Here is a 72,089-nt window from a genome sequence, read left to right as displayed (position 1 = left end):
TAAATACACGTACCCTTTCGTAGGGGTTGGACAATATTTTCCAGAATTAGAAGCATTTCTCTTATCTCATGCATCGTATCAACTTTTGGAAATAATGAATAAAAGCTATGTTACTATAAGTTTATAGAATTATTTTGAAGTTTGGATACACTTATCCAAGGGGCCCCATTTAATGAGTATTCCTGTGTGATTATTAGATTAAGTTTTCTTTTGCTGCAGTAGATGTTCTAGCAACTGACTGTTCCTGCAACCACTGGAACTAGATCCTGTGACTGTTCTTGTAGCCAAGCCAGATAGAGTAATTCCTATTTGTTAGCTTTGAACTTAGTTAACAATTGTTTAGTTATAATCCTTTATTAATGTTAAGATTTTATATAGCCATTCAGTTGTTATATTTTAGCTTGTTATTTCAGATAGACTTGGTTGTTGCAGATAGTGTAGAATGACTCTTACCAGAACTTAGTGCATATACAATGCAGGCCCATTTCAATTAATACATCCTTGGTTGACAAGTAAATGAACCTCATTCATTGAAATGATAGCTACTCAAAATGGATGACCAATCCTTGAGTTAGGACTTTTAGTCTAGTAATTATTCTAATTGCTTAGGCAAACAGTAGTGTTTCTACAGTTGTGTCAAAGTCTCTCTATATATTATCTGATGCAAATGAAAGTATAACATGCCTAACATGCATGGTCCCCAAGAAAATACCATCCCCTCAGACACCATGTTCTCTAACACTCGCCCCCATCCAATAAAAAATCCATGGCCCCTCCTATCTAGTGCAACCAATCTTGCTATGACCATGCTAATGATTGTCGCCAACCTATGTTGTTGCATTGCCATAGTATCCTATCTGAGCTTGTAATCCACAATGCATAGATCATCCTCATCCACCTCAAATAACTGTCTGAATTCCTTTCTTCCTATAAATATCTTGTAAATTTCTAACTCCCCATATATAGGAATTCTCAAGATGCGCCATACATCCTCTATTGTAATCGTCACCTCTCCTGTTGCTAGGTGAAATGTATTCATCTCCAAGTGCCATGACTTTGCTAGTGTCGTAACCAATCCCATATTTTCCTTTATCTTAGGCATGTATGTGATGTGATATAACCCTAGATGCAACATGAAATATCTCTCCCATTCATCCAGTTGATGGTGCAATGTAAGGCATGATGGACGACGCTCGCAAATATGTAACTATGGTAGCTCAACCTGCAATATGATTAGGTCAATCTCATGTTAACTCCTAATTAATCTAAACCTAGCCCTCATTGGTAATTCTACATTGGATTACTCAATTGACCCCCTAGTTAGTTTATCCCAAACCTTAATTTATCTAGTTCAAACACTAATCCTCCTAGTCTCCTCCTTTCATGTGCCCCACAATTTGCCTAAACAATTGAGCAAGTCTTTTGACCACTTGCATAGGCAATTAAACCAATTGTGCACTAGGTCTCTCCAACTACACAAAAGGCACAACCAACTATGTAGTACCTAGACCTAATCCTCTTGTATGGATTGAAAATCGAGCACAAAAAACCTAGAAAAGCTTGCACAAATCACAAATTTATAAGTGGGAATTTGACTACATACTTGTGGTCCTATGCCCTCTAGTCATCCGTAGCTCCACATGTGTTCTTCGTGATGATTCTCGATCATAATTTACACCATCCTTTCTCCTTCCTCCTAGCTTTAAAGCTCCAAATTTCCAAATGAGAGTAAAAATGAGCTCTTTTCACCTTCCCACCCCTTTTTATACCCCTCTTCTTACATAGATGGGAATGCTCACACTCTCCTTTTGCACTGGTCACAGTCCTTTTTCCCTTTTTGATCTTGTATCTTTTGCATCTTGGCTCTGTTTCACTTTTATTCGATCCATTGCAATCATGGTTTCATTGTTGATAAATTAACCTCTTTTTTTTATTTTTTTGGTCAATTTCTCAAGGAGGCAGCCTTGTATCCTACCATGTCTAGGGCATGTTTTGATGTTAATTTTCATTCATATATTCTTTGATACAATGCTTAAAATTGCATTGTCTCGAAGAGGGGCAAAATATGGACACTTAAAATTTGCATCACTTTCATTCTCCGTTTTTAAACTTCGCTCAATCCTGTCCTGTCTAGATTGATCCATTGCCTTCCCATTTTAGGTTTTGGATTTAATTTTACCCCTAGCCTCATCCCTTTTGTGTTAGATCATTCCCTTATCACTTTTGTACTGATGTTTTGCCTAATTGCATATCGATTAGGGTTTTTTGCCCCCGATTTAGTCTTCCCGTTCATCTTTTTCCATCCCTATCCAGATCCTTCCCCTCTCTTCCCAAACCTAGAGCTAAGGTTGAATTTTGATCTCTTCTTCATCCCACTTGTGTTGTATTTTTTCCCTCTCGCTTCGGCAGTGACCATTTTGACCATTCTCTATATCTCGATTTTAGGGTTTTTGACCCACTTTTAGGGTTCCACCGCTTCCCGCCTTCTATTTCAATCTCGTTGGATCCCCTCTCCTACATAACCATATGAAAAATTTGTATTTTGATCTCTTTTTCAATCCCATGGTGTCGCATTTTTCCATTCTTCGTCTGGTGACCCGCTTTGACTCAGTTTACTCGATATCACTTGGTTTTACCCAATTTGCCCTAATTTGTAATTTTTCACTCAAATAATTTCATTCCCCATCCAAAATTTCCCATTCTTTCCAATTTCATCTATTTTGACCCAATTTGACTTAATGTGACCACTTTAAGGTCCTCAAAGGTCAGTTTGACTAATTTGCGCATCTAGGTTTAATTAATTCATTAATTAATTAAGCCTCGTTTTTATTTATTATTCTGCCCTAATGTTTCATCATTTCATCAAACCCCTTCCCCTTTTAAAATTAATTAAATAATATTGCATTATTTGGTTAATTGTGAATTATACCCTTTAATTAAACAATTTTAATTAATTAATTAAAGGTTCATTTATTTTAATCTATAGTTGAATAATTCATTTAAATTATTCAATTATTTAATTATGTCATTCAAATTAAATAAATATATTTATTTATTTAATTTTCCTAATTATCTTCTCACGTGAGGATAATATCCGCTTTTCAAAATTTAATTGAAAATATCTTCCTAATTTTTGAAAATGGCAACTTTGTCTCAAGATTCATCTTTGATTTTTCAAAAATCTTAATATCTCATTATAGTTCAATTTTTAATTCAAAAATGAGGTATTCATCCCCAAAAATCTTTTTTTTTGCTTTTTCATCGCTTTTTGGACTCCATCTCCTTCATCCTTCTCTGAATGGCAGCTTTGTCATGTGTTCGATCTCGTCTATCCACCTGATAAAAAATCCTTTCGATCTTGTCCACCCGTCGAGTCTCCAATTTTCTATAAATTGGGACCTCCCCTTCAATCAAATCATCTAACTTTTATGCATTCTTATTCTATCACATTTTCATCTAATTTTCGAGTAGTTTTGTTCTGTCGCATTTTCAAGGAATCATCTAGATTAAAAAATGTTATCATGTCCAGATAATAATTAGTAGTTAGTAAATAACAGTCACTTTAAATCACATATTCCTAGCAAGTCTCGCACATCGTCTCTTTCGCTTTCATTGTTTCGTACACCTGGCCTCTTGAGAGCGACATATCTCCATTAGAGTTGAAAGGAAGAGAAATGAGGTCTAATTGAAGAAGTGCAATGGATGGTTTGCATTTATGTTGTGTTTTGTTTCAATTGCTTTGTTGGTGGGATTAGGAAAGTTAGCTTGCAATCTGAGTTTTTGTGATTAGCTTGAATAGATTGTATGCATGTTTTGGTTTTCGAACTAATGCCCCTTTTGCCTCACCTACATATATTGTTCCTAATCATTTAAGGAAATGCAATTCAAAATTAGCTCCACACCCCTCATAGGGATAATGGACATTTCTAAATTTCATTGATAACTTCCCATCGAGAGTTTAATATGATGATATTTACCACCATAAGAGAGTTGTTTTTCGTCAGCTATCATGACTTTACAATTAGAGACTAGATAAATAAAACAATTGAGCTCATGAGCTAATCTTCTATCAATAAATTTGTGTATGCTACCTCTATCAACCAACACTTTCACATTTTGATTTCTAATATTACCAGTTACTTTTAGTGTTTGTGGTGCATTTGTTTCATTCAATGCATGTAGGGAGATAATAGTGCTTTCTTTTTCCTTGGAATCCTCATTCTTCAACCTTATTTATTTTCTTACTACTAGAACACTTATGACTCTTTGACTATTTTCTCTCACAATTTGAGATTATGCTATTTTATTTTCTCTCAATCTCTTCTTGAGGAGATAACTTGCTACTTTATCTTAATTTTAAGAATTTGACCTTGTTTTTACTAATAGGATTAGTCACATTTTTGTCAGTTACTCTCATTGTTTCAACTTTGGTAGTGTTTTGCTTCTCAATATGTAATGATTGTTGCATAGCTTTCCTAATTGTACAAGGTTCCAACAAATGAACATCGTGTTGAATTTGGTCCTTAAGTCCATTGATGTACAATTTATCCCTTGGTACGGTGTCACATTAAGAGTTTGAAGTGTCAATCTCAAATGATCAAACATTATATTTAGCGAAAGATCCTAATTGTTTTTAATATTTTAGTTGGGAAAAATAGCTTCCAATACATGGTTGTTCATATAAGGTTGCTAATTATTTACTAAATTCTTGCCAACTAAACGTTTGTCCTTGTTTAGCACTCATCTACTATCCATACCATTCATAAGGCCCTAGTTAAAACTATTGTAAGGCTATGTTAACCATAAAAATTATTTGCTATATGGTGAAATCTAAATTGTTGTTCTATGAGTCTTATCCATGAAATTATATTTTTACCATGAAATTTATGAAAGTTCATTCTTGGTAGGCATGATTCTTGACCTCAAAAAGGTTCTCATGTCCTTGATTTGGTTTATTATGGTTGTACCTATTGACTATGGTGTTAGCATAGACAATGGTAGGAGGTTTGAAATGAATCTCCTCTCTTGAAAAGTGATGTTTTCACTCTAACATTATTGAAGGACAAGCCTTGGTCATGATGGATAGATCAATTGGAATAATGTGATTGTTCAACAAGGAGAACTTGTTGGTGTTTTAACACATTTGAGTTGAATCTGAAACTTCGAGCTTAAGCTTTCTCTCACTCGGATGGTCTATTTTTGGTATTTTCATGGATAATCTGTGGGAATCAAATCTAAAAGTAAAAACAATTATATTATAACGCTAATTATGAAATAAACAACAAAGAGTATTGAGTGGTACAAGAAATAAAATAAAACAAAGTAAATTATCCAAACAATGGCGATTCACACATCAACTTGTTAAATTTGACTATTAGATTAGATCAAATAAATTCATATAAACATGAATCCAAATTTCACAAATCATATAAATACAATGCAATCATGAAAGGAAATTAATCACAATAACTAATTTACGAAACTCATTGGATCATAAAGCCACTACCCATGTGAATATATGAGACAAGTCCTTCTTCAAGCACTTACAAACATAATCCAATTAAGTTATCACTTCAAGCTAAGCAAATATGTAATCACCAATATCATCTAAGATTTTTTTAGGAAAACACTAGCAAACAACATTTTAAGATTAATGCTTTTGGATTTTATTGTGTATTATTTTTTGCATCAACGTTTCAAATCACTCTTTGTGATTGCCCTCATTCATCCTAATGACGGATCACAGAGAGTGATCTGAAACATTGATGCAAAAATTAACACACAATCAAATCCAGAAGCATTAATCATAATTTCATGGATTGTGGAAAATTGATGTATTTGATAGAAACAATAATTTATTTTGAATCTAAGTTTTGCATTCAAATTTACAAAGTTTAGCAGTAGTCAACACTAGGTATGTAATACAAATTGACTATAATGTTTGCATATGAAATTTGCAGCCCTTTGCACAACAACCTAAAGGGTTTAAATAGATTTTACAAAGCCTATTTACCAAACCCGAAACTAGGGTTTTGGGGCGTGATTATTAGTCGAACTGAAATTAATACTCTAAAAAATTACTCCAAAACTATGCTATAATTGATGCAAACTGAAGCTAAACCTCATTAAAGAGGTATGACACTAATTTGGAATGCCAAAACAACAAAAAAAAGTACCCTATTTTTTGGGGGATAATTGAAACTTGAACTTGATCTTCCATTGTGTGAGTTTTAAAAGCAAAACATGGATCTTTTATCTCCCCTTTTCATGGAAAAGACATGGATTTGTCTAAGGCATTGAATAAAGATGTCTTCCAAACATTTTGATTGTGTGAGAAACTCCATTTCAAACTAAAAATGACACTTCTTTACTAGAAATGTGGTAAGCTCAAAATGAACATCCTTGAGTGTACAAAATTTGTTGAATACTAAAACCAAAATAAACATACAATCATAAATGAGCTACCAACTTTGGGAAGACTGGATTGAATGTCTAAATGACTTCATTCAAGTCTTCTAAATCAAGCATTTTGGTGTACTTTAATTCCATTGCCTAGCTTCTTTAAAAAATCTTCAGTTTCTTTTTTTATCCTTGAACTATGGGAGCTCTGCCCTCATATTTTGGATTTCCTTCTTAATTATCATCATGTGGTCTATTGAATCTTTGGTGCAATCCTCGTGAAAGATGTCTCTAAATTCATGTATTATATCTTGAACATCATTCACTTCAGCATCTTCATTCTAGAATATGCATGAAAGGGATTCTATGAATTCTTCTACCCTCTGCAACCAAGTATTTGCAACATTAAGTTACTTTATAATATTTTCCTTGGCCATCCTAAATTCCTTAATGACCATTTTGATGGCTCTTATCCACTCTATAGGTATTTTTTTCATTGGAGTCATCAAGTACTCATTTCCTTAACAATCTATCTTCACCAATGGATTTAATAGTATAGAGTGTGGGAAGATAATCTTCCCACATAAGGACCATTTCATCAATACCTATTCCATTGTTTCCCCCTTGTTATCATGACATGCAAGATCCTCAATTGGTCATTTATTGAATAATATAAATTGACTTTTTTGATAGTATTTTCACCTTGAACCTCAATATCCTAGCCACTCAAGTGTAGCTAAAACAAAAGAATATATACCTTGGAATATCATGCCCAAAGATAATGAATATTGCAAGCTAGTAGGAGGATAATTAGAATCCAAAGCTCCCTAGAGGTGGCCAATTTACTTCTTTAGTTCCTCTCTTTGTGCTTGTAGCTCATCTTTAGTGTTTTCATCCTTCTACATTCTCCATAATATTGTGGCCATTGACTATTACAAGGAATGATTTTACCCTTCCCTTGTTTGCACTCTGAGATATACTTCTTGCATTTGGTAATCCTACATTTCCATCTCATCCTTGGGTTTGTCCACAACTGTTACTACTACTTGTACTCTTTTGTGACCACTAGTGTCAGTGGTTATCACTAAAATCTATCTTGCTCTCTTCTTGGCCTTGGGAGTCTTGAATATTTGCTCCTAGATAGGAAAAGCTTATTTATTTATCTCCTTATACTTTTTCTATATTTTCTAGAGTTGATTGAGTCAACTATATAGGGGTTAAACCAAGTGTAATTTCTTAAATTATCTCTATATCTATTATGTATTTGTTTCTATTATCTAATTTTCTTTGTCCCATTTGTCTTTGTTGTTGACATTGCCCGATTCTTATTGGTGGCACATCTTCTATCGACTTCAGGTTTCTTTGATCAATCACTTTCTATCTTTAAACACGTTTCTCCTCAGCATTGTTGATGTTCTTGGTGTTGATTTGGAGGCTTGTCCCCTTCGGGCTCCTAATTGTTTTCCTACTCTTGCTCTTCATTAATTTATTTACAAAGTTCATCTTCTTGATGCCCATGATTAGGATCTTCCTCGTGGTAACTACTAGGAACCTCAGGTCTTCATGATGTTCTTTAGGGGTTTTCTTAGGTTGATGTTGATCTTCATCATCTTCTTCATAAGTACATCTACTCTCAAATATTATATGCAATGCTTCTTCACTCTCTTGATTTATAAACACAACAAGGCAATACCATGCAACCTAGTCTTGATCCATATGTAAGTCCATTTATAAACACACAACCAAAATATTGCATGATTTAATTGGGACCACCACCAAATTTTGAACCAATTTTTGTACCTATGCAACCAGGATTTGGTAGTGTTCAACCTAGATCACCCTCAAACCAAACAATCATTAAAAAAAAAACCTAAGTTTTCATCCAAAACATCAAAATCTTTTTTTGAACACGACTAGTCCTAGCCCACATTTGTTTTGGTTAGAGAAAATTTGATGAGGGAAGTTAGAGCCAAAATGCCACCAATTATAAGAGAACCAGACTCGGACTCAAACTTGGAATTAGAATTGGAATTTGAATCATACCAACCTTCATTTTCTTATGAGGCTAGGAAAACATATCAACCTTCATATTCCAATCAAATAATTTTTCCTCCAATTCAATCAACATTAGAGTCATACCAACCTTCATGTTCTTATGAGACTCAACCTTCACAAGTAACATATCCTTCCTACCAGTCCAACTTATACATGGCTCAAAACTATCCAATCTTCATGTTCCCATCATCCTAACCTTCAACACAAAATTTGCAACTTATACTTGTCTTTTCCACCAACCTCAACAAGTGAGCATGTCAAACCAATTCAACCAAGTTCCAAATAAAATCTCATTCAATCAAAACCAAACGACTTTTAAACAAATCAAAAATCAAAACCCAACCATGTCAAAACCTAGTAATGATTCAAATACCTCTCCAAAGAAAGATATCTCTTTTAGACATCTCCTAAAGAGAATCGTAGGCAATTCTTCCAAGAAAGATAAAAAATATATGCACCTATGTTTATCAATTCCCCATCAATCCACATAAGAAAATTGACTCTCCAGTGACCTTTATTACTACACCTTTTTAAGCTTCACAAGAACCTTCCATATCATCCTCATTAAACGATACACCCAAGGATGAAATCCCCCAAGGGCTATCCACAATAGATTTCCAAGATAATCCAATTCATGATGTAAGTCCCTACCATGCTTTAGAAATGCTAGACCCAATGCCATAGTGTGCTTCATTTCCCACAAAAGCTATTTTAGAGGATCCCATTCAAAAGCCACCCCCCTCATGTCAAAATATTGATTCATTGCCTTAATCCCTTGTGTATATCTAAAGTCTAACCCCATGTCAAGAGGATAATTTAGAGCATGAAGAAATGAGTCCTAAAACAAATCAAGATCAAGATCATGAAAACTTATCATTCCATCCAATTATTAACTAGGATCCCATCTTCCTAGACACTCACTATAATCCTACCATCCCTATCCATCCTATCTAAAGTCTTGTCGACACTCCGTTCCTTGAGCAAGGTTGAGATATCCCTTCCATTCTTCCTAATGATCCCATTGAAAGTCGAGAGTAGAGCATATTTAAAGAGGAATCCAATGATCTTCCTCCTTATCAAGATCAACGTATCCTTCCATATTCATGTCCACCACAAAGACCCTATGATCCCTTTAAATCCTCCAAAATATTCTACCATTCCTTCATCTCGATGTCCTAATCCTCCATATACACTCCAAGATCTCATTTATTTTGATGGTCCCATTATTACCCTCATTCCATCTCATGAAGAGCATGTCATTGATCATGGGCCCCCTCATGATCTTAACATGTTGGTGCAAGACGTTCATGAATCCTCTACATGCACAATGGGTTCCTCCACTTTGGTACAGTCTGATCCACTTCATGATCCCATCATTTCTTTCATATCATATCCACCTCATAATGGACTCATATCTTCTTCCCAAAGCAAATAATATCTACGGGTTAAAATATTTATAAAGGCAAAGGGGTAGACTTTCACAAGCAAGAAACTCTCCATGTCAAATAAAATCTTAATGGTCATGGCCTTGGTGAAATTCCTCAAGATATTGGTATCTCTACCAATCCTAAATCCAAATATATGCCTCCCCTTTCATCTCTTCCATCCATCTTAGGTCCTTATAGATCCCTTTGGCCACTATGCATGATCAACAGAGGCACACATCCTTGAGCACCTTTCATCCATCCAAAATACTTCCATATCATTCCTATCCATCCATATATTGCTTTCCCCCTCCAAGCAATTTGGATGCCAAGCATAAAAGTCATAAGTCTAGCAATCCGCATACAATCAAGGATCAACATATCCTATTTAACCGACATGTCAAAACAAAGCAAAATATGATCCAGAAAGAAATAACCAAAAGGCCAAAAAGGCCCATTGAGCAAATGAAAGAAAATTCAAAATCTATATGGGTTCTTAAGGCACTTGTGCAAGCGATGCATTCCAAGGAACCACCAAAGCATGAAAAGTTAAAAAACCATGCGGATTCCTAAGCGGCTCATAGAAGCACAAAAAAAAGCATCACAATTGGCATCCAAAATTGTTATTCCTACATCCAAACCTTTCAAATATATTCCTTTATCCATTTTGGGTCCTTATGTCTCAAAATCCCTAAATATTCCTCCATCAAAATCTCAATATCCAAAATCCACTTTTCCTCCATCAATCCACCACACCTCAAGGTGTGTGCCAATGTTGATCTTGCTATCATTTCCATCCACTCAAGCATAATTCATTCAATACCCTATCCATTATCCAATGCATATTTTTCGATACTTTCGTTCCTCTAATCCAATCTTTTGCATAAATCCTTACCTTAGTCTCATTTCATATCCATGTCATTATCCTGCCAATGTCTTTGAGAATACTTTTAATAGTCATGGTCCACATTTCCAAGGCTGCTATCCAGACAACAAGATGCTCGAATCCTTCTTCCATCCCCTGTCATGTGTCCATTTTCTGCTAAAAAGTCAAAATACAAAAAAATAAAAGGAAAAATGTCAAAAATCCCCAAAAAAAAGAAAAAGAGAAAAAAAGAGAAGAAAAATAATTCATCCACTAGTGAAAACTTGGCAAATAGGTGCCTTGGGCAAGTACCATGATGAAAAATTGGCAAACAAGTGTCATGTGTAATCTTTCATCTTCTTGCATGCCATACCTGGGGGCAGGTTTCATCCACTTTATCCTATCCTATAGTACCCATGTCATACCCTCCATTATTCTATCGTCTCTCGTGTCCATATTCCCTTTTCCACCTTTGATCTTGAAAAGGCTGAGGATCTTCATAATAATCATGCATTTTTCTCACAACTTTTCATCTATCATAGCTTTTGGTCTTTACCCATTGACTTGTTACAACCTTTCATCCATAGTCCTTGTCTTATTGCAACATTCTGTCACTATCTGTTAGCCTATCGCCACCTTTAGTCCATATCTCTTATCCATTTTTTATCTTGCTTATCCTATCCATATCCTATCATCGTCCATACACTCATTTTCGTCCATTGATCTTGATAACATGGTTTCAAAAACCTCTTGACATGTCCCTCATGCCATTCCATTGCTTTACATTGTCATATTCAATCCCTTATCCCATTGTCTGATAGCCCTTGGAAATTGCATATGCTCTATCTTCATAATAAATGGCCTTTGTCTTGCCTCTATCTACCAACATTTCAACAAGCTTATTTATCCATTCATCATATTCCTTACCTTGCTAGACACTAGGGGCAAATTAATGCATAAAGTCCTAAAAAAAATCACTAAAAATCGAATACGATCCTGAAAAAACACTAAAAATTCAGAAAATGTCCTGAAATATATCCAAAAAATTCAAAAAATGTCTTGAAATAATCCAAGAACATTCAAAAAATGTCCTGAAATAATTCAAAAACATCATAAAAACTCTCGAAAAAGCACAAAAAAATCGAAAATCTTGAAAAACCCTAAAAATTAGAAAACAATCAACAAAAACCCCAAAACAATTATTTTCATTTTCATCAATAAACTGTCCCTTTTGTACATAGACAGACATTTGAGTGGATGTTAGACACAAAACATGATAAACATTGCGCTTAATGAAATCAAGTATCAATACATAAATTGTTCAAAAAATGAAGCATTCAAATGGATCAAAATTGTTGTGTCAATCACCTTTAGCATCAACATTATCATTGGTCTTATATAGGGTGTTGTATAATTGAAACTAGACTATGTCTTGTCTTAGACAAGGTATTGCATTCCCTAAAACTAGATAGTATGACTATCCTACCATCCCACAACCTTATCACTTTTGACAATGAAGATTAGAATGGTTGTTTGACTTGTTTGAATTTGTGAGTCTTATCTTTTATTGATTTATCTTTGACCATGTTCCTATGTTGCTCAATGATGTCACTGAGTGATTTAGAATGGTGGGGATAACTCATGGTCATTTTTGTTTTGTCTTCTATTTGTGGAATAATTCATAACATTCTTGGCCAATTATGTCTTGGATGTCTGCGTTGGCACGTCCCTATTATGGATGTCGCACACACCTCGAACTTTGACACATGTAATGTCTTAGGATAATTGAATCATTCCTTGTCTACAATTTGTCTTTTTTATGCAAAGGGATTGAATTGTCGCCTTGACCTTCATTGTCATGGTGTGCCCCATCTGTTTTGTCATATCAAATAAAGGTTCTCACCTACTATTTGCATTTGTGAAAGCAAGTTTAACTTCATTACTAATTCTTTATTTGTTTAATTTTCTCTTATTAACATTTCTTCCATCTGTCCTTGGAGTCATCTTGGTTTAGTGCTAGCATTATTTTCGACATATTGGCCTATTTTCTAAATCTTTTGCCCAATTCCTCCAGAGGGCATACATATACCTTGTCGTTGTTTGGGGCATTATTCTCGATTGTTCTTTGTAACAAAACTCAGAATCAAATTGTCTCAAAGAGGGGCAAAATGTAGGCATTTAAAAATGGTCAATGCTTGTGGTGTCATAATCTAACATGTCCATGTTACCTTCTTTTAGGGTTTTCACTCTTATTAACACTTTCTGATATGTCACACATTTGATCTTTATCATTTGTTGACAGTGTGTCATTCTTCTACTTTCTTTTCCTATTCGATTCCAATCTCTTGCATTTGAATTAGGTCTTGTCAATATCAATTTTGATTCTTAACCAATGGTCATGATCAACCTATCATATCAATCGGACATTATTATAACCCTAATCGATGCCAATTAGGGTTTTGTCCTAAATCTTTGTCATTTGTAATATCAATCATCTCTGATTAATCAACTATCAATTTGGATCATTTATGACCTTCAAATATCAATCTCTTTCTCAATTTTGATCGATTTGTCATTAATCTTTCTCAATCTTTATCAAATCAACATTTTTATCAATTTTTTATCGATTCATCATCAGTATTAGTCAATCATCAATCCTTGTCAATTTGAATCAATTCATCATTGGTCCCTTGTCAATTTGTCATTTATAAAATCAATTACTTTGTCATTTTCAATCGATTTGTCATCAATTTTTGTCAATCAATATTAGGTCCTTATTAGTTATCTTTTTGATCACGGTCTTCATCATTTGTTTATTGCATTAATTGTGTCATGACCTAATTGTGACCTAATTTCTCTCTCTTCTTTCTCCTAGGGTTTTATGATTTAATCATTTAATCCTTTACTAGCATCCTATCGGGATAGTCAATCTTGTTCTCTATCTTGTCGATTCTATTTTGATGGGCTTAAATGATAAATCATAAGTAATTTCCTTGTAAAGGTCTTCGGGTCCCTTCAAAAGCTATTTTTGCCTTAATAAAAAACATCCTCTTGGGATAAATAAATTTATTCATTTACCCTATGTCACAATTAAATTAAATATTTAATTGCCTAATTGTATTTTTGTGAGAGAAATTAATAAGTGAAAAAATATTAATTTATGCCACCTTTTTCTATCCTAATTTTCTCCCCCTTTTTCTCCACTAATTTGGCTCATCTTTTTGTGCTTAATTTGTCATAAATTAACATAGCAATTTGCCATGAAACTTACATAGGAATTTCTCATATTTTGGCATAGGAACTTGTCATAATATTGACATAGAAGTTTGTCATGATTTATCATAATCATGCCTTTTTCGAATGAAATTTCTTCTTTCAAATTGTCCATTCTAATTTGATATCTTCATCAACTCTCCTATAAATTGAGCTCTCTTCTCAATCATTTTCAACCACGCTTCTAGTATCCTTACACTGTCATTTTCAATTCACACTTGTCAAATGCATCTTGCTTGCAATCACACTTGTCTTGTAGGTGAGATCCACAACAATTTGAAGGAGAAAGAAGAACAATGGAGGAGCAGTGAAGGTAATGCATGCTTTGGTTTGCATTTTACTCTTAGTATTTTATCTTCATTCCTTTATTGAATGTGTTAGGGGTTGATTTCATAGCATTTTAGTTTTGTGGTTGACTAATTTTATGTTATGATCCTTATGCATAATTCCTACCTCACATTTTCAACATCAAATTAGTCAACCACATAACTAAAATGCTATGAAATCAACCCCTAACGCATTCAATAAAGGAATGAAGATATGAAATACTAAGACTAAAATGCAAACCAAAGCATGCATTCGCTTCATTGCTCCTCCATTGGTCTTATTTCTCCTTCAAATTGTTGTATGTGGCTCTCACATTACAAAACAAGTGTATTGAAAGCAATTTGATGACAAGATGATGGCAAGATGATTTAGACAACGTAAGAATACTTGAAATGTGGTTTTTTAAAATGAGCAATGAGAACTCAATTTATAGAAAATTTGAGATTGATTGGAAGGCTAAGATTGATTTGAGACTTAAAGTAATCAACAGATGAGATTAAATGAGAGGACTTGTTAAGTGAGGATAGAAAGGAAATTCCATTTCCAATGTTGAGGAAGAAATAGAAATGAAAAAGCGTTAAGTGTAAAAAAATATTGGAAACATTTATTTTCAACAAAATATGCCAAAATGGCATAGAGTTAAGTGAGAATAATTATTGGAAACATCTATTTTCACTAAAATATGCCAAAATGAAAGTGGGGGAAAGGAGTAGTGATGAATAAGTTGAATGGAGAGTTAAAGGGAGATATAAATTAGCAAGTGGAAGACGTAAGTGGGAATGAAAATTGGAAGGTGGAAGAGTTAAGTGGGGTCATAAATAAAAAAATAAATTTATTAATTTCACCCACGCATGGTAATTAAATTAATTTAAAATTTATTTAATTAGAATAATTTAGAGAAAGGGATTAAATAATTAAAATAATTATTTAATCATGGAAGAGTAATTAACTTAGAATAAATGGATTAAATAATTAAGTGAATTATTTAATCAAAGGGGAATAGTTAGGATTAAAAGATCAAGATTGATTGATTAGAAAGAAACAATGATGAATATTAATTAAATAATGAAGATTATTTAATTAATGGTTTAGAATAATAATAATTAAAAGATTAATTTTTTTAATTATATGAAATTAGAAGAAGAATATTAATACTAATTAAATAATTAAAAGTATTTAATCAGTTAAGATGAAAAAGGTTAGTGAAAAGTGTCGTCAAAGACTTATGACAATTTTCTTGTCTACAATATTTTTTTTTTTTATAGGTAATAGGCCGTAACCAAAGAATTTTATTAATTTTTAAATTTACATCTCGGTTCAGTGTGGGCACTGGTAGGAAAGAACCGAGGCAAGAAAACCTCCAGTCTAGCCCAAGGAAGATTAACTTCCTAGAAAATTATTCAGTTACTGATAATACAAAACCCATATATGGTGTTGCCACCTTACATAATATTGGCAAGATTGCCATTACAATGATTTTTTTTTAAAATTGTTACAATAAAATATCATGGAGGTTCCGAGACACCAAGTCATGTTCTTGAAGTGAACCTTGGCTAAATGACGAAGAGTTACTTTGTCCTTGCACAACACAGCTCATACACCACATCCTCCAAACCAACCTTACACAACTCTTAAATATTGAAAATAAATATAAGCTTATTAAAAAAGTAAATATTATAGTAACCCAATTATCTGATGATATTGTAATTTAATCATGTTAATCTTAATAGTTTGCTCAAATTATTCAAATTATTTATCTCCATTAACTTAAGTGTTTAAAATTATCCAAATCATCAAGAAAGTCTCAGTCGCTTGCTTGTTTATTCATTCAGTACTGTAATCAACATTTTGGTTATGATAGATAACATTGATTACCAGTAACATGTAGCAATTCATCCCTAAATTTTGAAACAAATCTACAGTCATTAGATTAAAACAGAGATCATCCGCTCTAAACTACCTCTGTGAAGCATGAACTATGATATTGAAATGCACAAAATTAACCAAGGTTAACCATTTAGCTACCAGAGCATACCCATGTAACACACAATAATCTTAATTATTGTTGTGACAGAACAATCCCATCTCGCTCAGATTAGTAATCATTTTAGTACAACTTCCAAGAGCGGGGTTAAGTGATATTATGATCAATCTTTGCTTATTGGGTGATATGTTGGCTAAGTCATAAATTGACAAATCTATCCCCTCGATTTTGTAATTTTCTTGTGAGGAAATTAATGCCTTCAAGTACCATTGTTACCCGACATGTGGTGAGTTTGATTGTTGTATTATGCTAACAAATATAGGGGAGATCTACGTAATCCCCCAACTTTATAGAGGACACTAGATATCTATAGTCGGTAAAGTGTTTTGCCAAACATATGGCTTCATATTAAAACGTTTATTAACCCAACGAATTTTAGATTGTATGAATTTGTAATTAAGGTATCCTTTACTAACTAAATTGCTTGTTGATATTTAGCTTAGGGGTGTTGGCCAGGCTTAATGTTGATAAGCGAATTGCCATTTGCTCCTTTACTAGCTAGTTGGTCCGCTCTGGAGTTGTCTTCTCTATATACATGGTTAAAGATTACTTCCTCAAAGAATCAGATGACATTAAGGATGTTGGTAAGGACAAAATTGAGTTTCCAATTAGGCATATTACCTTTCCTAAGGGTGTTAATAATGATAGCAGAGTCAGCTTCAATGTTGATTTTGCCAGCTTTCAGGATTTTGCATAATTTAATCCCTTCCTGAAGGGCTCTAAGTTTAGCTTCATTGTTGGAGCAGAAACCCAATGGATATGCAAGAGCAACAATTTCCTCTCCCTTTGAGTTATGTATGCAGCATCTAATGCCTGCAATACCTGGGTTTCCTCTGGAAGCTCCATCAAAGTTGAGCTTAACCCATCCATCATTTGGGGGTTTCCACTTGCAGTCCTTTCATTCTTGTAGATTGCTAGTAGGTCCATCTCCAACAAACAGAGGAATTTTCAAGCCAATCCATTTTAATCTCATTTTTTCATCCCAATAAGTCATTTCCATGTTTCTGTGACCCTTCATAGAGTGGCAATTGATTAATTCTATTATTTTCACCTCAACCTTTTTTGTAAGTTGATGCCAGTCCATCTTGCATTCTCTAAAAATCCTCATATTTCTCTCTTTCCAAATCTCCCAAATCAACAATGAGGGAGCTGCAACCCATAGCCCTTCATAAATACATTCTTTGTTTTTTATAGGCCATGCCTGAAACATACATAGGACCGACTCTAGAATGTGGGAGTACCAATTCAACTGATTTCTAAGCCACCCCCAACAATTGTGAGAATATTCACAAGTCAGTAATAGATGGTTGGTTGTCTCCTCCTCCTTCTCACATAGAGGGCATCTACTAGGTCCCTCATACCCCATTCTTTTGAATGTGGGTGTTGTTAGGATTTTGTTTTGTAATGCCAACCAAGCAAATAACCCTGCTTTGGGAAGACATCTTTTGTCCCAACAGAGTTTTAGTGGGATGTCGGTACCATTGTCTTGACCTTTTTTAATGAGTATGTTGTAGCCTTATTTTGTATTATATTTGTCACTCTTGGCCCCTTCCCAAACCAAACCATCCTCTTTCAAACTAAAAGCAATTTTTCTAGATGCCAATAACTCTTCCAATTCTTTTGACTCATTGGGTGGGAGATCCAGATTTCCTAAGGACTTCCAATTCCATGATTTTATGCCCTCAACTATTTTTTCTTCTATATAACGAGAAACCGTATTTCCCCAGCACCTTTCCAGGGTTGATCTGGTAGTGTCGAATTTGTTTTCTTTTTAAATAGTAGGATAACCGCCCCATGAATCCAACCAGAATAATGCATTCTCTCCATTTCCCGGATTCCATGTGAGTTTTTTTGATAAAATTTCCTTACAGTCCATCATAAAATTCCATATTTTAGAGCCCTTAGGAGTGGAGGATATTCTGAAGATGTTGGTTGGCTCAGTGTTTTGAAGGTATTTGTTGAATAGGATTCTAGCCCACTTTAAATGGGGATTGTTATACATACGCCAAACTAATTTTGCCCCTAGGGCCTTGCTTTGTAGAATCATGTCTTTTAGCCCCAATCCCCCTTTAACTTTTGGTTTACAGATCTCTTCGCATGCCATTAGGGGCATTCTATATTTTTCATTGGCTCCTTGCCAAAAGAAGGTCCTAAGGTGTTTATTTATTTCTGTCTTTTTTTACATAGGTAGGTCAATGCAAGAGAGTTGGTATATAGGCATGGCTGAAAGCACTAATTTTATCATAGTTGACTTGCCAGCTGAGGATAGCCACCTCCCACTCCAGGTATCTATCATGTTTTTAATTTTTGATAGAATTTGGTCCCATAAATTAGAGGATCTACATCCTCTATCCAAGGGTATACCCAGGTATACAAGGTAGTTAGCCTTTATTGAATTTGAGGGTGTTGCATATATTATTGGCAACTCTTTCTTTTGTATTGAAGAAGAAAATATTTGATTTTAGGGTGTTAATTTCTTGTCCAGAAGCCATTGACTAGGTTTTTTAGAATTTATTTGATAGTTTTGGCTTCCCAGACATCACTGTTGTTCAACCCAATAATAAGAATAATAACTCTAGTTGAAGTCTCAACCCGAAGTTTGGACATTCATTTGGTAAAGTCACTATTTCCATAGCTAGTGTCCATTTGATTGTCAACCCAGGGACGCAATACTTGAAATGGGTCTGCACTATATATGCACTAAGTTCCTACGATAACTACTCTGCATTACTACAGCAACTAACATTATGCAGAAAAAATAAGCAAGAATTGAAACTATAGAAAGGCTACAGGAAAAATTCTGCATAAATTCATAAAAGCAATACTGGATAAATTCAATGCTGATAAACAGAAATTACTCTGTTTTGGTTTGGCTGCAGGAACAATCAATGGATATGTTTCCAGTGGCTGTAGGAACAATCAATGCAAGAATGTCTACTGCAGCTAAGAAAGAAAACTAATCTTAACAAATGCACATAAACACTCACCAAGTGGGCCCCCTTGGATGAGTGACACCGGGCTTCCCAAAAACAACTTTAAAAGCTCAGAATAACATATTTTTATTCATCATTCTTTGGAAGTCATTACATGATTCAATATGAAAAGAAACTCAACAATACTTATGAAAAATCCTCAGCTCTATTTTTTTCTTCTCTTTCTATCTAACCTCTGAGAAGATAAAGAGCTTATTATTAAAAAGAAATAATCTACAACAGACAACACAAATCACGTCGAAAAGAAGACGTGGATAATTGACTGAGAAAGGAGATTGCTGGAGTTATGCTACAGGAAATGCAGATCTAAACCGAACCATAGTCATAACATATTGTGGTGGTATTTACAACTTCAATGTCCACCTAAGTTAGACATTGGTAGTATCGCTTGATTGCTCCTCTTATGTCATTCCTTACACTTCTCAACTTTTCTGTTGTTCGATCTTTAGTCATCTTCTTGAGTATCCTTTCCTTCAACTGGCATGATAAGCGAACATCCACCGCAACATCATTTATTCCCTACACTAACAAAAGAAATAACATACAAGAACATACATACGCATTTTATTTAATCAGGACATTTATTAATTTCACATAGGATATTGCCCTAAACAATCTACATGGCAACATGAATAAATCAAAGGGCTGCAAGAATAAATGGCATGGCTGCAGGAATAAACTGGCAAAGATAAAACATGATTTAATAGGTTCAAACTAACATATGGAATACATATAGTAAACTTCCAATACATCACTACCACTATGCAAATCAAAAGATGACAAAAGCTCAAGGGTTCTGAAGATAGAAATATGACAATGTCTCAACTTATTATGCCCCCCAACTTTAAGATCTTGTTGATCCTCTAGCAAGAGGAAAATTTCTGATTCTTGCACTAATTCTTAGGTCACCAATGGTTCCTTGACCTGTTCCTCTTGAAGCTAAATTCCAGTAAAATCCTTTCATCTTTTCCAGCCTGGACCATCCGACTTCTTCTGTAACTACTTCATAGGACTGATCTGTAGTCTTACATCCCAATAGTTGCCACATAAGAATAGGAGGTTGAAAGATTAGTGGTAACCAGTTATTGGTCTTCTCTCTGCCCAGTTGTATATATTTGGGGGTTGTTTGCATAGCTGCCTGAAAATTTGGTAGTGAATGAGGTTCTCCCTGCTTCAATTCTTCTGGTAAGTTATTCCAGCGTTGAGTTAACCCATCTATTGCAGCTGCACTGTCAGTTTGAACTATATGCTCATATGCCTGGTATATTTCCTCCCTCATTGGAAGCACTAGCTTCCTAACATCATCTCTTACCAGTAATTTATGCCATTCATAATAAAGAACTCTTGGCTCTTTTGCTTCCTTCCTCAATGGCAATGGACAATCAAATTCAAAATCTTTGTATACTCTAGCTTGTGCCCCCATGTTGATCTCATTTTGAATCCATGACATTAAAGCTTTTATATGGATATCACCAATATATAACAAAGGATTCCACTCACTATCTGAAGCTACAACATAGTTATGTAAATAAAATTCACATAACAAATTTTTCACAACTGCTGGAGAAGTCTGGTAAGCATCATAAAATTCCTCAGGGGTTTGTAAAGAGGGGCTAAGGTACCTGACAATGCGGTTCAATTTGAAATTTAAATATCGTTCCCGTAAATGCAGAGCATAAACCCTTGGAGGTGCCCTACATTGCATCAATTTGGGGACCATACTAGTGATTATTTCAACCTTAGCCTCTAATTCTTCAATTTTATTATCCCTCTTTTTAATTTCTCTTTGTTGTTTGTCAATAACCCCTTGTATTATAGCCCTCTCTATTTCCCATTGTCTATAAAATGTTAACGCAATAGATAAACTGCTTAGGGATGATGGAGGTCTAATAGGTGTTATCTTAGGCCGTGGAATATCTTCAATAGGTTCCTCAAGCTGCTCTACCAAATAAGCAAGATTTGGCAGTCTATCTACATCATCTTCTTCCTGGATTTCAACATCTGTAGGGCTCCCTTCTTCTGATGTTTCCACTGAAATAACCTATGTTGTATCACCTGCTGGACGAGCCTTGTGGGTCCTACTCTGAGTTCTTCTCACATAAACCTTTGGAGTGGCTGCAGGAATGGATTCTACCTATGGCTCTGCTGCAGGAGTTTTTCTTTTTGACCTACGCCTCTTGGCTGCAGGAGAAATTTGAGTTGCATGCGGTTGAACCATAGGTTCTTCATCTGTTTCATTTATTTCCAATTCCTTCCCTTTTCTCTTAGCAAATGGTGAATCTCTTTGAAGAGAAGTGGAGGTTTGCTCCACATTTGCCTCAACCATCTCTTCTTCCATAATAATCGTAGCTCCTTCGACAACGACCAAATCATTCTCTGTAGAAACTACGGGAGAAGAGGGTTCTGCAATATTTTCTTCTTCAACTGGTGGATCATCTGCAATAGGAGCATCTTCAACCCTAAACTACAATATGTCCTCAAATACCCCCCTTTCCATGTGTGTAATGTCTCTAAGAGAACGTTCTACAAGCAATTTAATCAAACAATGATGGCTGACAGAACGATTTCCATTCTTTTGTGTTTCTTTGGCACTTGTAGAAATGAGGTGGTATAGAAAATTAGGGACATTCACCCTCCGACCATGTCGTAGATGACTAAGTAATTTAAAATGTGGTGAATGTAGATTTGAATACCTCCCTTGACAAGTAATGTATTTCATTACATATAAAGCTACCTAAGGTCATTCTGTTGGTAGGGAAACCCTCCTAGTTTCTTGCTTGTCCATCATTAGAGGTCCATCTGCGGGAAGTGTAAACTCTGCTCTGGCGCTCCTAACGTCTTTTGATTCTAGAAACAATTCTCCTTCCTGCGGCAACCCTGTAACTTTAGCTATCCATTGCTTCGTAGCAATGACCCTTAATCCTTTAATCATAGCTTCTCCTTCATTGAAGGAATGCATAAACTCTACAATGATTTCTTCACTAAAATCCCTGATTTTCAAAAAGTAATCAATCCAGCCATGGTGTCTAAAATAATGCTCACAAAGAGCATCCTGCAGCAACACATCATGGACTGTTGGTTCATGGCGGATCGAATCTCCACCCATTTCTTACTCTGTTAGTATAGCACACTTTGCAGCTGAGAAACGGAGAACCAAAATATCCTACAGACTTGAAAATTGAAAATTCCATACATATCTCTAAATTTGGTGGTAGAATTTATTACTTCCTTGCGTGAAATAATATCTTGTTAAAAACAATGATGGCAAGCAATCAATTCTAGGTACCGAAAATGACAAATAATTACTAACTTTGGAAATCGAACCATAAAACACCCCCCATCTTAACTTAGCATGTGTCCACACAAGCTGATGAGATTTAGGGGAGTGTACGTGGATTTAGGAAGGCAGTAATCATAATGAAATCATAAATGCGTAATTAAAATAAAATATAATATGTACATACCTGCAATCATACGAAAAGGAAGGCGAAATGAAATGAAATGATAGATAAGAAAATGAGATGCGATGACGTGGATGGAAATTTTATTTATGGAGAAGAATATTTTCATAAGACATGGAAATATTTTTTGTGAAATGACGCAAGAAGAATTATGAAGTGGCAAGCATGTTCACTGCAGTGGCTGTAGGAACCTTACCTTCATTACTTTGCTCAATTGCAGTAGGAACCTGATCAATTGTTGCAGGAACCTTATTAGTTGTTGTAGGAACCTTATCAGTTGCTGCAGGAACCTGTGTTTCATCCTTTTGGGCAAATTGTTGCAGGAATTCCTCTTTAGTGGTCGGCTTATGATAAAGACGCAATTGGTGACCATTCACCAAAAGCTTAAACCAAACGAGGTCAAGTGTGGTCAAACGAACAACTCCATTATTGAAAATGTATTCTATCTCATATGGACCTAACCATCTGGTTTGCAGCTTTTCCATAGTATCTTTATATCTGGAGTCATACAATATTGCCCAGTCACCGGCTTTGAACTTTTTCTTTTTGATATATTTATCATGCCACTTTACTCTCTGATTTTGGATCAGTTCTATCTGTTGGACAACCATTTTCCTCCATTTGTCCAAAGCATTCAATTGTTGAATAGGTTTTTTTTGTGCTTCAGATAGTGTCATATTTAATTGCAAAGTTGTCCTCAGAGTTTTATGCTTAAATTCAATAGGCATCATTGTTTCTTTTCCATAAACCATTTCAAAAGGTGTAAAACCAATTGGTGTTTTTCAAGTTGTTTTGTATGCCCAAATTGCTTCTAAAAGCCTATGAGACCAATATTTTTTATGAACGGATACTGTTTTGGTAAGAATAGCCTCAAACTCCCTATTTGTAACCTCTACCTGTCCATTAGCTTGTGGATGATATGGAGTAGATTTTTTGTGCCTTATATTGTATTCATTGACCAAAGCTGCAATCAATGTTGAAGTAAATTGTGGGCCTTGGTATGATACAATTTCTCTTGGTACTCCATATATTGTAAATATCTCCTCATAAGGAAACTCAACCACCTTATTATCTCTTGCATGTGTCATGGCACGAGCTTCTACCCATTTTGTTACATAATCTGTACATACCAAAATGTAGGATTTTCCATTAGAAGGTGGATCAATTGGGCCAACAAAATCTAATCCCCATTTATCAAATGGTGCAACTAATATTTGTGGATATAACGACATCTCATCAGATTTAGTAGGTTTTCCCATACGTTGGCATTTGTCACATTTTCTTGTATATTGTGTTGTATCCTTGTATAATGTGGGCCAATAGTATCCTATATTTAGTATTTTGAGTGTTGTTCTTTTGGCAGCAAAATGTCCTCCACGTGGCTCATCATGACACGCATGCAGGATATCATATCTTTCTTCTTCCATGACACATCTTCTCATGACTTGGTCAGGCCCAGTATAAAACAAACAATCAGCAATCCATGAGAAGTGAAAACTTTTTTCTACTAACAACCTTCTTTCTTTAGGAGAGAAATGAATTGGCATTTTAGCAGCAGCTAAATAGTTGGCAATATCAGCATACCAGGGAGTGTGAGCTTGTATAAGGAATAAATGTTCATCTGGAAAAACATCATCTATTACTGTAGAATCTTCTTGTAACTGAAGTCTTGAAAGATAGTCTGCAACCACATTAGACTTCCCTGGTTTATCAACAACTGTGATATCAAATTCCTGCATCAACAATAACCAGCGAGATAATCTACCAGCAATTGAAGGCTTATTCATGAGATATTTGATTGCGGTATGATCTGTATGCACAAATATGGGATATCCTATGATATAGTGCCTGAATTTGTTGAGTGCATATATAACGACTAACATTTCCTTTTCAGTGTCTGTGTAATTCAACTCAGGCCCTTGTAAGTTCTTGCTAATATAATATATTGCACTTTCCAAGTTATCAATCTTCTATCATAATACTTCTCCTATTGCATAATCAGATGCATCTGTATGAATTTGAAATGGTAAAGACCAATTTGGACCTTTAAGAACTAGCGCTTGGGTCAAGGCATGCTTAAGCTTCAAGAAAGCTTCATTGCATGCAGAGGTCCATTTAAATTCCATATCCTTGGTAAGCAGTGAATATAAGGGACTTGCAGTTTTGTTGAAATCTTTGATAAACCTTCTATAGTATCTAGCATGACCAAGGAAACTTCTTATATCATTTTGCTTCACAGGGGCATTGATATGCTGAATGACTTCAATCTTTGTTGCGTCCACCTATATTCCTTTTATAGAGATATGATGACCAAGGACTATTCCTTCCTGCATCATGATGAAACATTTCTTACTATTTAATGACAAAATATAGTACTCACGTAGCTGCAAAACTTTTTTTAGGTTCCCCAATGCTTGTTCAAATTCAGAACCATGTTGTAAAGTCATCCATATAGATTTCCATGATGTCTTGAGAAATATCAGAAAAGATATTGATCACTGCTCTTTGAAAAGCGGCTGGAGCATTACACAACCCAAAAGGAAGAACAAAATATGCATATGTGCTCCAAGGACAAGTAAATGTTGTTTTCTTTGATCCTCTGAGGCTATTTGAATCTGATTGTAACCACTAAATCCATCAAGAAATGAAAAATATCTTTTACCAGTCAAAAAATCCAAAACCCGATCCACAAATGGTAATGGAAAATGATCTTTTCTTGTTGCTAAGTTCAAGGCTCTATAATCAACACACCCTCCATTTTCCTCCTTTCTAAGGAACTATTACCAAAGGTGATACCCATTGGCTATTAGAGATAAGATAGATAAACCCGACATTTAACAACTTCTGTAATTCTTCTTTAACTATTTCTTTTAATGCAGGATTGATTCTTCTTTGTGGTTGTCTGAGTGGGCAACATTCTTCTTTTATATAGATACGGTGGGTGTAAACTGTTGGATCTATTCCATGCATATCCTTGTAATCCCATGCAAAAACATTTTTATGACATTTCAGCAAGTTCATGAGGGCCTCCTTTTGAGTATTTGAAAAATTTCTATTGATATTCAAATCAACTTCTATCTTGATAGTAAGATCAATTTGGGACATATCAGAAAAATGAGAAGTACAGACTTCCTACGGCAACAGAGTATGCAATACATCAGTGGTTGCAGGAAAGTCTAAATCTACAATATTCGATACCAACTCCTGTAATTGTTGTTATTGTATCAACTCATTTATCAAAATTTAATAAAGAATTGAGTCTGCATCATGTAATTGCATGAATGGCCCTTGATTAATCATCATCAACTCTCTCAGATTCTTCTCCCAAAATAGGCCAAATGACTTGTTGTTGATCAAACTGGGGTTGTGCAGGAGAATACAAAGCTAATGTTTTTGTAGAGTTCCCATCTGAAATAATCATATCCCCTGATCTACATCCAATATATGCATTAGTCGTGGCAAGCCAAGGTCTTCCCAAAATCACCAGATATCCTCCCACTGTTGCCTTTGGAGATAGAATCATAAAGTGTGCAAGGTATTCCCAAGAATCCAAAATAACTACCACATCTTCAATCATACCATTAGGTCTCACTATAGAGCTATCAGCAAGTTGTAGAATTGTGGGTGTAGGCCTTAAACTATTGATTTCAAGTTGTTGCATTACTTCTTTTGTCATCACATTAATGGCTGCCCCTAAATCAATTAAAATATTTCTTATCTGGTTGCCATTAATGATTATACTTACAACATGACTACCTGGATCATAATATTTTGGAATTGCAACCTTGCCTAACATAATATCTGCCAGTTGACCCATAAAATGCACTGTTTGCGGATCCTTCTTCTTCCTGTCAGGTTTTTTTAGACATGCTTATCTCAGTGCCTTACTATATATAGGAACATCTTTTATTCCTTGCAATAATATAATTTTAATACAAACATGTTTCAGTTGATCTATAATATCAAAACCTTGCTCTTGTTCTTTGAGAACTTCCTTTTCTTGCAATCTCTGGGGAAATAACGGTAATATCTGCTTCTGAGGTATTGTATTTGTTGGATTAGAGATTTCTTGTTCTTCTTGTACCTCGGTGATAACTGGAGGAGATGGATTAGGCAGAGTTGTCCCAGATCGAAGGTGAATATCACTTAGGGATAGAGAATAGGTTGGGTATTGATTAAGATCAGCTGAATAAGCTTGTTGTTGTTACCGAGATTTAATATTTGGATTTGGCATTGGTTGAGTGGGCGACTGCATTGGTTTAGGTGGGACAACAGTGGCTACAGGGGGATGCATTATTGCAGGTGGTTGTGGCTGCTGAATAGGTTGTTGATAACGAGAAGATTGGGTAGTCCATGGCTGAATCCCCCTCCATTCAGGAGTAGGTTGCCAATTCCCTTGAAACTGACTTCCTTGGCCCTGACGTGGATACCAATTCCCTTGTGGTTGTTGGCATTGTGGCATTTGATTAGCAAAATGTTGCCCTTGGCCTTGAGAAGCATACCAGTTTTGATAATTACCAAAATTTTGAGCATATGGTGATTGCCATTGGTTATTTGGTACATAAGAATTTCCACTATAACTAGAAAAAGAAAGTGGATCTGGAGGCATACCTTGTCTTTGGAAATTTGGCCTTCTTTGAGCAACATAGAAAACTTGCTCATCCTCACCTTGTATTGGCTTGAAGTGAGGAACCTCAACATTTGCAACCATTTTACATCGACAATCGTTCTTTCACTGTCTACAATGAGGGCAAAATTCAACAAGAAATGCATCAGCTTCTTCATGGTTCTTCTTAGCTGAAAGTGTATCCAACTGAGTAGCCATAGTTTTTATAATGTCCTCCTTAAAGTCCTTCAATAAATGGCTAAGTTCCATTCTAGAAACTCTAGTACCAAATGCTGATGAAGGTGCTCCTGACTTGAAATGCTTGTTCTTTTTAGAAGTAGATCTGGAATACTTCTTACAAATTTGTCCTATTTCAGTCCATATGGACTGTGTAATGTCACCTCCTCCCATGAGATCCAAAGAATTTGTGCATTCATCACTGATTCCCCTCAAAAATATCAACTTGAGGGAATCTTCATTTAGAGTACTATGTTTGGACTTTTTGACACTAAACAGAAACCTTTCCAGATAATCTTCAAGACTCTCATCTTCTTTTTGTGTCATTATAAAGATATCATCCCCATAACGATCGGTGCCTCTATAATACTCTTTATATTTTGCAAGAAACAATCGTTTCATCTCATCCCATGTATTGATTGTGCTACTACCCAAGCTCATAAACCATCTTAAAGGCAATTCTTTCAAGGTGGCATGAAATATTTTGAGTCTATGGGCATCTGTAGCATAGTCAAAACTCCTACAAAGAACATCAAACTCAAACAGAAATGTGTCTGGATCCTCTATCACCAATCCATAGAATTTAGGGAGGGAAGAAGCTGGAATGTTCTTGAGATTAGCATTATCATGTTGATTAGATATGGGGAACTCAAACATTGGGTCTAAAGGTGGTGGTGGTGGATTACTTCCATCAGGAGGTGGGTTTCCTTGCATTGGACTTGTGGGGGGTAGTTACTATATGAAATTCTTCTTCTTGAGGTCCAAAGAGGAACTGAAGACTACCTTCTGGAAATTCAGATTCAGGATGGTTCAAATTCTCTGGGGTTTGATAAAGTTCAGCAAAAGGATTTATATATGGGGAATTATTTTCTACATGATTAGGATGACTAGCCAAAAATCTACCTAGAACATCTCTTCTTCGCCTATGCATGCAGATTCATGAAATTTTTTTGAGCAATTAGGTATGCCAAAAAACCAATTAACTGAAAACCGAAAAGACAATAACCATAACAGGTTCTTAGTTTGACACCATCCTCGACAACGACGCCAAAAATGTTCGACCCAACAATAAGAATAATAACTCTATTTGAAGTCTCAACCCGAAGTTTGGACATTCATTTGGTAAAGTCACTATTTCCATAGCTAGTGTCCATTGATTGTCAACCTAGGGACCTAATACTTGAAATGGGTCTGCACTAAGTTCCTACGACAGCTATTCTGCATTACTGCAACAACTAACATTATGCGGAAAAGATAAGCAAGAATTGAAACTATAGAAAGGCTACGAGAAAAATTCTGTATAAATTCATAAAAGCAATACTAGATAAATTCAATGCTGATAAACAGAAATTACTCTATTTTGGTTTGGCTGCAGGAACAGTCAGTGGATCTGTTTCTAGTGGCTGCAGGAATAGTCAATGCAAGAACGTCTACTGCAGCTAAGAAAAGAAAACTAATCTTAACAAATGCACAGGAACACTCACCAAGTGGGTCCCCTTGGATGAGTGATACCAGGCTTCCCAAAAACAACACTAAAAGCTCATAATAACATATTTTTATTCATCGTTCTTTGGAAGTCATTACATGATTCAATATGAAAAGAAACTCAACAATACTTATGAAAAATCCTCTGCTTTGTTTTTTTCTTCTCTTTCTATCTAACCTCTGAGAAGATAAAGAGCTTATTATTAAAAAGAAATCATCTACAACAGACAACACAAATCACGTCGAAGAGAAGAGGCGGATAATTGACTGAGAAAGGAGATAGCTGGAGTTATGCTACAGGAAATGCAGATCTAAACCGAACCATAGTCATAACATACTATGGCAGTATTTACAACTTCAATGTCCACCTAAGTTAGACATCGGTAGTATCGCTTGATTGCTCCTCTTATGCCATTCCTTATGCTTCTCAGCTTTTCTCCTGTTCGATCTTTAGTCATCTTCTTGAGTATCCTTTCCTTCAATTGGTGTGATAAGTGAACATCCACCGCAACATCATTTATTCCCTGCACTAACAAAAGAAATAACATACAAGAACATATACACATTTTATTTAATCAGGACATCTATTAATTTTACATATGATATTGCCCTAAACAATCCGCATGGCAACATGAATAAATCACATGGCTGCAGGAATAAATGGCATGGTTGCAGGAATAAACTGGCAAAGATAAAACATGATTTAATAGGTTCAGGCTAACATATGGAATACATATAGTAAACTTCCAATACATCACTACCACTGTGCAAATCAAAAGATGACAAAAGCTCAAGAGTTCTGATGATAGAAATACGACAATGTCTCAACTCATCAACCATGTCCAAAGAGCATAGTACCATCCACAAATTGTTGGTGTGTAATAGCTTCTAGCCCACTGGTTATTTTGATTATTTGGATAGACAACTGTTCTTTGGCATTATTGAGCAATCTCCCAAGGGATTCAACCATTAGTATGAAGAGAAAAGGGGATATAGGATCCCCTTGCCTCAATCCCTTGGAGGTGTTGAAAAATCCCACAGGAGATCCATTTACAAGGATTGACATTCTCGGTGTGGAAATGCAATCATAAATGAGATTGATCCATTGCTTTGCAAAGCCAAAATCTTCTAGGCATTTGCATAAGAAATGTCAGTCTACCTTATCATAGGCATTTTTTTATGTCCAATTTAACAAGCATACTTGACTCTTTATTAGTTTGTACTGAGTGTATTGCTTCTTGGGCAATGATAATTCCATCATAAATTGACCATCCCGACACAAATCCGGTTTGTTCCTCGCTAATCAACAGAGGGAGTAAGTTATGTAATCTATTCACAATAGTTTTTGTTAGTAGTTTGTATAATGTATTACAAAGAGCAATAGGTCTAAAATCTTCAAAGCTTTCAACTTTGTCTTTCTTTGGTATCAAAACAATAAATGTATTATTTAGTTCCTTAAGGATCTTCCCAGAATTTCTAATTCCTTCTACTGCTTCAGTGACCTCATCACCAATAAAGTTCTAGCATTGCTGATAGAAGGAAGTTGGGAAGCCATCCGTCCCAGGGGCCTTGTCCGGGTTCATTTGGAATAGTACTTTCTCAATTTCTTCCTTAGTGAATTTTGCATTTAGCAATTGGTTTTGTTCTTTGTTTATTACCTTTGGAATACATCTGAGGGCTTCATTCCTTAAGGTTAACCTAGATCCCTCCTGATTATTAAAGATATTATTAAAGTATTCAATTGCTTCTACAACAATGACATCCAGATTATTGCCGAGATCCCCAGATTTAGTCTTGATGTTGGAAATTTTATTAATTAGTCTTTTCTGCTTGGTGCTATTGTGGAAGAACTTGGTGTTTTTATCTCCTGACTCCAACCAATGTTCTCTAGACTTTTGTTTCTAGAAAATTTCTTCTCTGGCCAAAATTTCTTCATATTCTACTAATAAGGATTTTTCCTTTTGATAGAGATTATTTTCCACACCCTTTCTAATAACCTCTTCATTTATGTCTTTTAAAGCCTCCTCTACTTCAATTTTTTTAATAAAGATGTTTCCAAACTGATTTTTATTCCAGGCTATTAGATTTTGTTTTACTGTTTTTAATTTGGTGACTAGTTTGAAGGATTTGGAGCCTATTGCTTCAGATTCCTTCCACCATTTTTTGATTATTTTTAAGATGTTTTCATCTCTGAGCCACATTAGCTTAAATCTGAAAGGGCTTTTTGTAGAGGGGGTGGCTTTAGAGATAGAGAGCTGGACCGAAAAGTGGTCTGATCCTGAAAGAGGAAGGATATTTGCTTCAAAGGTATTAGGGATGTTGGCCAAATTTCCCCGAATAAAGAACCTATCCAATTTTTCTACAATGTTGCAGAATCCTTTCCTTCTGTTATTCTAGGTAAAAGAGTTCATCTTTGTTTTGGCTTCCATGAGATTGCTATTGAATATCGATTCTCTAAAATCAATGGTGGCCTAGTTAACTTTCTTTATGCCCCCCCATTTTTCCGAAGGGTCTTCTATGGCATTGAAGTCCCCTCCTATAATACAAATCTGATCTAGTATCGAGGTGAGAAATTTCTCAATTTCTTCCCAGGTTTTCTTTTTATCTTTATTCTGAATGGGTCCATAGACATTAAACAAGAGGAATTTTAAATTGCTCTTAATGTTGTTGACCCTTCCACACATCCAATTGGGAGATTTATAGATCGATACAAAGGAGACTATCCTAGGATCCCATATTACTGCTATTCCTCCAGAAGCCCCCATGGCTGGATGACGCTCCACTTCTCTTATTCCTATTCTTTTATTAAATGATTCCAACTCATCTTTATTCAGTTTAGATTCTTGTATTAAAATTATATCTGGGCTAAATTTTCTTATGCAACGCTTAATAATCCGCTGCTTGTTAGGGGCATTCAAGCCCCTAACATTCCAAGTAAAGAGCTTCATTTCTCCTTGGGAAGGACCTTCCCTTTCCCTGCATGAAAGAGATTTGTCGGTTTAGTTTGTCCTTTAGCTTTTCCTACCTAGTTGAGAAGCTTTGATATTGATTTCCTACCCCTCTTCTTAACTTCTTTGGCACAATCTGGGGATCCAATATCTTTTATTGTTTTGGCTAATCCCAGGTCTTCATCTTCTATTTCTATGTTTTGTTTCCATAATATCCATAGCTTATAGGGTTTTTGCCTTCATGACCTTTTCCTTCAAGAGCCTTGTCATAAGAAGCCTTCTTTGATAGGCCAACTCATCATCATCGACAACTTCTTCTATAAAAGTGTCCATCAAATCAACAATTGTTTCATTTCCCACATAATCCAGGATGATCTTATTCTCCTCTACAAACCTCCTTAAATACTCCTCCTTCGTTTCCTTGATATCCGTATTGTGGGAATCATTAGTTAGTGAATCTGAACATTCATTTTCTACCATTATAGAGGGCTGACAATCCCTCCCAATTCCCTAGTTTTCCAAGCCAATCAATGCCACTTATACTTTCTCTTTTGGGGGTAACTCCGGGCTCCATTTTAAGAGGGTTTGTTCTTCAATGGTAGGAACTAGGATGTCTAAATTCATCAACGAGGGAATTTTAGATATGTCAGCATCTTCGCAGGCAATTTCTCCTTCCTCTAATTCCTGGATTAGGGTTTCCTTAGGCAAGGGTTTCCCACAACAAGGGCTTGTTAGCATTTGGCATTATAACAGACAATGGGAGATTGTTGGCATTTCAATAAGGATATTGAGAAGGTTGTTGATGATTATGGATATAACTGATTAAGGATGTTTACTGTCTTGATATTATTATTTTGTCATTGATGTCAAGAAATTGATTTTCTAATTCAGTATGATGTTGCCATATCTTGAGAAGTATGATTTGAAGAGTATAAAGATGTTGGTAAAAGACACAAAAAGAATATGATGAATAAGGGGATGAATAAAGTACTCAATGGGCAACTATTACCGAGTCAAACAATGATGAGATCATGATGTTTAGATTGTTTTGACATCATACATATGTTGTAAATTGTAAGGTTAATACTATACTATGTTATCAAACAAGGAACCTAGTCGGTAAACCCTAAGGAACCTAGTCGGTAAACCCCAAGGTTATCGCTATCGGTTAATGAAGGCGGAATGTCTACTGAGTGAAGTTTAGTATTCATCGAGTTATTACCGAGTTGTAACCGAGCTATAACATAATACATTAAATGGTTACATGCGTTATTTAATGAAGGAAGCTAATGAGTTGGAACTGGTTAGATGATTGGTATGTCGTGCATAAAGTTTGTTAATGAATCTATGACAAAGGAAAATCGGCATGAAGATCTACAGCTCAAATTGAACCGCAATACCCTAGCACAAGTTCCAAGAAATGTATGCAAGTTCCTAGGCGGGGTAAAACGTTTTTCCGATCGAAGGATACATTGAACCTGGACAAGATTGAAGATCCGATGGCTATGATTGATCATGGGAAATGTGATCGAGGAGATTAAGCGGTTAGCTGATTGTTTATAAATAGGGAACTATTGATAAACAATGTATGCTGGCAAATGTATGCACAAGGATGCTACATAGTGATTACCGAGCACAAAAGCTTGAAGACCTGTTTGAATAACAGAGTATAGAAGCCCAACAGATGGACAAGATTAGTTCTATGTCTAGATTGTATTGAACAAATAAGAATCTACTTTAGCATTTTAGATGTGAAGTTGCAGATAAATTTTTATTACTGTTATTTTGTGAAAGTGACAGAAAATCTCTTAACCGAGTGGACTTAATAGTCTTATTTGTAAAACCCTCTAGCAAGGTGACATTCTGATTGAGTGTTTGAAATCCTTTAACAAGGTCACTTCTAACAAGGTGAAGATCCTAACAGATCTAAGGGAAATCCCTTAACCGGGTCACATCTAGCAATGTGTTTGTAAACTTTAACAGGATTTGCTTTTAACTGAGCATACTCTAAAAGAGTATATTTCTTAGTGGGTCCGAAATCCCATAGTGGTTTTTCCCTATTTGGGTTTCCACGTTAAATATGGTGTTATGAGGTTTATGATGTTTATATGCTTTTGAGTTTGCATGTTTAGCAGTTTTGGTTATATTACTGAAGTATATGTTACCGAGGTTGAATCTGATGTTTTTATGGAAGATTAAGCTTGTATGATTCACACCCCCCCCTCTCATCTTGTTGGACTGTACTTACATTAAGTATCAGAACTATCAATTGGCATCAAAGCTTAGGACTCCAGGAAGAAAAGTTTAAAGGTACTTGAGGCAAAGATCCGAAGATGTATAAGAGGGATGCACCAAAGCTGAACAAATCAAGTTTCTCTACATGGCAGAAAAGGATGAAGCTGCACCTATCAGGAGTTGGAGAATATGTTGTATATTATCTAGAGAATGATTTCATCACACCGAGAACCTATCCATTGACTATGGAAGAGATAAAGGCAAAGCAAGAACGTATCCAAGCAATGATTGAAATAACATTTGCATTGACCGACTCAAAGTTTAATGATCTAGAAGGCTGTAATGATGCAAAGGCTATGTGGGATAAGCTCACATCAGTATATGGAGGAGATGAACATGTTCAGAGAGCAAAAGTAGATAGTCTGAGAGGACAACATGAATCTATGAGGATGAATGAAGGTGAGAACATAACTCAGTACAATACAAGACTAAAGGAGATTGTCAGTCAAATCAAAGGAGCAGGTGGAACTATTGAAGAAAGGATATAACAAGTAAGTTGTTAAGAACCCTTCTACCACCTTATGCAATCCGAGTCTCTACAATCAATGAATTGAGGTCTGTACCTAATATGCCAGTTTCTTTAGATGCTACTATTGGTAAGCTACATGCATTTGAGTTAAGTAACTTTGATAACAGTGGATCTTCGGTAAATAAAGTTGAATCTACATTTAGTTCTTTTCATCTTGATGAATCTAATGATTACAATGAAAGAAAGTATAAGTACTCTGAAGGAGATCACAATGGAGCAAGTGAAAGATTTCATAAGAACATGGAAGAAGTACACAAATTGTATGAGGAAATCAGAAAGCAGGAAGAGTTTGAAGCACTAATAGCCAAAAGGTTACCAAGAGGCAAAGGTAAGTATAAAGGAAAGCTACCTTTGAAATGTTTTAATTGTGATAAGATAGGACATATGGCTTCTAACTATCCTGACAAAGATTCTACTGAAAAGAGAGATTACCGAGATGACAAACAGAAAGACAATCATTACAGAGGACACCGAGATTTCAGAAGAAGAGATAGAAAGACATGCTTAATAGTTGATGAGGAATCCAATGATGATAAATTAGATGAAACTGATACAGAGGAAGTAGTTTATGTAGCTATCAAAGATGGATCAGATGAAGAAAGGTATGAGGAAAAAGCCCTAATATCTCACATAAACACAAATGATTCTTGGATCATAGATAGTGGATGCTCACATCATATGACAGGTGATAAACACAAGTTTGTTATGTTAGAAGATTATGATGGAGGCTATGTTAGATCTGGTAATGATGCACCATGTCTGGTGAAAGGTAAAGGATCTATAACACTTCTTGACAATGCAAGATGCAATGATGTTTATTGGGTTGAAGGTTTGAAATACAATTTGTTGAGTGTAGCACAACTAAACAATACAGGTTACCGAGTAGAATTTCAGAAAGGAGTTGTCAAAGTTCATGACAAGAATGCAAAGTTAGCTGCTACCGGGACACAAACAAAAGGTAACCCATTTCACCTTGACTCAACTCAGAACAAGTGTCTGTATGCAAAGATAGATGATACCTGGTTATGGCATAAAAGGTTTTGTCATGTAAATTTTGATAATCTGATCAAAATAAGTAAGAAGCACTGAGTAAGAGGTCTACCGAGTCTTGAAAAACCTGAGAATGTTATGTGTCGAGGATGCCAGATGGGTAAGATGACAAGATCAAGATTTACAAGTAAGTCTTACACTTCTAAGGGAATTTTAGATCTTGTGCACACTGATCTTTGTGGTCCTATGAAAGTTCAAAGTCATTATGGTGATAAATATTTCATATTATTTGTGGATGACTATTCAAGGATGATGTCAATAATGTTTTTAAAAGAAAAATCAAAAGCTTTTCAAATGTTAAAATGGTACAAGGCAAGAGTTGAAAATGAAACAGGAAGACAACTGAAATGTTTTAGATCAGATAGAGGAGGAGAGTTCACATCTGATGAGTTCAACTTATTCTGCAATGATCATGGTATTAAAAGACAAGTCTCTACACTGAAAACTCCACAACAGAATGGAATAGCTGAGAGAAGAAACAGATCTATTGTGGATTGTGCTAGAACACTGATGATTGAAAAGAAAGTGTCACAAACATTTTGGAGAGAAGCAATAAGCACAGCAGTTTACACCCTGAACTGAGTACAACTGAAGAAAGGTACTTTGAAGACACCATATGAAATCTGGTATGACAAGAAACCTAATGTAAGTTATTTTAAAATCTTTGGAAGTAGATGCTATGTACACAAAGATGATAGAAATGGCAAGTTTGATCAGAAAAGTGAAGAAGGAACATTTCTTGGTTATTCTTCTAGAAGCAAAGCATTTAAATGTCTGATCAAATCATCTAACAAAATAGTGGAAAGTGCAAATGTGAAAATTGATGAATTTGCAGAAAGAAATGATGAAGGAAACTCCAAGGAACCAGAAGATTATGATGAATTTGTCTATGTTCAACCGACAAGTCTTACCAAGAAAACTGTTGAAGAAAATGAAGAGAATATCCAGTTACCGAGTGCTGAAGAAGATCATACAGAGCCTACCGAGGCTGTATTAGCCAAGTATGTCAAAAGACATCATGCACCAAGTCAGATTATAGGAGATAAGGATGATCCAGTGATGACAAGGAACAAACTGAGACAAAACACATGTTTGATATCTGAATTTGAATCGAGAATAGTGAAAGAGGCATTTAACGGTGAAGATTGGATAAATGTCATGACAGAAGATATTGATCAAATCAAGAAGAATGACACATGGACACTAATCCCAAGACCAAAGGACAAAAATGTAATTAGTACAAAATGGATTTTCAGAAACAAGCTAAATGAAAAAGAGAGGTCATTCGAAATAAAGCAAGACTAGTTTGCAAAGGTTATGCTCAAGAAGAAGTTTGCAAAGGTTATGCTCAAGAAGAAGGAATTGATTATGGTGAAACTTTTGCACCTGTGGCTAGACTTGAAGGAGTAAGAACATTGTTGGCATATGCTGCTTTCAAAAACTTCAAGGTATATCAAATGGATGTCAAATCTGCATTTCTAAATGGAATATTAGAAGAAGAAGTTTTTATTGAACAACCTGAAGGATTTGTTGAAGACAATAATAAAGATCAGGTATGCAAATTGAATAAAGCATTATATGGTCTGAAACAAGCACCTAGAGCATGGTATGAAATATTGCACTCTTATTTGATTAAGATTGGTTTTATAAGGACAAGTGAGAACAACAATATGAATGATGAAAATGGAATACTGATCTCAGCCATATTTGTTGATGATATTATATTTTGTGGAAATGACTCTCTATGCAAGAACTTTGGAAATGAAATGAGCAAAGAATTTGAGATGTCATTAATCGGTGAGATAAAGTATTTTATAGGTTTACAGATACTGCAAATGAAAAATGATATTTTCATTACTCAATCCAAGTACATAAAGGAAATCTTGAAGAAATTTGGAATGGAGGATTCAAAACCAGTAAGTACTTCTATGACTACCAACTGTAAACTATCAAAGAGTGATGAATCTGCATCAGTTGATGAGACACTTTACCGATCTATGATTGGAAAGTTACAATATGTTGTTCACAGCAGACCAGATATAGCACATGTAGTAGGTATAGTTGCAAGATTCTCTGTAGATCCTAAGGAAACACACATGACAACAATCAAAAGAATTTTTAGATACTTGAAAGGCACATAGGATTATGGCTTAGTATATCAGAACGGAAATGACTTTTATTTAAAAGTTTATATTGATGCTGATTGGGCAGGCAACATTGATGACAGGAAAAGCACAAGTAGAGGAGCTTTCTTTTTAGGAGAAAGACTAGTGAGTTGTCTTAGCAAGAAACAAGGATGTGTTTCACAGTCAACAACAGAAGCTGAATACGTTGCTGCAACATTGAATTGTACCAACAATGCATGGATCAAACAACTGTTGGAAGGAATAAATGAGAAAGTTACCGAGCCAGTAACTATATTCTGTGACAATACTAGTACTATTAACATTTCAAAGAATCATGTTATGCACTATGAGACAAAGCACATCTCTATCGACTATCATTATCTTAGAGAAGAAGCTCAAGAGAAGAAAGTGGTGTTGGAGTATGTTAGCACAAAGGAACAAATAGCAGATATCTTTACCAAGCCACTACCAAGGGACACTTTCGAATATCTCAGAAGTAAGTTAGGGGTCCTACCCCTATCTTCTACTCACTGACCGAGTTCGGTGAAAGCATCAATTCAATGACTCTATCGAATATTTTTTTAGAGTTGATGCTGATTTACACACTTTAGGATGTTTTCTAAAGGTGTATAGGAAATAATACAGGAAACAATATAGGGAACAGGAATTGAAGACAAAATGCTCTGACTGAGACTCAGTTGATACACAACATCGGGAAATCACTTCATACAGGAAGAAATTATGTTTTAGTTCTTTACTTTTTGGCATTGTTGTCAAAGGGGGAGAAGACTAATATAAGGGAGAGAAGACTAATGTATGGGGGAGAAAATTTGTTGACAACAAGAGAGCATTGTAGCATTTTAGAATCACAACAATCCAAATCTTTTTAAGGTCAAATCAAATGGTTTTGCCATCAATGCCAAAGGGGGAGATTGTTAGCATTTGGCATTATAACAGACAATGGGAGATTGTTGGCATTTCAATAAGGATATTGAGAAGGTTGTTGATGATTATGGATATAACTGATTAAGGATGTTTACTGTCTTGATATTATTATTTTGTCATTGATGTCAAGAAATTGATTTTCTAATTCAGTATGATGTTGCCATATCTTGAGAAGTATGATTTGAAAAAGACACAGAAAGAATATGATGAATAAGGGGATGAATATGGTATTCAATGGGAAACTATTACCGAGTCAGACAATGATGAGATCATGATGTTTAGATTGTTTTGACATCATACATATGTTGTAAATTGTAAGGTTAATACTATACTATGTTATCAAACAAAGAACCTAGTTGGTAAACCCTAAGGAACCTAGTCGGTAAACCTTAAGGTTATCGCTATCGGTTAATGAAGGCGGAATGTCTACTGAGCGAAGTTTAGTATTCACCGAGTTATTACCGGGTTGTAACCGAGCTATAACAAAATACATTAAATGGTTACATGCGTTATTTAATGAAGGAAGCTAATGAGCTAGAACTGATTAGATGATTGGTATGCCATGCATAAAGTTTGTTAATGAATCTATGACAAATGAAAATCGGCATGAAGATCTACAACTCAGATTCAACCGCAATACCCTAGCACAAGTTCCAAGAAATGTATGCAAGTTCCTAGGTGGGGAAAAACATTTTTTCGATCGAAGGATACATTGAACCTGGACAAGATTGAAGATCTGATGGCTATGATTGATCATGGGAAATGTGATCAAGGAGATTAAGCGGTTAGCTAATTGTTTATAAATAGGGAACTATTGATAAACAATGTATGCGGGCAAATGTATGCACAAGGATGCTACATAGTGATTACTGAGCACAAAAGCTTGAAGACCTGTTTGAATAACAGAGTATAGAAGCCCAATAGATTGACAAGATTAGTTCTATGTCTAGATTGTATTGAACAAATAAGAATCTGCTTTAGCATTTTAGATGTGAAGTTGCAGATAGATTTTTATTACTGTTATTTTGTGAAAGTGATAGAAAATCTCTTAACCGAGTGGACTTAACAGTCTTATTTGTAAAACCCTCTAGCAAGGTGACATTCTGATTAAGTGTTTGAAATCCTTTAACAAGGTGAAGATCCTAACAGATATGAGGGAAATCCCTTAACCGGGTCACATCTAGCAATGTGTTTGTAATCTTTAACAGGATTTGCTTTTAACCGAGCATACTCTAGAAGAGTATATTTCTTAGTGGGTCCGAAATCCCACAGTGGTTTTTCCCTATTTGGGTTTCCATGTTAAATCTGGTGTTATGAGGTTTATGATGTTTATATGCTTTTGAGTTTGCATGTTTAGCAGTTTTGGTTATATTACTGAAGTATATGTTACCGAGGTTGAATCTGATGTTTTTATGGAAGATTAAGCTTGTATGATTCACCCCCCCCCCCCTCTCATCTTGTTGGACTGTACTTACATTAAGTATCAGAACTATCAGGGCTGCCCATCAAATCTATGTCTTTTTTCCTCAGATTTGTATTAAATGTCTTTACCTCCTCATTGGTTTTTATGATGAAGCCGCCTCCAACAGGGTTGAAGGTTATGCTTACATTATCCCCAGGGGAGGTTGCTTGGCTCATTTTTTGTTGTTTAGGGTTGGGAGGGGATAGATCTGGAAATATTACTTCCCTATGATCTACCATGCCCATATATATTTTCGGTTTAACCAAATACATCGACTGATTAGTTATTATCTTAATGGGCTTAAAATTTATGTCATTTATATGCAACTTTCCCATGATCCTAATGGTTGCAGAATCTCTAAAATTTTCTTCTAAGCCTTCAAAACCCCCAAGTGAGTCCCCTATTCGAACAAGGCAGTGTTCGTGAATAAGTTCTACTAGGAGGTTAGGTAATTCTACCCACCTAGGAATTAAATGTTTTTCGAACATTTTAGGGGAGAATTCGGCTGCCATTTAAAAAAGGAAAAGTAGTAACCTTTAAAGAGTCTAGGTTGATTATTAAGTATTTAATCTCTTAATTCTGATGAATTGCAATGAATAAACATATAATTGTCTTCTAGGGTTGTAATACTTACCTGCCCTTTGGTCACAGAGATCAACCACTGGATAATTTCCTTGGCGGAGGCACCATATCCACACCATTTGCCAAGCAGACCCCGTATCTTGTAGTTCTCCCAGAGACTATTCGTATATTGATTGCTTACAATAATTGTGTTTTGATTCAATTTGTTATGAATTGTAGCTTGTTGCTTGCCATTGTGATTTTGTATCTTACATTCAGGGTTAGTGGCCTGAGGAAGGGCCATTGGTGGCTTTGGCAAAGACTCAACACTATTCCGCCTTTTGCCTAATTTTACCAAATTTGCTCCAGTGGCAATAGAATTTGTAGTTCCGAGTTGATCTTTGTGGCGACCACCAATTGTCCTTCCTTATAGAAGACTCCTTTTGGTTTCTAGGTGCCTATCTAGGGTTCCTCTGTTTCCCAAACCAATCAGAATCTCCTGCGGCAGATGCAAAGATTATTTTATCTTTGAAAGATTTAGAAATCTTTAGGCTGATTGGGGGACCTCTTGGAACCCTAGCCGCCTCTTTGCAGGTCTGATTCAGAGCAACCGGGATTGAATTTGCTCCCGTCGCGCAGGATAGTGTCAAATTTAGGGCTTCAAATCTATTTGTTGATCCCACCTTGTTCTTGTGGGCGAACCTCGGATATGTTTCTGCTTGCCATGGGGATTTTTTTGTGATCCCATGATTTCTTTTTGGCCACAGGAATGACTGTCTTGCAGTTTTTAAATTCGTGTTCACAATTTTCACTTTATCACTTTTCGTGGTTTCGACATTTTGCAGAGTCATTTTTTTTTGTATTCAGGCCCTACTGATCTTGAGCGACCTGGTAGAGAGATGTGTCGTGATGCAAATGACAGCGGTTGCCTGTGATTTGGAGGCTTTGCTGGGGTCTCCTCGCTATATCGCCAGAAAAACTGTGCAGTGTTGTGCACGCCTGTGTTCAAATGCCCTACTTTGTCTGTCTGCTCCTCATAATAATATCGTGTTGAATACTTTGATTTCCCTCTGCAAACATGGTAGAATCCACTCGGTGTCTACAATATTAAATATATATGAATTGAGTTTATTGAATGGCTTGATAAAGGTTGACAAAAACTACACGTGGGTAGTTAGTAGGGTCGACCACCACTAAGGGTGGTGTGCTCCCTTCTCCTAAGGGAGTGGGGGAAGTTAATGATTTAAACCGCCCCTCCTATTCCATAGCACTTGTGGTCAAAGCATTCGACCCACTTTGAAAGCATGCCAAGTGGTAATTATATTAAACTCTCATTTGATAAGAGTTAGAAAGCTATTTGCTTAGGTAAGAAGTAAATAATGGAAAAACATATTTTGATCAAGTTTTGGTTGCAGGTTGAGTTTTTGTCGAGTGTTGTCAAATGTAGCCATCAATGACAAAGGGGGGAGATTGTTGGAAGTATGTGTTGTTGTGGTTGTCATTGATGTCAAACTTGTTGTTCTGGATTGGTTTGGAATGTCTGTGGTGCAGAGTTATCTTGCTATGTTGATGTTGCAGTTGTTCTATTGGTTGTTTCAGAAGTATTCGGGCCTGAAAAGTGTTGTTGATGTTGTTTATTATGGTTATCTTTGTTGGATATAGTTTTGGTATCATGGATATGATAGTTTCATGGTCCGGAAACATCTTTGTGTTCTCTGGGTGTTGTGGCATTGTTCATTGTTGGTCGTGATATTCTATGTTAGACCTATCCTTGGGTCCATATTTAAGTTATTTGCAATGGAGAGTATGTTTTGACTGTTAATTGCTTATATAGATGTGTAGCATGTGGACATGTTGTTGGTTATGTTCCAGTGATTATGGATTGGTGAATCGATCTTTCAAAGATGTGTTTTGGTCCCCTCTTTCTCCCAAAGTGGATCAATGTTTGTGTTTTTGGTTTGGGAAGTATATTTTGGTTCAGGTTGACTTGGTTCAAGTTTTGATGATATATCTTGTATATAAGGATGAGTGTGATTGAGTTAAGTGTATGGTTATGGGGTGCAGAGTGTAGATGTATGATGCGAAGATAGTTAGTGAGGTTTGGTGAAGAGCAGTGAAGAAGAGTTGTGTTTGAATGATACGCAAGTTATGCTGAGGTTGTGACAAACATTTGAGATAGAGTGTTGGTAGTTGAGGTTTGAGTTGTGTGTGTTGATGTTGGTCACTTGATGCAAAGTTCAAGGATAGCTTCATGATCAAGAGATTCTTCTTTTCATATCATTTTTGTATCTTGCCCTGTTGTAGTTAGATTTAGGTTTGCAAGTCTTCTTTTATTATCTTGCGCCATGAACAGTTAGCCTTAGTTTGCAAGTCTTGAGCAACGAGCTCTTTTTGTAATCTAATATGCATAGTGGATATATTTTTGCGGGCAGGTACTCACCGTGGTTTTTCCTTGTTTGAGTTTTCCACGTAGAAAATCTTGGTGTTCATATGTTGAACACATGTGTTGTTTTATTGTTTATGTAATGTATTAATTTATGTTTTGGATTGATTCACCCCCCTCTTAGTCTTGCCTTGGGTTTAACAACATATGTATATGTATGTATGTATGCGTACACACACACACATGTATATATACACACACATATATGTGTGTGTATATACATGTATATATATGTATGTATATATATGTACATGTATATGTATGTGTGTATATGTGTATGTATATGTGTATGTATATGTATATGTATATGCACACACACACACACATACACACACACATGCATAGTCTGGAGCAACAAGCTCTTTTTGTAATCTAATATGCATAGTGGATATATTTTTGTGGGCAGGTGCTCACCGTGGTTTTTCCTTGTTTGGGTTTTCCACATAAAAAATCTTGGTGTTTATGTGTTGAATACATGTGTTTTTTAATTGTTTATGTAATGTATTAATTTATGTTTTGGACTGATTCACCCCCCTCTTAGTCTTGCCTTGGGTACAACAAAATATGTATATGTATATGTATGTATGTATGTGCACACACACACACACACACACACACACACACACATATCTATGTGTGTGTGTGTGTGTGTGTGTGTGACACAGACACACACACTAGAGCAACGAGCTCTTTTTGTAATCTAATATGCATAGTGGATATATTTTTGTGGGCAGGTGCTCACCATGGTTTTTCCATGTTTAGGTTTTCCACGCAGAAAATCTTGGTGTTCATGTGTTGAATACATGTGTTGTTTAATTGTTTATGTAATGTATTAATTTATGTTTTGGACTGATTCATCCCCCTCTTAGTCTTGCCTTGGGTCCAACAACATATGTATATGTATGTATGTATGAATATGTATGTACACACACACACGTACGTGTGTGTGTGTGTGTGTGTGTGTGTGTGTGTGTGTGTGTGTGTGTGCGCGTGCGTGCACATACACATACACACATGCATACATATAAATATACATATACACTATTGCTCACTCTCTCACACACAAGCACACATAGTACCTACACTCTTGACCATGTCATGGGTGAGCAATAATTCTAGAAAATACATACTCCTTGGTAGCCATCCTTGTATTTTTGCAGTCCATAATGCCATACGCCCCCATAAACCCCTCTCTCCCTATAGTGCTTGGTAGAGATATTTGACAATTTCTTTAATCCTCTTGATAGCAATTGAAAGGAACGAAGAATATTGCCAAAAAAATAAATAATGTCCAATAGATATGAGATCTTGAAGGCCCTTCAATTGTTGACATAATAGAGAGCAATCCCACAAAAAATGAACTTTGATTGATGATATTAGAGACAAAAAATCCCATCATTACACCAAAAAATCTCGATAAAATTAATATAAAATTTTTCCCATTAAAATAACTAACAAAAAAAAAGTTTAATTGCTTGATAAAGAAAAAAATAACAAAACCACATGATCATTTAAAAGAAATCAAACACTAGCCAACAATCAAACTTAATTTTATATAATAGATAGAGAGAATAGTATCCATGTTGCCCAATGGACAACTTGCTATAGCACGTTAGCCCTAGCATCTAAGTTTCTTTGTACATTAACACTAAAGTCAAATGGCGTACAGTGCATGTCCATACATGCACCATCCGAAACCCTTTAATTAAAGTCCAATTGTATTAATAAAAAAATAACCGTCAGACAATCCAAAGCTTATCGTTTTGCAACCCCATAAAAATGGGCCCCACTTCTCCAAATTGACCCCCGCGAAATAGCGCGCTGATAATGGTCTTTACGGCGGGGGCGTTCAAAAGACACAGGGCTTCCTCCGCCCCCATATGACCTCCCGCCAGCGTTATTTCCCTTTCGGCCCGCCAATTTGGCTAGTGCGTTCATTATACTTGGCACTGGTTTTCTCCGCCGCTAAAAAAGTAAAGCGCCTCTAGGCCGGGCTTTCAGAAGAGAAATCTCTGCGTCTGGTTTTCCAGCCCTCGGCAAGCTGTTGGAAATTTTTCGTTTTCATATTTTAGTGGAATTTTTTCAGCGCTAGAAACAAACGCCCCTAAGTTTACCGCTGCTGCAGAATTTGGTGAATTTCACTCATTGGTCAAAGCTCTGGTAGCCATGGCGTACCGTCCGTCTGATAGTAGCGGTATGTGTTTCTGAAATGGAATTTGTGTTATTTATTTTTCTTTATGGATTTTTTAATTTTTTTGAAGTATTTTGGTATTGTTCTGCTGCTGCTGTTTTTTGTTTTTCCATTCTTCTTGTGTTTTTTGCCCTCTTATGCATGAAATTCGTCTCTTTGCCTTGTGATTGTGTACTGAAGCAAGTTTGCCTTAAATTTTGACATCAGGGCACTCTTTAGCATGTAAAAACAAGAAATTTTATGAATTAGTGCGATAGCCATAAAGTTTTGACCTAATTTTATACTGGTAGCACTTAAGAAGTAGCATTACTCGTTTTAGAACTTGAAATTAGGGTTATAAGTTGACTTAGGGGTTTATGATATGGCTTAGACACAACTGTAGCAAATATGCCTTCTCGACTGAGATTAGGGTCGTTTGAGCAAGGTAATATGAGAAATTAATTGTTGATTGCTAGAGGTTTTGACCTGATTTCTTGTTGAGAGAACGTAAGAAGTGCTTTGCTTGTCTGGGGACTTGAAATCAGGGTTTGCAGATATCAAAATTTTCAGCTTATTTATGTCTTCTACTTGGTACTGGACCGGCTATTGAATTTATGTCAATGTTTAGGGCCTTTTTTAGGAAGGACAAGTTTCAGGGCCGTCCTTTAATAAGAGAAAATATAAGCTTAAGCCTAGAGAATAGCAGAGCGAAGAGAAAGTCTCCAAGGTACCGTACTTTGTATTATCCATTACAAAATTTGATAAGAAAAAAAAAACTTTAGTCAGTTAAGGGGGTTCACTGGTTTTTTATTCTCCAAAATTTTTAGCTCCTGTTGCACATGTCAGAGAAAAGGGCCTGAATGGTCCATAGTAATTAAAGAAAGCTTGAAGGGCCTATATAAGACAATCACAAGAAGTACAAAACTATCGTAACCCGTGTCCATTGGTGCATCTCAGACATGCTTTTGATTGTCCAACACAAAATTTATTAAAAATAAAAGAAAAACAAAACTCTAATTTGAAGAAGGGTGTTCGTTAGGTATTTTTGCACTGAAGTCCACAACTACTAGTACCTCTTGTACATGTCAAATGAAAGGGCTTGAAGGGCTCTTAGAGGGCGATAACAACAGAAGACTATTGTAACCAGCGTGTATTGAGGCATCTCAGACCCAAATTAACATGAGCTGGCATTTATTTTAAAATTTACTATTATTTTAATGTTTAACTAATCTTCATTAATAGGTTGTACAAAATAGCACTTTTGGAGCATTGAAGTCCTTTGAAAGCCTTCTTCATTTTCAATTTTTTCTTGTAATTAGTGAAGAATGTTTTGGTAAAATCCTTCTTATTTTTACAATTAGGTATACTCAATGGACTATGGAGAATCATGTAGCCCTTATACTGAATATGTTCCTCACAAGATATAAAAATACTTGATGAATTGAGCATAGGCTTCACCTTTTTGACTAAATCTTTAGATTCATTTGACAGTTTTTTGTAGAAAGTTGCAAAGTTACATATACAAACTGATCGTTTTAGCAGTTATTTAATCTGAAGCATTAAAATAATTTATATGTTAATTAGCAGATAGAGAGGGCTTGTTGAAGGGTTATAGAAGCTATTCCGGATATACAGCATATACTAATGGCATCATGTAGTGTAGGATGATAATGAGGTAATGCTAAAAGCGTGGAAGTTTTATTCCTGGAGCAAGTTAAGCTCCCATTTAACTGCATACTATTTTTTATTGTGGACATCCACAATAGAGGTAATAAGGAGTTATGGCATGTTTTTTTCAGTTTTTCTTTTTGAGGGAGCAAGCCTCCTATGGTTCCTTTTGATTGTATTTCTATGATAGGTTGATTGTTAAGAGTTGCCCTGTTGTCAGCTAAATCTGAGGGAATGCACCATCTTTCTTAGGGCAGAATATAGCTTAGAAGGTGCTTCTAAGGTGTTTCTAGTCTGCTGAAATTCTCAAATGATTTGCACCTAGCCTCGTCTAACCATGTCTTGCTTTACTATGGGGACCGTAATCATGCCCAGCTTGGTTCGAACTTGATAAATCATTGTGGCAGTTGCCTCTGCCTTACCCCTCAACCATCACCTGCTGGACTTGCAGGTCTTTTATTATTGAAATTTAATCATAGAATGTATGAGGGTTGCTATATATGCAGCTCTGCTAGAACTGCAGGCACAGACTGTCAATATTCATCTAACTCTTTAAATTTGTCTTCCTTTATATTAGAAAATGAGGGCCTGCCTGGAAGTGAGCTTGATCTAAATAAAATTGTCTGCTCTATGCAATTCTAAAGTTCCTTGTTCTAAATTATGTCTTTCAGTCTTTTAGTTTGTCCATGGTAGTCTTTGTGCCTTCCTTTTCAATCATCAACACTATATTTTCCCATCTTTTGTCAAGATCTTTCTCAGACCATCTGTTCCATCCTCGTTATGGACAGTGTTATATTACAGATGCATCAAGGCTTTGATTGTGCTTAAGTCTGTCTTATTTATGCATGACAATCTACAATTTTTAGGCAAACTATCAATTTTTCTTTGCAGTTTTAAAGATATCACTTCATAATGGTATGCCATAACAAAGTCATTACAATGTGAGATCGGCCTGCCTTTAGTGGTGCTTGTCCAAAGTTTCAATTTGCTTCTAGCATCTCTTTTTTCATTCTTTTAACCGTTTCCTTATATGTATGTCCTTTGGGTTGAAGCAGGAAGGTGTATCAATCTTTTGGTGTCAGGAATGATCAATTGTAAGATCTTATTATTAATTTGTCAGTATTGTATATGTGCCTTTGTCTGAGCAGCATTATACACTTTTTTAGCTTGCCATATTTTATTCTAAAGGACTTCTAATAAAAACGATTTTAAGTCTTTTTTTTTGTATATTGAAGAAGCTTACAAATATGGCTCATGTGAACAACTGATTACAGATGAGACCAATATTTAGCTCCTTACGATCATTAATGAGACTGAGCTCCTTACAAGCACCAATGGGACCAATACATAGCTCATGCAAGCAGCTGATTACAAATCAGACCGATACTTATCTCCTTACGAGCATTAACATTAGATAACAACTTAGTTATTTGCACAAGAACTCGACAATGTAAGACCAAGAGTTGCAACATAGAAATTCATGGGAGATGTTACATCCACACTAGAAGCCAACAATGGAAGACCGAGAGTCAACTTAGAATTCCACATTAGATGTCACCTTGAAGTTTTAAACTTGGGCCTCCACAATGAGAACCAAAGATTTCAGTTGCATCTAGACATTAAAATACGATAAAGATTCATCACAAGTTGTATACCTTATATTAGTTGCTATCAGTCAAGGGTAAATTAATGGCTTCCTCTTATTTTTTCATAAATTAATCACCCCTTTTAATCACCCTTGAAATACTTCTGTTCCCATCGATGTAAGTTGCAGTTTCATTACAATTTGTATAACTGATTGTAGATATTTACATTAAATGAATCACATTTTCATTTATCATTTAAAATTCTCTTCTTAAATCACCCCTTCTTATGGAGAGATGATATCAATGATTGCACTACGTATACGGATATACAAGCTCAATAATGTTATTAATCTAATCAAAGCAGGGACGGATGATGATCTTCTACCACCTCACTTGAACCGAATGCCAAGAGGAGGGGATCGGTCTGGTGCAAACATGAGGTTTCCTGCTGGAAAACTAATGAATATACAAAGTGATGCTGATATGGAGGCTCGTATTCGCCGGGCAGAGCAAGAGGCTTACTGCGCTGTCCTTCGTGCTTTTAATGCTCAATCTGATGCTGTTTCCTGGGTATTGACCTTTGTTCTTGTTCTTTACAGTTGCTGAGTAAGAATCTTCTGTGATAATTAGCGACTTATTCTTAATGTTGAGATCTTTTGTTTGTGATTCTTTATAGGAATGAAATTTTTTCTTTGTATTCTTTTTAATATTTTAGATATTTTAGGAATACTCTTATTGTTTTGATTGTAAGCCTGTAAGGTTGGCAACTACAGTGAATGTTTATATAACCTGTTATGAATATATTTGGCAGGAGAAAGAGGAGTTAATCTCAGAGCTGAGAAAAGAACTAAGAGTTTCTGATATGGAGCACAGGGCACTGCTAGGGAAAGTTAATAGAGATGATACGCTGAAACATATAAGGTTCGATCTCTCCTTATTTTGAGCTGCTACTGTTGTCAATCTGGTGGACGTGGCAATAGGCTTTCTTTGTCTGTCTAGATTTTACTTCATGAGCACAAATGTGAAGTTTTTTGCCTTGGTATTCGATGAAATGTTCTAGTTGGCAGCTTCTTTTGGATATTTGGAGAGCTTCAAGGAAATCTTATATTTCAATCTCTGATTGGTTAGCCTGAATGTATGAAACAGAGAAAATCGGCAGGGAACATCTAATCAACACAGATATATATCCGCTGTACCACACTCTGCTGTGAAGACACTTGATTCTACGGTTTCAGCATCTTTTAAAAAGCAAAAAATCTCACCTATGATGGCCTCTTTACCTCAAGCAATTTTACCTTCTACAATGCATGCTGCACCGGGAAAATTGGCATCTTCAGCAGCAGGAAGAGGAGTGGTTGGGGGTGGGAGAGGAAGGAAATCGAAAGGGGTGAGCATTTACCTCTTTTCTATCATCTTTTTTATATTTCTTATAACTTCCAATTTGACTTTGTTCTGATACCTTGTTATTGGAACATTTTTTAATGATTGTGTGTGATTCTATTTAACTTTTTAAGGAGGAGGTCATTATTATTTTCTGATGCTAGAAGGAGCTACTTTTGAAGATCTCTCCAACAGTTAGTCTGGGTTCAGAACAAATCATTTTAAGTTTGAAGGGTCTAGCAGGCACCTTAATGGCTGCATTGTTCAAGTCCATTAATATTCATGTTATTGGCTGCACATATTTGTGAATAGATTAATGCTAAGAGTTAAAGTCTTTCTTTACTAGGAGACTCGTATCCAAGACACTTGGTACTCGTCTCCCATATCAGAGGTGTGCCCCTGTCTTGGAGACGCATATGGGGATGTCTCCAGACATTAGGAGACTTTATATGAAGTTTCTCTGTATCTCTATACATTCCTAGAAGCATCCCTTGAAAATTGAGAAACTTCCTATAGAGTTTTCTCAGAAGTATCATATAAATTACATGGGGTTTTAAAGTGCTGATATGTGGTTGAAAAAAGCTAAAAGAACTAAAGAAATACACCAATACACACTTATAATTTTTTTACAAGTTTCTTTTGTAGAAGAGAAGTTTCTCATCAAATTCTAAAGAGTTATAATAAAGCTTTAGATGTATAAATTTTTAGTTTTTCAATTTATAGAAAATATGGTCATCTCCAAGGATCCCCATATCACGACTTTAAAAATAACAGCATTCATTCCCCTACTAGTCTTGATCTGCCTTCTCCAGGTGATTATGGTTTAAAATATTTTTTTAGCTCATGATGATGATTATTAAATATTAACATAATAAATCTTTACTTTCATTGACAAATTTCAATACTTTATGATGTTAGTTTAAAAAATTTAAGCATTTTAGTATTTTACATTCTCTAAAGTTGCATATCCATCTCTCTCTCTCTCTCTCTCTATATATATATAGAGAGAGAGAGAGAGAGAGAGAGAGAGAGAGAGAGAGAGAGAGAGTTTTTGCCATCTTCAAGTACCTATCTCCAACTTTTTGAAAGTTGTGTACCTGTAACCATTCCTGTCTTTCATAACAGTACGAGTCCCCGTCTCCTTGTAACTATGAGGTAGACACTAGAACTTAGCACATAGATGGTATAAAGTGTGAGCATTTAATGTATGATACCATTTATTAAATGTAATGGGACATAACATGATAGAGAGTATGAACTATATCACATGAACGTCCATAAATATACTTAGATGTAGTACAAGTAACCTTCTGAGACCATGAAATGAGACAAATGCTGCCACATGTCTGCAGTAAAACTTGGGCCAGAGAAACCAACATCATTATCATCACTGACAGGGCTGATATAATATTTGAGGGGACCAGGCTGGAAAATTATAAGAGGAAGTCAAAATTTCCTTGTAGAGCCTCTCATAATCAAGGCCTACAAACCTCTGTTGGCAGAAAAGTTAGTAATGTGCACTTGTCTCCATAATCTGGAATACAGACAAGGAGATGATTTACAGTGCGCAAATGAAGGTCCTTAGTGTTTGGGGTACTCCGAGAGTAATACCTAAAGAGGAATGTTACCTCCCTGTTAGAGTCATTGAAGTCCAAGTATCATGTAAGAGAAAAATTAGATAAGGTTAGCTAAGTACATATCTCCTACTCATAAGTCTTTATTCATCTTAGCATAAAAAACAGGAAATTCACAAGATTGGTAACAGAAAGAGCAGTTCCAGTAAATAATAAACAATGCATAGTAAATTCCATAAGAACTAATAAAAAATCATTCGCAATACTGTACCGCCTGTCAATAGGAGGGCCAGAACAGCTGCATGAGTAAAACATAAGCTAATGATATTGAAAAAAAAATCTGCCCTAATGGTGCAATCAAGACTGTCATTATGTGGCAAAATAATGAAAGTAACGCACAGCTTTAGTGTATACTAGCTTCGTTTTGTACGGGTCTTTGCTACTGCAGTGATCCTTGTGGATTACTTCCCAACTTACAGGTGTTTTATGTGTATACAACAGGCAGTTTGTGCTCAGCCATAAGCTAACATTATATCAGAGACAAGTTAAGGTGAAGTTATGGCAATACTGAGCTGTGTGAATCTGATTGCGTGGATTTAATAATATAAGAGGAAATTTGAGAATTTGGAGAAATGGGAAGGTTTTTTGAGGTGGTTGAGATGAGAATGCTTGGAGCCAGCTGGGTGGAGAAGGTAAAGGAGGAAACACAGGGCTGCTAGAGGGGGATTTGTGCCTGTCAGATGACACATAAAACAAGAGATGTAATGGCCATGTGGTTTATTTTTAATTGTAGGTTTATATTAGTTTCCTATACTCACAAAATAAGAAACCAATAAGTGGTTGGAGAATTTTATAAGCCCTTGCTTTTGCATTAGTCCCATCTCTTAGTCCTTCAAAGAGTCTTATGAAATTTATGTTTACATGTGTTATTCTTTGATTGTGTTTGAAAAGTAAAATTACACCATTGAGTTGCACTGTAAAGGATGTTGGAAGATTTGGTTTATTGAAGTTTTGATTCTCAGGGAATGAAATTACTTCCATATTCCCAAAAGCCATCAACATTTTAAATGGAAGTGAAACAGAATCTTTCCTAGGAATAATAGCAGCACTTTAAGAAACCAACACCGTTTTCTTTAGACAGTGATTGTGCATGTGCAAAGCCTGTTCGCCTTAGTTGGTATTGGGCAGTTTCAAAAGCTAATAGGAAGGTCTTTTTGTGGATCATTTGATGGGCTTCATTCGTTTTAGAGAAAATTGAATCATTTGCGGTGTGTTCAGCTGCTTGAGCAGACCCAGTCCTCCATATGGGCTGTTTACAGAGATTTTATTGATGAACAGACTTTATCAAGGATCTGAATTTGAGATGGTTGAGGCTTAAATCTTCTTTCTGGAGAGTTTAGGACTAACAAAGAAAATTGAAGAGGTGTTTAATTAGGATGCTTGTTTTGTGGAAAAAAATATACAGCATTTATAAATTTTGTCACCTTCTCAGAAGTTTATTGGAAAACAATAATGCAACACCAAAACCCAAAATTAGAATGTTAAAATTTATTTAGAAATTAGAATGTTATGTATGTGCTAGGTCTACACCTTTATTTTCTCAGCAAGGGGAATTACAAAACTCTATTACAAAGGTTGAATTGTTTTGGGTCTTCTTTTGCAAATGAATTCCCATTAACAAATATAAAAAAGTCCCATTTTGCAATCAGTAGGTTTACTATGAAGATTGAATTATTTTAGGTCTTCTTTTGCAAATGATTGCCCATTAACCAATATAAAGAAATTTAGTTCTACAATCAGTTAGTTTTGGGTTCACTTGTCACAATCAGTACATGTACACATATGCACATGCACATACAGACATCTCCCACTTGTTATATGTATGTGTTAACAATTTATGCTTTTAGCTTGACTATATTTTCATGCTACAGAGATTTATCTTCTTAAGTCATAGCTTTGGAAGAAAGATATGGATTTGTCATTTCCAACAACTCTCAAGGTGTGAGTTCTTTTGCTTTTGTTTCTATAACTTATCAAGATTTAACTACAAATTTCAACATAACACACATTTCTATTAAAAGAACGAAGATCATGCTAATACTCAGATCAGGTTGCTTTATGTATATAATGGTTCATTTCCCAGACGAACATCCTTGATAAGCATATCTGGAGCTTTCAGTTTAATTGCAAGAGGTAGCCCATAGTCGATGTTCTTTGAGGAACTGAACACATTAATAACAGGAGGAATGGTGTTCACGATGAAAGTGTCTAGTTGTATTAAATTTTAACATGCTTGTTTTTCATCAAACTTTGATTGGCATTAGAACTGTGATGAATACAACTTCAAACAACCCAAAACTTGAGAAAAGCTGTGTTGTAACATTTATGCTTAATAAGATCTTGTCAGAAACTTTATTATTTCATTGTGGAAGTTGATATATATATTGTGCAGTTTGATGCAATCGCAGCTGATCAAGGAAAACGGTAATATGCCCAATACAAGCAACCTCATTAGGATCTGACTGAAGGAAAACTTGTGTGGTTTGACTAAAGGAAAACTTGTGTGGTTTGACTATCATAGATAGAGCCAGCTACTTTGGAAGGAGAAGATTCTTTTTTTCAGAAGGGTGACAGTTTTCCACTTATGTTTTATTATTTCTATTCATCTTTTCCATAGATCTATAACACAATTAAAGAAGATGCAATGGATCAAGTTTTTTTATGCTAATTTTTATCAATCTATTCAAGAGATGCAGCTTTTAAGTACTATGATACGAGTTTGTATCGTATGTGTAAGTTAAATGAGGGTAAATTTGTGAAGGCAAGAAAATGAGGATAAAAATAATTTAGAGATTTGACTTGCTTATATGGAACTCAGTCAAAGTGATTTTTCTTAAAATTGGTTTAAGCCGCTTGTTGTTTCAATAATTGTAAAGTGCATAATTAAGTAAACTGGGTTCTAGTGTAACTTTATTTTAAGAGAACATTTGACTTTTTTGCAAGTGTAGATTTCTGTCTTTAAGTTGTTTTTGTGTGTAAAAGTTACTTCAAAAGTTTTCTAAAATACTTTTCGCTCTGCATTGCTACTAACAAATGAGGATGACATGTGTCAGAATTCTAAAATTTTAATTGAAACTGATTCATTTTGTGACGCATTAAGTACAGATCCTGTGCCAATAGTTTTGAAATCCTTCCTTTACAGTTGTGCTTTTTTATATGTTAATGTAGGTTAAATTAATAATAATCACTTGTCCTCTATAAGTACACATACCTTTCCTCTTTAACTAGATGACTTCTAGTTTAAATATTTTAAAAGAGAATGTTTGATGATGCTAATCTTGGAATTTCATTTGTCATTTCTCATGGGTGGGAATATAGAATTTTTATGACTGCTGGCTGCTTTATGTTTATATAACAGCCATATATGGTTTGCATAAGGGACCACAAGCTATTTAATGTCTGTCTTTTCATCAAGAAAGACATTAATGTTTAAAATTTTAATCTTTAAATATGCATGTATTATCTGCTGATGTTATTGGAGGCACAGTAGTCTTGTAACTTCTCATTGGGACTCACTTCTTTATGCTCTTCAGATGCAGTCAGTGGATGTTCGATGGGATTGTGATGGTCCTTTAGAGATGAGTCGTGGATCAGCAGGACACAATGAAAAGTTTCTGGCTAATAATGGTGGTAGAGGAAAGGGGTATCCAAAGGGCCAAGGTGCAAATGGATATGCAACTTTTCAAAACGGTACGTTCAGCAAAAAGCCTGAGAACATTGAGTTACGCGAGACAGATAAGCTCATTAAAGAGGTAAATGCCAGCTATAAATGAAGCATTTAAGAGATTCTGATTTTTAGCTTTTTTAAAGCCTTCTTTCATCTTTTACTGTATGTTATTTGTCATCAATGTCACAAATACATCTGCGCCTTATCTTAAAGGAGGCTTTTGATATGCATAGATTTTTTTCCTATGTTAGGATCTATTTAATTTCGACTTTCATCACATCACTTTAGGTATAGCTTAAAGCAGTGCTAGTTTTAGATTAAGCTTAATGTTTTCTTTTTTGTTTTTATTACCATGAATAAGTTGGTTGTTTTTGCTGCAATATATTGTGTAATTAATTATTAAAGTTGAATTGCTGTATCCATTATTTCTCAATATGGGTGCCTGAAATTCAGCTTTTAGTCACAGCTTTGATCTTAATTGTGAACAATTTTACATATAGGGTTTGATAGCTTGATTTAAGGTCTATTAAGTAGGCAAATGCAATGTTGGTGTACACTGATTAGTTTGGTGCTTTAGTCATATTCCCTCCTGGATGAAAGATTACAACTACATCCAGCCTGTATTAGGCAACTCTATTAAGTACTCTCGGCAGGAAAGGATAAAATTTGAGTTTTCTAGAAAATTGTAAATGGTTTTTGAAAAAGCTCAGCAAGGTAGCTGTTTCCTTCAGAATGTCAAGTTTCCCTTAATCCCGGATAACCTTATCTTATGAAAAATGGAAGGGGATATAAGGGTTGAATAAGAAAAAATAAGATACTATTGTTAAATGGTATTAAGCTTTGCTGCTGGATTATCATTTTTATTTTCACAATGAAAAAACCCAAGAGATTTGGAATACCATGTGTATACAGTGAAAAATGATGATGATAAACTATTGCAAAACCACAAAAGATCCAACCACGAGCAAACCCTAGTTCTACAATAAAGCATTTACCATACACCAATGAAAAAAGCTAAGAACATGCAAATCCACAAATAAGATAATAATACCATTCACATGCCAAGTAAGGTTTGATGTAGGGTTTGATCTCAATTGATCTTGTTTGATATATTTTCTCTCAGATTTGTATGTGCACAAGAGCTCGACAAAGAACGGATTGTGGTTATGAAGTCATTTGATCACTCGAAGGCTTGATTGACGCATTAGTTAGGGTTTTGAAAGGATGAAAGGATCCTTTTTATATAGAAGACACCTTAGAAAATCTAGGGATAAGATTAAGAGGTGAAAATATAAATTGTCGGCTAGGATTAAAGGGTAGATAGGAAAAATAATAAAATATGAAGGGGGTAGTTGGGGAAAATTAAGAGATAAATGACATGTGTCATGGAGGGAAAAAGCTTATGAATTAATTAATTAAATAAAGATTTCTTTAATTAATAGAGGAAGTGGGACCAATTAAATAAATAAAGTATTTATTTAATTTAGGGAAAGGATAATTTAAATAAATAAGAATATTTATTTAAATATGGAAAGGCTAGAAGAGGATAAACGAATTAATTAAAAAAATTAAAATCTATAGAAGACTTAGGATAGGACAATTTTAGGTGTCTTCACCATGGAGGAGAGGAGGGAGGAAAAATTAAACAGTATTTAGAAAGACATGGTAAGAAAACGACAGAAATGTCGTTTTAAGAAAGTTGAAGAAAATTGTGCTCGACATGATTAATAAGCTCAGAGGGTCTAGAACTGACATTGAAAATAAATTATTATTGCGTAGGCAAGGTTGTATTAGCCAATTATTCCCGTTCATGGGATAATAGTGAATAAGGATAATGATCACAAAGACAAATTGTTACTGTTGAAGGATGGGGTTTACTTAAACAGTTGAACTTTGATGGTGCCTTTAAAGATAATCTGGGTGTGGGTTTTGTGATTATAGATTTTAGTGAATGGACATATATGTAAGGTATTGTTCTATCAAGCTGGATGGGCATTCACAGATTGTTATAAATTTGGTGAATAAGGAATTGTAACCTTATTGGAAGCTCAGGGTGCTGTTGGAGGAAGTGGTTTATTGGAAGAAAACAGTTTGCTATGGTAAAGGCGAGTCATTGTTTCCAAGAACAAAAGCGTGTTGTGGATTTCTTTTGAATAGAGGTGTGCTCTTTAACGAGTTTCTTATATGGAGAGTGGGGATGTGGCTGGTTGGCCTAATCTTGCTTCATTGTTAGACATTGATTGTCCCCCTTAGTATTTGAAATTATGCTTGTGTTCATTCTCTTGGATAGTAGAAGACTCTAGAGTTGTGTATAGTGTTATCTTTGCTGGCAGAGTATTTGATTTTTGTCCCATTGCTTGTGCAATATTTATTATCTCTATTCACACAAGCTCTCGGTAAGTACTAAGTAGCTGGTTTGATTGGTCTTTGTGCAAGCATGATGTTAATAGTTGGTTGAGGTGGATTCTGTGAATGACACTGCCAGGGATGGTTAATGGACTATCGTTTGAAGAAAATATTCAGTTGCAATAGCGGAGTGAAATTGAATGTCATTAAAGCCATTCTGGGGTTTGAGGATATTGAGGTTAATGGTAGAGTTTGGTCGTGTGGTTTCATAATGGACAACTTTTTAAGAAAGTTAATTGTGGCGGTGGTGGATGGTGCACTGTGTGAAAGTCTGCTTGATCTTTTGGTGCATAACTTGATGGAGATGAATGTTTAGGAGGATGATGGTGTGGGTTTTCTGGTTTGTCCTTCAGTGTCAGAGCTTAAATGTGAAGAGCTGTTCGTCGAATTGCATGTTGATATCAGAGTTATGGATGCAATAGTTCAGGAATTAATAGTGGATATACAAAATTTAGAGGCATTTTACCAGGATCTTTGGTTGGTGATTAAACATATTGTTTTCTTGCAACATAAAGGGATTATGGAGTTGACCAGTGGATTTACTATGCCTCTCTTGGAGTGATCAATTGGTTAGAGCTGTGTGGTGGCCATTGCCTGATTCAAGGCATTAAATTCAATGGGCTGGATGCGGTGTTGGACCTGATGGTACCTTCTGTAGAATAATTCACCATTTTGGGCAATGGTGTAAATAACAGGGTTTGCAACTGGTGGCTGATGACCAGTGGATTTACTATGCCTCTCTTGGAGTTATCAATTGGTTAGAGCTGTGTGGTGGCCATTGCTGATTCAAGGCATTAAATTCAATGGGTTGGATGCGGTGATGGACCTGATAGTACCTTCTATAGAATAATTCACCATTTTGGGTAATGGTGTAAATAACAGGGCTTGCAACTGCTGGCTGATGGTTCCACATGCTATCAGGATGGCATGTTTGGCAGTTTCTCAGATGCCCTAGGGTTTTTTTAATGGGCTGTCTGGGATATCTAAATGGTGGTTTTTATCTTTATGTTTCCTTGTTTGGTTGGTTGGTTTGTAGTTTCAGGCCATATGGTTTTGTGGGTAGTTTGGTAGCTTTGTTGAATGTTCATTTCCTACTACACTGTAGAAGCGTAGTTCATGCAGTTCCTTTGATATAGTATGGTATGGTGTGAGTAGTTTATGGGAGGGGTCCCATTAATAGAATCCCATATATTATCTAAAAAGGGTTGTAATAGCTAGTTACAAATGAACTGGGTGACAAGAATGTAAGATAACCAACTGGAGAGGATAAATGACAAGAAACAAACTTGTCTAAGCATAAAAAATTAAGATTTAGAAAATAAATTCAGATAAAAATATTCAACAAAGTAGTCAGACTTCAAAATCTATGATAAGATAATGTCCCATCATCAACATCAGAATAATTGCACTTAAAAGGAAAGAGACCTTTATAGGTAACAATCATTTTGTTAAGCAGAGGGTTTCCAGTAGTTTTCTTTGTCCCATATGGAAAACACCGTGGCATCGCTTGCATCTAGAATCCACAAGCATTCCGATGTGAGCTAAACTATAAGGCAAAGGGACACTAAAGCAACCATTGTATTTTCTGATAATGGTCCAACAAGGAATTGGAGTTGAAATGAAAATAGATAATGCCTTGGCATTGTTCTATTCACACCAACAATTTGCTAATGGTACCATCTTTTACTCAGAGATATAATCCCTCCTTTTCAATGGTGGATGACATGCAGCACCACAAAACAATACAAATGGAATGTTGTAGATATTAATAATTAAATAGTAGTGGACATTGTTACTTTTCATGATCAGATTATCCACAATAAACAGAAAACTAAAGTTGCACAGTAAAGCATACAAATAGAGGATCACACAACACAAGACTACCCTGGGAAAACCTCCCTCTTGGAGGAAAAACCCAGCAACAAATCAGATCTAGATCCTTTTATTAATTGTAGAATACAATGGCAATAAAGATCAGATTACTTATCTGATATAACTGTCAACCTAGGGCAGAATTAGAGTTACAGTCGTAACCCAGCTAGGGCACAATGTAACAGCAGAAGATAGCAGACTTATCTCTTTCTTATATAAGAATATCATCAGCATACAGCTTCCAGCTCTTCGTAGTTCTTCACTGAAGATTGCAGACCTAATGATGTTTGTAGACCTTCAAGAGGAACTCGCTATCCTCTTCAATGTATTCACTGTCCAAGATCGCATGTATGGCAAATGCTGATTGCAAAAGTAAGTCGCTGATTCCTTGATCAGAAGTGGTTTGCTTGCCTTCAATGAGGATTCACTAACCTCCAGAATGAGTGGGCAGATCTTGCAGAGCTAACTTCACATTGATGATGAAAACTGAGTGATGGATGCATACACATTAATCTCTATTTATATTTGGCGTGGAGACCAATTCAAGTCGGCTTCACCTTAAGTTTTGTGCCAAGACTTAATTACAATTATAGGGCTTACACGTTACCTTATGTCTTGCCCTATTTTGGCGTACTAATAATGATTAAGTTATATTGCAAGGGGAGCGCACCTATTTAGGGCCACATGTTACATGAAGTGATATAGGGTTGGCCCTATAATATGATGAACATATTTCATGTTGCTTGGCGTGTAGGAGATAAAGGGCCCAGCCCTATTCGAGTTTGTGCACTTAGAGATAGGGCCCAGCCCTATTTACACGCCTCCTTAATGAAGCAGGGCCCAGCCACCTTTTGGGATTCGAACAACATTGGAATAGGGCCCAACCCTATTTGTTTTACACATTACATATAAATACAATAGATAGAGCCCGGCCCTATAAGGATTCGGATGATGCCTTAAGGCAATCCGAATCCTATTTATTTTCCTAACCTAGTTACAAAATCAACAGACATTACTGTTTAGAGGTTTTTAAAATTTATAAAAGCCTCCATCTAAATGAAATTATGTGCATATATTTTAATCATGGAATAACAAATACGAGCCAAGCATTTTAGAGGATACATGACTTGACCTTTTACCCATTGGCAACATGCTGTCTATGCTTTAGATGTTGAACATGTTAGAGGGGTACAAAGACAAATGACTTATATATACTATCTTTTTCCTGGAAATTCTTTTCCATTTCTAGTATCTACACATGCTTTGGATTCATCTTTTATAACTTCAGTCTTGGATTAATGAAGTTTTGTTGTAGCTTTTGTTTTCTGTGTTACTGTTAACAGTTATTTTCCTAGTCTAGGCCTTGCTGGACATGATGTTATGATGGCAATTTCATCTTCTGTATTATCATTAAATTTGGTATGGATTGTTTTTACTTACTCCAATAGAGACTCTAATTATCATAGCTTGCATTTTAATATTATTATACCTAAAATTTGGTTTCACGCTAATTTGTGTGAAAACATCTATGGCTCTTATTTGCCATCTTTAATATTTATTGCTTTTTGCCACTAATAATCTCTCTATTAACTTTTGTAAGAAAGTTATTTTTGGATTACCCAATTTTAGTTTTTGCTTTACTCTTTATCATAACTCAAATTTCTAATTGTTGTTTTGCCATATCTCTATTCACGTGATTCTCACTAAGAATTCTATTCTGTAGTCTCTCAAGTGTCAGGTTGATTATGCACTACATAACTTTTATATCAATCGAACAACCTTCACTTTTTGCTTCCATAGCCACCAGACATTACTGCTAGGGTTGGCTCAAGTTTTGTGAGCCTGGAAAATGTAATCAAGACGATTCAGATGACACTTGGCTGAGTCTGTTCAAGCCTCCTGAATCTGCAACATCAAACTCTCTGGTGTACTGCAGAGTGTTCCATAGTTTAACAAGGCCAAAGAGCGCAAGAAAGCCTTCATTTTTCGCTTCTGCAACTGAAAAGTGACGATTTGTATTCTGTATAAGGTGCTTTTGCTGAGTAAGGGTGATGTTTATCCTTTCAAATCCAGATGTTTCATGTCAATTTCAGATTTTTGACAAGTCGAGGGACTCTGTGGTATTTGTGTATTTTTCTTCTTGATTATAGAACTGGGGGCATTTATCAATCATTTTGACAGAAATTGTCTCACTAGACCAGTCTTATCAGAATGCAAATTTTCTCAAAGAATAATAATCTAGCAAATTTGTTTGAATCTTAAGAATTTCTTGCAACTTTTAACTATCCGAGCCTTTTGTTGGCCTTTTACTAAGATTATCTTGTGATGTGGTGTGGTGTAAGTGTGATCCATATTGTTTGAATTGGTCAGGAAAGAATTTAACAGTATATTTATTGGAAATACATTAAGGATATTTATACAATCTTGATGGGTTGTTGGGCTTCTATTTTATAGCATGCAAATTTCTACATATACCACTTCATCCTCAACTACAAGCTATGCACGTGAATGATATAAGTTTATAACAACTCAAAAACAATTTTAACTAATACATGTTTAAATAAATAATGTTTAAATAATATTTATTTAAATCTCTCTCTTGCTAACCCCTTATTAATATTTTTTTTACCACACCATAATGCTGTGATGTAATACATATTCCTAACATTCCTCTCTTAGTACATCATAGTCTTTGAGACTGGGAGAGAAACAATTTCATATGTGCACTGGCAAACATCCTTGGTTCGACTTACAAGTGTTTGTGGGAATGGCCACGTTGGACTTCCTCAGCAGAATAGGGCCCTGCTGAACTTTCAACCAAGTATAGGAACACAATCATCTATCCTCCTTAAAAGTCGCAACTGGGGACACATACAATTTTCTTCAACTTCTTATGGCTAGGGACACACAGCTATCCATAGATGATCAGTTGAACTGGGCCGTTTTGGTCTACAACACTTGGTGAATAGTGACAAGCTCTCTGCTATTCACAAGAACTGTGACATGGGCCTCCACTTTACGAATAGCTTTTGTCTCCAGTCATGTCTGGGCTGTTCTGAAAACCTTCTTCTGATCTCTGATGTAGCATCAAAATCAGGATAGGAAGTAGCCCTCTGGCCTTGTGCTCTTCATATTACTTAGGCAGGTCCATCCAAATGGTCTTATGGACCACAGGTTGCATCATAGGAATTGATTCCACCTAAATAAAAAATGTTTTTTAAAGGTCCTGATGACTTTTCCAAAGATTTTGGTCTAAATGGAAATAAATTCTCTTGCTCAACCAAAAAAAAAGTTTTTAAGGGTGTCAGATAAAACTGAGGATTCACCACCCTGTTACAAAAAGTTGTACCTCAGGTTGAGAAGTATGACCTTTAGTGAAGGTGAAGCAGAAAAACAATTAAGCTTTCAACTAAGATGAATTTCATCTGAATTAGTTTCCTGGATAGAGAGGAATTAAAATAAACACAGTTGCCTGCAAAAGACCAATTTATTTTAAAGTTTTCAAATTATAGTTGTTTTAATTCAGCTCTTTAGAAACAACAGAACATACCCTAAATTAACAGAACACACCCTAAATTTTTATATACGAAAAACCTTTTTGTGAAACTTTATAATATAATCTTTATAGCTTGGACTTCACTTTTCTCTTCTTCTTGCATACTCTATTCACCTCTTTCCTTCACCCAATATCATGCCTTTAGCCCCTCCCAAATCCTTACAACAGTTTCTTGACTTTGGGCATACAACAGAAAAGAAAGGGTGTACAAAGCGCACATGCCAGAGAGTCCCATAGAAGCAAACATCTGCAAAAAATTGCGATTATACCCGATTAATCGGGAGTCGGGGAGCATGCCGATTTTTTCCAGAAAAAATCGCCAGAAAAACACCAAAAAAACCCGATTTAAACGCGGAAAAATCATGGAAAAAAAACATAACCCTAAATGGAGTGAAAACGATGGAAATTATTGGGTTTTTTTTGGTTTCTTCCAAGTTTGAGGAGAAGAAATCGCACGTACATAGCCGATAGCCGAGAAGAAATCGTGAGTTGGTCTGCTGAATCTCGAACTCACGATATGCCTCGGGTCAAAGAAGGGTAATGCTGATATTGAATATTTAATATTTCGATCTTAAATTTTAGGGTTTGTTTGTGATGCTGCTATAGTTTTAATATTTAATATTTCGATTTTTTATTTAGTTTAAATTTTTGCTTTTTCTAATAAAATTGATATTTTCATATTTGATATTTAAAACATGTCTATTTGTTATTTAATTTAAAAATTTATTATGATATATTAAAATTTAATATTTAAAATATTTAAATAGATTTTAATTATAATATATTAATTATTTAACTATTAAAATTTAATATATCTATTAATAATAATTGAAATAAATTTTTAAATATATCATATTATATCTTTTAAAAATTTATTATAATGTATTAAAATTTAATATTTTAAAATATTTAAATTATAATATATTCATTATTTAACATTTAAAATTTAATATATCTATTAATAATAATTTAATTAAATTTTTAAGTATATTATATTATAACTTTTTATATTATAATGTATTCAAATTTAATATAATGGTGTTTTATTTTTATTGATTTATTACTTATATTTAAAAAAGTCAAATTTATAAAGGTGAATTTAATCACGAATTTTCTTTCAAACTTTTTCCCTTTGTTGAATTTCATCCGAATTTAATGGCTGCCTAACACAAACTCGGGGTGTTGACATTTGGCTGGTTGCTTATTTTTTCACTAAATACATTTCACAGAAGTATTATTCAGGTTTTTATATTTTTTTCTATCAAAATTTAGTGTATTAAAATTTGTTGTTATGAATAAATACTTATGAGGAACAATACATAACGTTGCTTATTAAATGGAACCCATTCATTGAGACCCTTATCATACTAAAAAGGAACTATGCCTATCCATCTAATGTTCATCCCATATATATTTCAATACAAGTAAGCAATAGCACACTATTACTTTCAGGGATGAGTATGCATAAAACCTATTAGATACCTCCAGTTTCATCTTACATTGAAAACTTAAGAGTGTGATTGTTGTTATATGAACCTTCCATGTATTATACATGCAATATCTTTTTGGTATTATGTTATAACTTTTAGTAGGCCTTGTTCATTTTATTATTGAGGACAACAAAAATTAAGTCCTTGTATCTTAATATTTGAATATAGGCAAAACCATCATCATCATAATTGTTAACATAGAATCATAGATAAGCCTTCCCTTGCTTCATACTGCACAAAGTGATCTTTTCTTAATCAAGAAAAAAAGAAAGAAAGAAATGTTCACAGATAACCAAAAATGCTCAATGGGATTCAAATATGCAACAAACAAATAGAGTTGTAAAAATAGAGCTTAAAGTATCTTCAACTTGAACAAATAAAAAGGTGTACAGATCTCATTTTAGATGAAACATTGTTAGACTACATGTTCATATGCCTCAACCTCTAAAAACAGCAAAAAATGTTTTGTTTATCCTCCCGAGATCTATGGCAGCTTGTGTTGATTTTTTGAAATTTTGTACTTAGTTTAGAGGTTGACTTTGTACAAAGACGCAAACTATATTGTAATCGACATTTTGACATCTATCACCATCTAGATATTATTTATGTTGTTATGTTTTGTGCAATGTAATCAGCGATATGAATATAAAAAACGAAAATCTATTTTCTACAATTCATGTGTTGAAGTGTCTATTTTATTTGCCTACAATATCTCTATGCTATGGAGATGCCCTTAAATATATAAAAAAGTAGTTTTTGATTGCTTTTCTGTATTTTTTTACGTTTTTTTGTAAATCCGATTTTTTCCCGATTTTTTCAAAAAATCTTATACTTTTGTTTTGCCGATTAATCCCCAAATGATTAATGCTTCGGCAGAGACAAATTGTTTTTAAAATAACTTTACCTTGAAGTCCTTGGGTTCTCCTCATTTTTAACCTGCTGTACTTGCATTATAGGAATAGCTGCTGCACATGGACTGGTTCTTCCTACAGCCTTACTGCACAAAGCATCTCTAACCTCTGCAACCTACATGTGCTCTTGTCACTTGTTAAAAACACTTACAGTTTTGTAGGTGTTTAAATCTGACATTCCCAATACAATCATTTTGTACTTCTCTTATGCTTCTTGCTGTCCGTTTTTCTTAAAAATCTACTGAGTACGGTAAGGCATTTAGAAAACTTTTCCTTATCATTTTAACACACTTAACACAGATCAAACAAAAAATAGTTTTCTATGCTTCACCAATCCATTGCTTCACATCTGGCTTTAGATGTTTCTTTTCGAGGATTTGATCATTTTAAAGATGATATAGTATCTAGAGATCACTGCAAGAGCTCTAGCATTGGCCACTTACCATGAAACTTGTCATGCAGTAAGTTTCCAAGGATTTTCAAAATGTTTCCAAATAATGGGTCACAATCAACAAGACAAGTTAAGGTGCTGCTCAAATATTTCTCGTTCACCATCACATTCTAATATTATGTAAAATTTTTTAATTGTTCTGATACCAAATGTTGGATTTTGCTAAAAAGAATGTATCAGCATATCCTTTTATACAATTTTGATGGGCTATTTTGTAGGATGCACGTTTTGACAAACCCGATAGCTATCTGCTCAACTACAAGCTATGATGTATGTGATATAACAACCCACAAAACAAGCCAACTAATGTAGGTTTGATTAATATTTATTTAGATCCGCAGGGGACTAGTCTTGCTTCAACTCACCCCTCTGTGACCCCAACTTGGCAATAAAAAGTAAACCCAAGTCAAGGTCTGGTGGGAATCGCTGGGTTGAGATGCGGGGATACCTCAGCGTTATAAAAGAAATGATATTTATTTAGGTCCATCTAATGTGATGATATAATACATATTTTATTCGATTTCTTATCAAGCCCTTATTAATAGATATTTATTATCACAATGTAATGATGTAATACATATTCCTAATACATTGATTTTATTGGACATCTTAATCTTATTTTTATGCAGAAATATTTTCTGGCAATATCGGAGTAGAAATTTAAAATGTTAAAATATTTTTGTGCCATGCCCCATTTAGTGTTTAGCACTACATTAAACTCTAGATTAAATTTTAATTAGATTTGTTTTATGTACAGTTTGACATTATTTTTAGAGATGTCCTTGTTCTGTGATTATCTGCGTTCTGTTTTGATATTCATTTTTAGTGGATATATTAATATACATCTATACTAGATTAATCATTAATACTTAGCATTTTATGAGTTATTTTTATGACATGCACTTCCTGGTTGGTTGCTTTCTTGCTTATGACTAGTTCTGTGAATTTAGGGATGTGATGTGCAATGGGTCTTGGCACTTTTTTTCTTGCTCATATATTGTATTTGGAATCCCATTTTTGACAAAAGCTGGGATACGACTTAAAAATTACTTTGGTAGCTTGGAAATTAGATGCATAAATTCTTCTAGGATTAATGTTTAGTATCCAATTTTTTGTTTCTCAAGATACTTTAGGATTCATCTATAACATTTAGACTAATAAATATTTTAAGTCATCCTGTTATTTGTCTTGAATTAATTTAATTAGCAATCCATCTTTGATTATGGTTACATCAATGCAAATTATATGGTGCATCATGTGCATGAATTGTTGTTGCATATTTGCTTCAGGTTATGGAAAAGATTTAATGTAATAGTATCGTGAACTCTGGATAATTCAGACATGCATTTATAGTCTATGTAGTAAATGTTTGCAATTTTATGCATGTATTGACAGGACATACATTATAGTTTATGCACACAAATATACACTCTAACTTGATTAATTGGATAGGTGGAAAGAGTCTGTAGAGATCATCCTGATCCTTCTGTTGTGGAGAATGCTAAGATGGCACTAAGAGTAAGAATTTTGCATTCCATTCAATTCTTTTTAGTTTATCGGTTTGAGCTTTGCATTTGGGTGATTTGTTCATATAGCATTTTCAAGGTTTCTAATGAGTTGTTTCTATAGCAGGCTTTAGGATTTTTTGTTAGAGTATGACTTTTTCCTCTTGATTTGTCTGTGTTTTGTTACTTCAAAGGATCAAGAACAATCACTCCTGGAAGCAATTAAAAGACTGGAATCAGACGAAGGTTAGTTCCTAATGTATATTTACTTTGGAAGGAATTTAAGGAATTTCATGCTTGGTCATATAGATCATCTATTGTTAATATGATTCAATGGAGTCGATGGTTTTTGGGCTGTGCAGAAGATTGTCAGATGCCTCATTCCAACCATACACATGCTAACCAAGAAAGAATGTGGAGAAACAGGCAAGTAAATGGAAATGGAGGATATAACAAAGAAGACATAAGTGGAGGTCGTAGGGCTGGAGGTTCAAACAGAAATCCCATGGTTGAAAGTGGTGGTATTTCCTCTGATGATCAGCAAGAGGATGAATATGGTGATGAAGATGGTTAGGGTAAACATGAAATTGCTTGTTTTTACCAGATTAGCAATTCAAGTTTTCATTTAAGCTTCATGCCCAATTTGAGACGAGAAATTTGTTTGCGCATGTTGGGCAGTTTTTTTGAAGCTATTTCTAGAGTCTCGGGCATATGGATACCATTCCTCGTTTTAGTTGGTTGGCTAGTGCAAGCACTGCATTTTTTTTTATCCTGCTTTCCTAGAAAGCATGGCTGTATATCTATGATTTTACTGCTTTGCTCCTTTATGCATTTTTTGCTAGAATAATTCAAAATTTTGGTGTTGCTCTCCCAAGGCATGGAATACGGATTAACTTGCCTTTTAGCTACAGTTTTAATATGGATATTGACAAATATTCCTGTAAATCCAACTAACTTGTAGGAGAGGACTCGGTAATAGACACCTTTCAATCCAACTGGGTTTTAACGTGGAAAAGGTCTCGATCACAAAATTTGTCTTGTGATTTGTATCCTCTGGGCACATATGGGTATGTCGATTTATTGGCTTACTTTTGTCTTATATCTTACCTCTTGGTAGTATGTTTTCCTTGTTTACTGGGGGCATCCAGGAAAAAGGGCTGTAATGGGCTGCTTATTGTTTCAACCAATTTGTATGCAAGAATTTATAGGAATTATACAATCTGTAATTACTGTTGTCTGAAGAAGATTGTTTTTCAGTGATAAGAAGCTTAATATTATTTTATTTTTCTTATATTGAAACTTTTCCAGTACTACGCCAACAAGCTTGGAATAAATCATATTTTCGACTTTGGTGTCACAACATGTTTGGTGGAACACATTCTACAATTTCTGTGGTTTGTAGACAGCATTCTGCAAAGTTAATGCAAATGTTAAATGTGTTTTAATTCCCTGGAAACTTCTATTATTGGTAATTTTGTTTTAATATTACAAATACAACTGCTATGCTTTTCATAACTGCTGGGCAAATAATGCCCCTACCAAGTTTAATTAAAGGAATACGAACATTTTGTGCATTTTTAGCATACATTTTTTTTTGATTCGAGTTGCTTTGAAAGTAATCAAAGAGAACAAGAATAGATAAGGATCACAATCTCTCTTTTAATGTTAGATTACATTTTTGGCTCTTTCTCACAGAAACCTATTACACATGGGCAATAATATAACAGTGGTAGTTTCGTCATAAAAAATTGAGTTGCAAAAGTCATTTATGTAGGGGATGTTGGCAGTGCTGCGAGTTGTGAAGGTTTTTCACTGGTGAATGATGGCATTGCAATGGAGTATTGTAGCTTTTACGTTATTTGAGAGATCTTGACAAGCTTTTAAGAGGTGGGCTCATACTATTTGAAGTGTCATCAAGTTGCATGATCTCCAGGCAAAATGGTACCTTTAGTGGTTTAGAGTTAAAGTAATTGTTGACATTGTGAATTTACCTTCCTATAATTTGAGGTCTGAACATTGTTTATAACTGCCCTTTTATTTTCAAGGCAAGCTCACAATTGTTAGTGTTATCTTTCAAAATAACTGTTAATAAGCTGCTTGATCTCCAGGGAAATCGTACTTTTAGTGGTTAATTAATTTGACATTGTTAATTTATTAATAATTGGTATTGCAAATCTTTTTGTAGAAAGTGACTTAACCCAGATTTTATTTGAAGATCGAATGTATTTTCGTTTGCCCATCGTTCAAATCAGATGAGAAGAAAATCTTGCATTTATGAACATCAGGAAATAAGTTATCGACATGGTTATTTGTTCTGGCTTAAAATTAAAAATCATCAAATATTGTAATGAAATCAAAATTTCATTAAACAAATCAATATGCATTTGGTCCTGAATTTCTTTTTCACCTCGTTCACCTGGTTAGAGTTTGCATTGTTTTCAGTGGGTGCAAATCTGGTGATATATGTTCTCTCGAATAAGGCGAACCTCTGTTTAAGTGCTAGCCTCATAATCTCGCCTACAATATTTGTACATGACATTTCCTAAATTAGACTATTTTATTTGCTGACCAAAGAACTCAATAAATAAAACAAATTTAAGAGGTAATCTAGATTCAAGGAGAGCTGTCATAGCTATTATAAGCTTTTATACTGTTCTGTTGCATCGAGGACAAATTAGGGTATCCTGGGTGGTGAGAGAGTTTCATTGTGCTTCCCTGGGTGTTACAAGTTTATGCTATGATCTGTTTGCATTGAGGGCTTTTATAGAATAGTAGTATAATCTCCAATGACTTAAAGAGGAACTTGCAAGCATTTTGTATTTTTGCAATTATTACACGTCTGGTTGAGATGGATCACTTATCATAGTTTAAGAAAGGTTATTTGTACCATTTAAATGAAACTTTGTTTTTTAAAATTAACAATAATGTTTTGGTTCTTGCACTTGGACATGTATTTAACATAAAGCTATTACCTGTATTGTTGAAAATGTAATGTGTGTGTTGATAGATTTAACGAATGAGAGGTTACTAATAGATGATAGTTAGATTTTGCGAAGGAATGAAACATTTCAAGGCCTAGTGTAGGATAAGCTGCAATAGATTTATCTAAACAAATGATCCTACAATCTAAATAGCAAAACAAAGTTAGTTACAAGCACAAGAAGGAATGCACAAGTAACTTGAAAAAGGCTTATTGAGGTTAAATACAACTGTAACACGAAGGGTAACTGTAACTACTAACATGTAGATGAACATAGGGAGGTTGTTGTCATAAGGCAATAGGGGCTTGCTAATCATAAGAAGATATTTCAAAATGGAGTTGCCTACTTGGGAATTGCGATGTTGATGGAGATGTTTCGAAGTTCATTTTGGACTATAATATGTCAAAAAATTATGAACCCATGATCATGAGTAGAGGAAAACAAAACCTAGTGCTTTACAAGGTAGAGGCTAAGATATAATATTTCTCTGTTGCCTATACAAAACTACAAGCATACAAAGTGTCCACGATGCTAAGAGAGCAAATCATTTGAAATTGTCCAAGATGATAATAAGCATAAAAGAAAATGTTTACTCCCAAAGGAATTTGTTAGAATATTTGATCTTTATTTGGCTTATTTTTATTTGTATTTAGTTTAGGATATTCCTTTGGAATCCCTATATGTTATTTGTCCTCTAGTACATGTGTGAAGACAAGTGATCTCTTTTATTTTCTTTTATTAAAGAATTTTAGATTTCTTCCATAAGAGGATGTGGACACATGGTACACACATTTTATGAATGGTGACATTCATAGATTTAGGAGTTATTTTGTAACTCATCTCCTCATCTCTATTTAAGAGATGTCTCCTCTCTCTCTCTCTCTCTCTCTCTCTCTAGACATTGCCTTATTCATAATAACAAAAGGGGTTTTTTTTGTTTTTCCCCTTTCAAAGGTTTTTGTGCCTCCTTCGCATTTGGGTGATTGCTCCAAAGTTTTTGCATTTCTTTTGGTTACATTTACTTCATCAATAAACTTACTTGGATTTATTTTTTTTCCCTTGCTCTTGTATTTCTTTTCATGGTATCAGAGCAGGTTTCTAATCCTTGTTTCAAGTTGAGATTGATGAAGGTTACCATTCTGTGGAGTTCGCCTTCTTAGAGGCATTCTTGAGAGGAGAAGAAGTTCTTTGTCTAATATTTTTTATTGTGTAGGTTTTGGTTTTTGTTTTTTTTCAAACTTGTTAGCATGCATGCAGGTCTAACCATTCTGATTCTAGTTTAAA

At 35.0% G+C, this 72,089-nt stretch overlaps 1 protein-coding gene across 2 annotated transcripts; it reads left to right on the top strand.

Moving 5' to 3' along the window:
* The first annotated feature begins 45,330 nt into the window (after positions 1-45,330).
* Positions 45,331-69,115, top strand: LOC131066666 (protein EMSY-LIKE 1). Of its 2 annotated transcripts, XM_058001474.2 has the most exons (9): positions 45,332-45,722; positions 49,317-49,522; positions 49,764-49,873; positions 50,099-50,339; positions 55,500-55,718; positions 67,772-67,837; positions 68,019-68,070; positions 68,187-68,399; positions 68,503-69,115. In XM_058001474.2, exons 1-8 carry the CDS (start codon positions 45,695-45,697, stop codon positions 68,396-68,398), a joined length of 1,134 nt encoding a protein of 377 aa, XP_057857457.1. In that variant the 5' UTR covers positions 45,332-45,694; the 3' UTR covers position 68,399; positions 68,503-69,115. The 2 variants fall into 2 exon arrangements, with proteins under 2 accessions (XP_057857458.1, XP_057857457.1); XM_058001475.2 differs by having other exon boundaries at positions 45,331-45,722; positions 55,506-55,718; positions 68,187-69,115.
* Positions 69,116-72,089: the final 2,974 nt, after the last annotated feature.

Source organism: Cryptomeria japonica, chromosome 3 (genome assembly GCF_030272615.1).
Source record: "Cryptomeria japonica chromosome 3, Sugi_1.0, whole genome shotgun sequence".
Lineage (NCBI taxonomy): Eukaryota > Viridiplantae > Streptophyta > Pinopsida > Cupressales > Cupressaceae > Cryptomeria > Cryptomeria japonica.
The sequence above is the reverse complement of the archived record's forward strand: the minus strand, read 5'-3'. Positions and strand labels throughout refer to the sequence as shown.

Excerpts from the sequence above, each read along its gene's own strand:
- LOC131066666 (XM_058001474.2), top strand. The coding sequence starts at position 45,695 with ATGGCGTACCGTCCGTCTGATAGTAGCG. Across the intron at positions 45,723-49,316 it reads CCGTCCGTCTGATAGTAGCG|GGACGGATGATGATCTTCTA; the intron begins GTATGTGTTTCT and ends TAATCAAAGCAG. Across the intron at positions 50,340-55,499 it reads GAGGAAGGAAATCGAAAGGG|ATGCAGTCAGTGGATGTTCG; the intron begins GTGAGCATTTAC and ends TATGCTCTTCAG.